This window comes from Zonotrichia leucophrys, unplaced genomic scaffold (assembly GCF_028769735.1).
Source record: "Zonotrichia leucophrys gambelii isolate GWCS_2022_RI unplaced genomic scaffold, RI_Zleu_2.0 Scaffold_110_148370, whole genome shotgun sequence".
Taxonomy (NCBI): Eukaryota; Metazoa; Chordata; class Aves; order Passeriformes; family Passerellidae; genus Zonotrichia; species Zonotrichia leucophrys.
This window is the reverse complement of record NW_026992315.1, coordinates 68,773-138,173: the sequence shown is the minus strand read 5'-3', so window position 1 is coordinate 138,173 and position 69,401 is coordinate 68,773. Positions and strand designations below refer to the sequence as shown.

The following is a 69,401-nucleotide window of genomic DNA, read 5'->3' as shown; positions in this document are numbered from 1 at the left end:
TCAGAGCCCCAGACAGTGGGGCTGCCTTTTGTATGTCCTGGAAGCTGGGATCTCTGCTTTAAAGTCAGCATCCTGCATTTTGTTTCCCTCAGAGAGAATGGTGAACCAGGAAAATCCCTTTAGGATATACACCGAAATGGAACACATTGGCAGCGGGTGAGTCCAACCGCAGTTACTCCTGCACAGCCATGGGCCAGGTGTTTTTCTGGTGGAATGTCTATCCAGTGTGAAGTCAGGCCAGCTGCAACCATGTTCACACTCTGGGGATAGATGACCCCATCTCTCAGTGCTGCTCAGAATTTGTGAGTGTGCTCAGAAGGCATTGTCAGTGACATCTCCATGCTGCCAAGGTCTTGCCTGCATCAAGGAACAGGACCTGGAAGATCTCCTTGTGTCTCAAGTGTGGGACAGCTCTGTGTTAATTTCCTTAGCATTTTTGTATGTCTCAAAATCATACTCCTCCATTAATGAGAAAAGAAGAAACTTGCTTGCCTGAAAGAGGAACCTACCCTCTATCAAAGCTGTGTGAGATAACAGTTCCCAAGAACATTTCTTTCCCCTGCTTTGCAGAAGGAAATACTCTGTGGTCAGGATAGTACCCACACAGTTTAGAAAGTGAAACCCAAGAGGAAAGACTAAACTCCCTTTAGAAGTTGAACCCCAGTGCTTCAGGTACAGGCCCAGTGCCCATGCACTTGAGAGGAAAATGCATCATCTGCCTTCTGGCAGAGCCCTCCTGCCTCCTGCAGGTTTTTGACACTTCCAGCAGAGATCTCCTGTGTGGGCTGGCTTTCACTCTAGGAGCTAAACAGCTTCTTCTTTCTCTGCTTCTGTTTTGTTTCTAGGGGTTTTGGACAAGTGGTCAGAGCACTCAACAATGCCACAGGAGGAGAGGTAAATGTCAACAAGCCCCACAGACTCTGCTGCACATGAGGGCTTTCCCCTCTGGTGTGAGCTGTGGCTGCAGCTCTGGGCAGAGCTGTGCTGAAAAGGCACAAGAAGCACAGACTGGTGCCAGCCTGCAAAATACATTTGGGAGTTTGTCCTCCTCAGCTGCCAGAAGGAAGGCACGGAGGCAGCGATTCCTTTCAGAGAAGGACGCGCTCATTTGCTCTCCGTTGCTAAAACCAAGGTGGTGCCTTAGAGCACCTCACTGATCTTTGGGGATACAGCTTCAGAGTCCTGGATTCTCATTTCTGGCTGCCAGCAAATCCATCTGAAAGTTACTGGTAGCTCCTTAGCCACCTGCAGTGCTGCAGTGGGAAATGCACATAGGGAGAGATCTGCAAGGCGTCCCTAAAAGCCCTAAGCCATGCCCATAGTCCAAGATGTATGCACAGCGTATTAAGGCATGGATTACTTCTTCTGAATCCCAAACAAAGCAGCAGAGAGTGTGGTCAGTGGTTTGTGGCTGATAGCTGAGACACCACTGTTACCAAGTGGACAAGGAAAAACGTCAGTGGCCCCACGTGTCTGGTAACTGTCCCACAAGGGAGCAGAGAACTGGGCTGTTGGAATGTCAGTTCCTAATTATTGCAGCGCCTAATCACAAGGCAGTTTGGCACAGCTCAGCTGTGTCATTGCAAAATCACTTGCTCCATGTGCGTTGTGGTCTCGTGCCACCAACTTCTCCAGTTAATGATTTTCAATGTCATTTTAGGTGGCCATAAAGAAAATACATCTTCAAGGACTAAGAACGAAGGAACTAACTGTTAATGAAATCATGATCATGAAGAAGTGTAGGAGTCCCAGTGTTGTGAATTATTTAGACAGGTGAGAGGTCATGGTCTTATCCCATCAATGGGCATTTACATACAGCAAACATGAGAGGTTAAAAACCCACTTTGGTCAGTGGCAGAAAGTAGAGCTGTTAATTTTTATTTATTCATATGTTTTACTCATCTCCAATGGATGAGAGGAGAGTGCATCTTGTCTGCATGAGTTTTCCCTGCCACTTGTTGTTTGAAAATTCTTCCAAAATTATTCAAACCTGGATCAGCTGTTTCTTACTAAGTCAACACCCTCAAAGTACACTGCCTCCACATTTTTTCGGGATTGATTTTCTTAAAGTTTCTTAAATGCTGATGAACAATCCTAAAGTGGATTTCTCTTAGATCGTTGCCCCTCTTTGTCACTGCTGTGCATGCCAGGAAGACTAGGTGCTTATTTCCAGGAACACCATGCCTGACAGGTTTTTACCTGGGCTGTTACTAAACTGCATTTTTCACCTGCTGGCCATCTAAGACATCTTATTTTTCACTGCTGTGCCTTTCTCCTCCAGACTGCACAGACTGCAGATTGTCTATTCCTTTGATTCTGTCCTAGTCACAAAGGCACCTGGAAACAAGAAACCCAGAAGCAAAACATCAAGGTAGCCATGCATGTTTATCTCCCCGGCCTTGTTTCCTTCTTTCAGCTACCTTCTGGGTGAGGAACTCTGGCTGGTAATGGAGTACATGGATGGAGGCGCCCTGAGTGATGTCATCCACAAGACCTTCCTGTCTGAAGACCACATTGCAGCCATCAGTCGGGAGGTCAGCAATCCCATCTGTGCTTCTGAGGCCTTGGGCAGGATTGTCTGGGAACAGGGGCTCAGAACAGGAGTGATTTCATGTGCCAAGCTTTGTTTCTGTGTGGCTGGAATGCTATGGGCAAGTAAAAGCATCTCAAGTGAACGGCCTGCCAGTGCCCCTGCACTCACTGTACTCAGTGCCAGTACTCTTATCTCCTGCTGTTGTACTCTCGCTCCGCCTCTTGTATTTGCTGTTCCCCATCTTGCCTCGCTAAACTTTTTTCTGTCTTCACTGCATTCCTTGCCTGTAAAAGCAAAGGTGCTGGTGGCAGGATTTGAAACAAAGAGCAAAGAAAAAAGAGAGACTCGATTCTCTCAGTCCTCAGCTAAGAAGGATAGGAGTGCAGCCAAAATGCTCTTTGCTTCTGAGCCCATCCACTGCAGCAGGAGTCATCCTGGCTGGTTTGCAGGGGACAGTCTAAAAGAGCAGGTGATCTTGCTCTTTCCAAAGCTGACGTGCCTTTCCTCAGAAAGGTCCTGCTCTGCCAGTGTTGGAGCAGCAAGCTCTTCCACTCAGTGGCATTGTGTTCTGCCATTACTCCCCATTCCCCTGGAGAGGGAATCTTTTCCATTCTTTGATTCTCTCTCATGTGATGAAATCACATCACTCATTTTTGCACTCCTCTTTCTGTTTCCTCTCTCAGTGCCTGCAAGGACTGGATTTTCTTCATTCAAACAATGTGATCCATCGAGATGTGAAGAGTGACAACATCCTTCTCAGAACCGACGGCTCTGTCAAGCTGAGTCAGTAGATTCTTGGTCAGGTGCAGCGTTCCAGGGATGTGGGTGTGGGGCTGCTTGCAGTGACAGCCAGCTCCCAAAACTGGTGCTGGTGGCAGCGCAGGGGACACCCGCTGTGAGCTGAGGGCACAGTTGCCACGTGCACAGAGATAGGACAAGGAACAAGAAGTCAAGAGTGTTGTTGTCCTGTGTGTGTCCCTTCCAGAGGGAGGGAGCTACAAGTCTAAAGTTTCCAAAGAACAAAAGCCACTGCTGGAGGCAGTGTAAAAAATTGGGGAATTTTTTAAGTTGCCATTGCCAGGAGATTGAACAGCAACTTTTCAAACCTCTACTGGGGAATTCTTTTGCTTGCTTTCCTAATTGCACAGAATTCAAATAAAACCAGTATTTTGCTTTCTCCTCAGCTGATTTTGGCCTCTCTACTCAGCTCAACTCTGAGCAGAGCAGACCATGCTTGGTAGTCGGAACTCCTTGGTGGATGGCGCCTGAAGTGGCGACAGGTCAACCATATGGCCCCAAAGTGGACATATGGTCTTTTGGAATTGTGGGCATTGAAATGTTAGAAAAAGAACCTCCTTACTGGGACCAAAGTCATGCCTCGGTAAGCAGCAAATACTCACTGATCCCACTCTCTTTCTCACCTGTCCCATGCCCTGCATGCCATTGGGCAAAATCCCATTGCCATCTGCTGGAACTACTTCCACCAAGGTCCCCTCTAAAAATGTCCCTGCAACACATCAGCATCTGCTGTAGATTTGGATACATCAGTGGGGGAACTCAAGCCTTACCACATGCAAACAAACTCCATTCTCAGGAAACACTTCCCTTTGGGTTATAAGTGGTTCCAGTTCTTTTGTCTGTGGAGATGGCCCCGGAAAAAGGAAACAAGCATCTTAGAACTTCTGTTATCTTTCCATAAATGAAGGAAGGAAACCCAAACCCAACAAAGTTTCTAAAACTGTAGTCTTTAGAGAGGAACCTAACCCAGTGTGCAGTTTCTTCTCACTGGGAAACATGCCTGAAACCTGGGCATGAGGGTGTAAAGGCCACTGAGTCTCTTCTGCTTCTTGTGCAGTGCTGCTGCACTGCATTTAGTGACCGTGTTTCTTTCACAGCCCAAGGCATGTTCTCTGTGTCACCAAGCCAGAGCCTGGTGATGTGGAGAGCCTGCCAAAACCTCCTGTTTGTTTCCTGGAACTTTCTGGGATAGGCCTACCACTAATGCATTGACTTGAGTAGCCAAATGAGCAGAGGGTGACCATAGGGATGGCACCTCTCCTTCTTCTGACCATGACAATTTTTCTTTTGCTGCAAAATGGGAAGCTGCAATTTTCAGACTGCTGAGAGACAGGGCTGCAGGTGGCACCTTTGTGCCCAACCAGACATTTCCATCCCAATACACTTGTGCAGGCATCCTAATGTGGCTGTGTTGAAGATGAGTTTGTAAATCTTTATTTCCTTACCTGGGGACTACCTAATGCATTTTCTTTCTTTTCTTCCAATTCCCATTGTTTTCAAGAACAGCAGAAAAAGCTTGATGAGTTTTGTTCTAAGGCACGTGTGCTTAAAGGACCAACAGGCACTGCAGAGATGCCTTTCATGTACTAACCCTTGAAATTAGTTAGTATAGCAAAGTCCCTCTTCCAAAAAGCCTCTCAAGCTGGTATGAATCCTCAGAGAAGCAAACGTGCTTTTGCTGATGTAGTTCCCACTAACTAGGTCAGTCAGTGAAATCAGCTGCCAAGGCAAGATCTGCGGGATGCTGGAAAAGCTGTGGTTGTATCGGGGTTTGGGTTTTTGGTTGGCAAAGGAAAGTCATCTCTGGGTCTCTGTCAGGGCAGTAACTGCTACTGAAGAACAGAGGTTAAACAAAGGGATCTGGGAGAGCCTTAGAGATGTGAAAGCAGCAGGTGGAGCCTCGTGGGTTTTTTTTCTCCAGGCTCGACGACTGATAGCCAAAGTAGGGACCCCAAAACTGCAGCATCCCAAGCTCCTCTCAGCTTTGCTGCGTGACTTCCTGAGCTGCTGCCTGCAGAGAGACGAGGAGCAGCGCTGGTCAGCCAAGGAGCTCCTGCAGGTAAAATGGGAAGGGGCTGCAGGTGAAAAGGAGGCTGAGGGTTGGGCTCCTCCTCCACTCAAGTCCAAGGCATCAGATCAGCCCTCTTCTTCCTCACTTCCACTCTTGGTGCTCTTCAAATGAAAATGGTGAGGAATCCTGGACCAGGTTAGGCTGGCAGGGCCCTGTAAAGCTCCTCTGGTCCAAGGGTCCTGCAATGAGCAGGGACATCTTCAAAGAGATCAGGTTGCTCAGAGCCCTATGCCACCTGACTTGGAATGGTTGCAGGGATGGGGCACCTTCAAGCTCTTGGGGCAACCTGTGCCAGGCTTGCACCATGCTCCGAGTAAACAAGTTCTTCCTTAGACCTACTCTGACTTGATCCCCATTTTGTTTAAAAATATTCCCCCACATCCTATTGTAACTGGCCCTGTTAAAAAAGATGTCCCCCACTTTCTTCAAAGCCACGCTGAATTCTTGGAAAGGGGCAATAAAGTCTCCCTGGGGCCTGTTCTTCACAAAGCTGAATAACTCCATCTCTCTCTACATTTCCTCAGAGGAGAGGTGCTCTGTTTTCTGTTTCTGTCACCCTCTTCGTTTTTTAATTTGGTGCTGTGTTCACTTTTACCTAATGGCAAAAGAATTGAAGTAGAGCAATGCAGCGTACAGAGACATGAAATGGAGGTGCAGGAAGCCAAGGAAGCCAGTCCCAGCTGAGCAGTCAGAGATTTGGCTGTGGGCAGGAGGGGCTGTGGGGGTTCACTCTGAGCCTCTGAGTTGCCCTGGTTTGTGCCCCCCAGCCCACCCTCAGAGGTTTCTGCCACACAAACAGGGCAGCTGGGAGGGACTTATCCCAGCCCCATCTGCTGCCTGGCACGCTCAAGCAGATGGGAACTGTGCCAGGGTTCCTGCCAGGTTGTGTGGCAGAGAGGGAACTGCAGGACCCAGTGCCACTGGGCTGGCCCTGCTGGGAAGGAAGGTGCCAACCAGCACACGAGGGGCAGGGCATGGAAAGGCAGACACTGCTCTGTCTCCCTGCGGAAATCAGCACAGTGCCTGTCTTACAAAGAGAGGGACCAATGAGAGGCTTTGGAGTTTCCTGAAAAGAAGAAACTCCAAGGACAGAAAGCACCAATTCTAAAGCACTGGCAGGGCTAAAATCTCAGCAAGATTAAGACACCTGTAGAAATCGATGAGTGGGATTCTAGGCCAGGTTTGCCTGTGATGGCAACGTCGTGCACATAAAGATGGAGTTGTAGACGGTCCCATTGTTCCTCTTCCTGCATCCTTCTAGGGGCAGGAGAAATCCTGTGAAGGACTGAGCTTGGAAAGTCATGGTTCATTGTTTTTTGTTGATTTGGTTTTTTTCCCTTTGGGCAGCATCCATTTGTAAGATATGCTGAGCCTGCGTCCAGCCTGGTGCCACTGATTGTTTCAGTGAAGAGGAAGGAGACAAAAATGTGACAATCACATCAGGACCATTTATTTATTCCTTAACAGGTTTAGAGTAGGATTGTAGGTTACAACTAGGATTAGGATTAGGATTATATTAAGGATTAGGATAATAATAAGGATAAGGATAAGGATAAGGATAAGGATAAGCATAAGCGTAAGCGTAAGCATAAGCATAAGGATAATGATAAGCTTATGAATAAGGATAAAGATAAGGATAAGGATAAGGATATGGATAAGGATAAGGATAAGCATAACCATAACCATAAGGATAAGGATAAGATTAGGAAAAGGATAAGCATAAGCATAGCCATAAGGATAAGCATATGAATAAGGATAAGGATAAATATAAGGATAAGGATAAGGATAAGGATAAGGATAAGGATAAGGATAAGGATAAGGATAAGGATAAGGATTGAGGTAAGGGTAAGGGTTAGAGTAGGATTGTCTAATAGGACTGCGGAGTAGGACTGAAAATCAATAAAGTTTCTGAAACCACAACTCACCTTGAAGATCCCCTTCCTTCTCACTCTGCGCATAAACTTGAGAATTCCTTCTGAATTGTCTGTTGTTTCTTAAAGGTGGAAAGTGAAACAGTGTCTTTGGCATGGTGTGATGGTGGGGAGGGATATTCTTCATTCATCCTCTCCAGACCAGACTGCCTTTGGAATATGGCCCACTGGTCTGTTTTTGGCCTTCTTTGGTACTTCTATTTGAGGCAGAAAGGGCAATGGCATTTGCAGGCAAAAGCAAAGGAAGAATGGGGCAGCCCAAACATCTTATGCAGATGCAGGCCTTCAGCTGTGACTGGAGATCATTGGGGCTCCTGCCACTTGGACTTGGATCCCTAAATGCAATAATCTCTTTGGCTGGAGGAGAGCCTTGCTCAAGTGAGAAAGCAGAAAGATCAGAGAGGGTGCTCGGGGAGGTCTCCTGTGGTGCAGAGTTCTCAGCGCCGGTGAGGTGAGAGTGGGCCTGGCCTTGCCCGGGCTGGAGCCCCAGCAGAGCCCCGGCAGAGGCTGGAGCAGCCTGAGCCCCGGCAGAGGCAGGCTGGAAGGAGGCCCTTGGAGCTGCAAGAGGCAGCAGCCGGGCCCTGGGTGCCTCTTGCTGGGAGCGGGCGAATCCTCCGCTCTCAGAGCCCAGGTGGCAGCTGGCTGCTGCCGAGGGGAAGCGCAGCCGTGCTGGGCACAGCCCGGCCTGGAGGCATTGGCCGTCTGGAGTGTGCCCAGGAGCAGGGAAAGGCCAAGGGCAGCCACGGGCCGCTGGGCTGGCTGAGGATTCCTCCTCTTCTGCCGGCTGCCCTGCAACTCCTGGCAAAGGCCAGCAGTGTGTGCAGCACTCTGGGCACCGGGGCAGGGAGCCGGGCTGCTCGGCAGGCTGGAGCACAGGGCAGCTCCTTCAGGCCCGGCACTTGTGCCAGGGAAGCGAGGCCAGCGTGAGGCAGGGACAGCTTGGCAGGGCCCATCTGCAGGAGCCAGCGCCTCACGCAGCTCTGGGAGGAAACGCCTGCAATCCTGCAGTTCTACTCTGAGCCAGAGCAAAGGTGTGAGATGCAGAGTGTTTGGCAGAAATATTCAGGCCCACCAGGCCAGCCTGCTTTGTGCTCTCTGGCGCACAGCAAGCACTGTGCAATGCAGCTCTGAGCTGCTGGGAGAGAGGCAGTAGGGGATGTGCCTGAGGTGAGTCAAGGGGTTAGCTGAAAATGTAATTAGGATAATTGAAAAGTGAGGATGAGTCGAGGGGCCAGCTGGGAATAGAATTGGGATAGTAGAAGACTGCATATTTTAGTTAAGATTTTAAAAAGAGGTAAGAAGCTAAGTTAAGTAATACAGCTAGCAGAAATCACATACCTTAGGTAAAGAGTACCAAATATATTAGGAACATAAAGCTAGGAGTGAAAGGGATAGAGGAAGCAATTGTGAAGAAGCAGAGACCATAGAAATACCTTGCCTTAAGAATAATTGAACAGTTAGGAGAGGCTTGGACCATGAGCAGGTCAAAAGGTCTTGCCAACTGGCCATGAGAGAAGAGTTCACCATGAGGAAGACAGCTTTCTTCCTCCCATACAACCACTCCCTCATTTCAAAATCCCACCAACCCAGTTAAGGGAATACAATTGCGCAGCTGTATAGGATATTCAGCTGATAAAAATGTGAAGCAGGCAGGTAATAATTATGTATTATGGGTCCTTAGAAACCTAATGTAAAACCTTTTCTGTAGAAATATAGAGCAGGAGTCTGCAACTCCTTGCACATGTCTTTGGAAACTAGTTCACATGTGTCCAGTGGTGCAATAAATACCCTTTTTTTCAACTATAATTAGTTGAAGAGTCATGTGTCCGTGCTTCAAGGGTTATGCTGGAGTAGTGAACTGATTTGGAAGGGAGCAGAAGAGTTTCAGCAGGCAATTTTTGGAAGAGGAGGAAGCCTCTTGTGACTGAAGGGAAAGCCATTTGGAATGGAGAAATGATCCCAAAGTCCATACAATTGTATCTTTGTGTCTGTCCTGGGTTGACTATGTGATGCTTTTATCCCCAATCCTCTCATTCTGTTCATGTTGAATAATAATAAGTTTTGTACCTTTAAGAGTGTTCCAGAGAGTGAAGCGGGGGAGAGAAGAAGCACGCAGTTTGTTTTCAGACACTGCACTCACTCCTCCACATTTCTGCTCCTGACTGTGTTGTCTGCAGACAGACAGCGGGGCAGAACTCTTCTTTTGCTTTTTAGTTAGTGTTAGCTAGCTGAGGCAAAGAAGTTCCCTGGATTGTTTTTTTTTCCTTTTTCTTTGGACCTCTTGAAACTGCTCTGGACTGAACACCCAGGAGAGCACCGGCAGCTGCAGCTGTGGCCCACCGGGCTGGGCCTGGCCTGCGACAATTCCAGCACCGGAGGGACTGATCAGAGACTGAGTGAGCTGCTGCTTGAACCCGGGGTTTTCTCAGTTTGTCATCTCTTTTAGAGTGGCAAGGTGTCTCATTGTTTTGATATTGTTTTGGTTTTATTGTTTAATAAACAGGTTTTTTCCACCTTTCTCCAAGGAGGTATTTTTTCCTCCCGGACCTGTTGGGGGGAGGGGCCGATTGGATCTGCTTTTCCCACTGGAGCTCCTTTGGGGGATTCTTCCCCAAAGTTGCTCTGAACCTGGACAAATACATGAATTGGCACCCAATGCGCAGCTGGAAAAGGTGGAAAAAAGCCCTATTAATTGTGTGTTTGTTGTTGTTAAAGCAGTTAGTAGCCATGCTGCTTGGACCCCTGATGTCTCTGGTTGTGAAAGCCTTCGTGTGGCTCTGGGGTCTAGACCTTTTTGAGGTTTCAATACCTTTCTGGTCACTAGAATTATTGTCCATAACACGTAATTTTTACGGTAGAGGGGTACGGATTAGAATAGCTGTTGTGCTGGCCTTGGTGATAATGATTTATAAAGCGTTTACAAAGATACTGGCCTCTGTTTACGATATGTATGGTTTATGGTTTCTTCATCCTACCCTGCATCCCAATTCCAGTAGTACATTTTGGGAATTTATTAATAACTACACTCAGTCTGTTAGAGGAGGAGCCAAGAATGAGACTTTCCAGCCTTCCCTTTCCCTCTTCTCCTTTGGATTGGTTATGTCACTTTTTGTGAATTTTCAGTTTCCCCTGAATGTTAAAGAGACCATCTTTCTGGTATTTAATCTGATAAGCTTCCTCTATATGGTCTGCAGCTTCTCTAGAATGAGGGCTGAAATATCCAGAGGAGCTGGTGAGACCCCTGACCCAGAAGCAGATGCAGGTGTGAAAAATCCTGAGTGGGGTGGAGAATGGGAAAATATGGGCCAAACCCTGAAGGAATTTTCTGATCCTGTAGACTGGGATTTTCTACGGGAACAAATTCAGAACGCAGCAGAGGTGGGGAAATACCTAAAAGAAGTGCCATGACGATTCTAAGGAGAAAAGGCTAATTGCAATAAGCTGGGCCCTGGCCTATGCTTATCGCACAGTGCTAGATAGTGTCGGGCAGCAGACAGAGGCAGGGGGGCAGGGAGATAAATCAGCTATCCCAGTCACTCAAGCTGTAGCCAACAGCCCAGGCTTGAAGCCAGCAGCCAAACCAGATAGTGAGCTTAAGCCAGCATCTAAACTTATGGCTGTTGCTACCAGTACTAGAAGTGGGAAACACACGGAAAAAACTAATCAACCAGTGGATGATGATGATGATGGTGATACAGGAGAAGGAACCTCAATACCTCCTGACATAAAATCAGTAGTCAAAGCAGCAGGTGCAAGATCAGACGCAAATATTGAGTCTTATTCCCTGAAGGACCTTCGTGGCCTAAGGAAGGATTACACTCGAAGGTCTGATGAATCCATAATTAGTTGGCTGGTCCGTCTCTGGGATGCTGCAGGCAAGGCTACAATTCTGGACGGCACTGAAGCCAGGCATTTGGGATGCCTGTCACAGGATCCTGTCATAGACCAAGGAATGATGACCGGGGCTAACTTTCACAGCCTCTGGGAACAAGTCCTAAGAAGTGTAGCAGAAAGATACCTGTGTGCAGATGATCTCTATATGCAGCAAACCCAGTGGAAAACCATAGAACAAGGGATTCAGCGCTTGAGAGAAATGGCAGTGGCTTTGATTGTCTTCTCAGATGATGGAAACACTGTAAATCCAGACTTGGTACCATGCACATCTGTGATGTGGAGAAAATTTGTACAACTTGGGCCACGAGAATACGCTTCTGCTTTAGCAATAATGAAGCGGGATGATGGTGAGGAGACTGTGCTGGATATGGCAAAGAAGCTCCAAGCATATGCAGACACTGTGAATGGCCCAACACATGCCAGAATAGCAGCGGTGGAAACACATCTGCAAAAACTAGAAGACAAGATAGAGGAGGGTCACAAGAAACTGAGGGAGGAGATTAAAGAAAGCCTTCTCCAAATATCAGCAGTACAGATCAGAGGTTCTGGTACCCAATGCAGACGTTCCCCAGATGGCGAGAGAAGGTACATCCCACGAGCTGAGCTGTGGTTCTACCTGCGTGATTGTGGAGAAGACATGGGGAGATGGCATAGAAAACCTACCGCTGCTCTGGCACAACGGGTGCGACAACTGAAGACTCAGAGAGGAAGTTCCAAAAGGGAAGCAGCTCCAGTGGCCAGTAACCGAACTGTCACATATGATGATAATGACAATATTTTTGATCCCCTTGAAGGAACCTCCAAGACATATGCCCAGGGAAAGAAGGATAACCAGGTTTAGAGGGGCCCTGCTTCTAGCCAGGTAGAGGCTGGGGAGAACCGTGTTTTTTGGACTGTGTGGATTCGTTGGCCTGGCACATCTGAACCACAAGAATACAAAGCTTTGGTTGATACTGGTGCACAATGTACATTAATCCCATCGAGACATGTGGGGACAGAGACTGTTTCTATTGCTGGTGTGACAGGGGGATCACAGGATTTTACTTTGGTGGAAGCTGATGTGAGCCTGACTGGAAATGAGTGGAAGAAACACTCTATTGTTACTGGCCCAGAGGCCCCATGTATTTTGGGCAGAGACTACCTTCGAAGTGGGTACTTCAAAGACCCAAAGGGACTCAGATGGGCATTTGGATTAGCTGCTGTAGAGACAGAAGGTGTCAAGTAGTTGAACAGCTTGCCTGGACTGTCAGAAAGCCCATCTGCAGTAGGTCTCCTGAAGGTGGAAGACCAACGAGTGCCAATTGCCACCTCAACAGTGCACCGCCGACAGTACCGAACGAATCGAGATGTTGTGATCCCCATCCACAAAATGATCCGTGAGCTGGAGAGCCAAGGGGTGGTCAGCAAGACCCACTCACCCTTCAGCAGCCCCATTTGGCCTGTGCGAAAATCTGAAGGAGAATGGAGATTGACAGTGGACTATCATGCATTGAATGAAGTGACCCCACCCCTGAGTGCTGCCGTGCCAGACATATTAGAGCTCCAGTATGAGCTTGAGTCCAAGGCAGCAAGGTGGTATGCCACTATAGACATTGCCAATGCATTTTTCTCCATTCCTCTGGCAGCAGAATGCAGGCCTCAGTTTGCTTTCACATGGAGGGGAGTGCAGTACACCTGGAACCGACTGCCCCAGGGGTGGAAGCACAGCCCCACCATCTGCCATGGACTGATCCAGGCTGCACTGGAAAAGGGTGAGGCTCCAGAACACCTGCAATATATTGATGACATCATTGTGTGGGGGAAGACAGCAGCAGAGGTGTTCGAGAAAGGGGAGGAAATCATCCAGATTCTCCTGAAAGCTGGCTTCGCCATCAAGAAGAGCAAAGTCAAGGGACCTGCCTGAAATCCAGTTTCTGGGAGTGAAGTCGCAAGGTGGATGGCATCAGTTTCCCACCGATGCCATCAACAAAATCTCAGCAATGTCTCCACCCACCAATAAGAAAGAGACACAAGCTTTCCTAGGCCCCCAAATACAGTCAGATCATGAGCCCTCTTTACCTGGTCACCCGTAAGAAGAACACTTTCCACTGGGACCTGGAGCAACACAAGCCTTTGTCCAGATCAAGCAGGAAATTGCTCATGCAGTAGCCCTTGGCCCGGTCAGGGCAGGACCAGAGGTGAAGAATGTGCTCTACTCTGCAGCCGGAAACCATGGCTTGTCCTGGAGCCTTTGGCAGAAGGTGCACCCAATTCCTCAGGGATTCCCAGCACCCTGGCTCCTCAGGGGCCTCCTGCCCCCTTGGAGCTTCCTGCCACCCACTCTCTCACACATGCCCCTTTTTCCTTCCCGCTGCCTCATCCTGTCAGGGCTTCCGCAGCACCGCATCCCTTCGGGGCCCCATCCCCTCAGGGGCTGCCCCAGCACGGCCAAGCTACACAGCAGCAGTGCTGCAGCCCCACAGCAGCTCCAGAGCAGCCCCATCCAGAGGCACCTGGGAGCCCTCAGCAAGGCAGCCAGCAGCACACGGGCAGGAGGACACGGATGGCGCTTCCTGCCTGGCCCTGGGCATGTGGCCATCTCAAGGCACCGCTCTCACAGGGATCCCCGCAGCTCCGGCCCCTGCCCAGCTGCTCTGTGGGCAGCACAAAGGCTTCAGCAGAACCACCAAAGACCAAGGGGCTTCTGGCCATTTCCCCTGCAGCACTGCACGCCTGGGCATTTAGCTGAGCACAAGCACCTTTTCCCCTCCTCCCCTATGCCCTGTGGACCCTAGGCAGCAAAGAAATCTCCTTAGAGTCTGTATATTATAACACATTCTATATTTTTCTTATTTATCTCTATTATAAAACATTCTGTATTTATCTATACAAAGGATAAAAAATGCAAGGGAAGGAAACAAAAAATCTTAAAGGAAAGGAAAATCCCCGCTGGCGCAGGTTGCCCCAAACAAAGAGAGCCTCCCGGATCAGCTCTCCTGAGAACTCCAGCAGTGCAGCCAGCCGAGCCGCGACAGACGAGGCCGAGCGATCATGCCCTGCGCAGCCGATCGTGCAGCCTCTGGAAGATGGAGCATCACCCACTCGCTGTTGCTCGGAGGACATGCAGTGTTTGAATTGCCAGCTCTGACATGGCACTGCTCATGTCCTCCGTCAGGGGTTCGAGGGCTGCAAGAGAGAGGAACAGAGCCAAAGTCAGGTGCCAGATGGGCGGGGAGCCAAGGAGAGGCCCCTGCAAGGGCCATCCCAGCCGGCTCTTGCCCTGGCCAGGAGGGAGCAGGGAGCAAGGGGATCAGCCCGAAGAGGCTGGCCACCAATGGCCCATACGGCCCTGAAATGTCAGTGTGCTCTGCCCACGGGAGCAGAGCCCTCCGCAGCCGGGGCAGGGCTTCCAGCTCTCCCCCCGCAGCCCCCGCTGCCAGCCCGCTGCCCTCACTCACCTGTCCAGATCAGCTGCAGCTCTTGCTGCTGCCTCCTGAGGCACCGCCCGGCCATGCCTGTGAACACAGAGCCTGTCAAGGCCCCAGCGGCACAGCTCCCTGCCAGCGGCGCTGCCGGCGCTGTGGCCACACGGGCTGCTGGCCCGGCAGGGCTCAGCCCGGCCCTTGCCGCACGCTGCCGCCCCAGGGCACGGCTGCCAGAGGGCGGCAGCAGCAAAGCCCAGGCCAGGCGGGGCTCCACGGCCCCGGGGGCGGCTGGCGCTGCCGGGGCAGCAGGCGGGGCCGGGCCGGGGTGGGAGCCGGGGCTCGGGGCTCACCCATGAACGTGTCCGCCGCCTCTCGCAGGGGCTCCTGTGGGCTCCGCAGGAAGCGCAGGGCCCGGCGCAGGTGCTCGGCCGCTCGGCTCCTGTCGTCTGCCCGCTGCAGAGAGCGGCAGGAGGGAAGGGTTGGCGCGGGCTCAGCCCCTGGGCTGGGCGCTGCCTGCGCCCAGCCCCGGCCTCCCCTGCCTGCACAGCCCTGAGGCGCAGCCAGCAGCCGCTGGCCAAGGGCTCCCGAGGGCAAGGGGCAGAGGGCCGGCTGCTGCCCGGGGAGCCGCGGTGCCGGCCCGCAGCCCCGCCTGGCCGGGGCTCAATGGACACCCGGCTCGGGCCCACGGGAGCCGGGAGAAGAGCCCGCGCGGCCTCTGGCTGCAGCAGCGGGCAGGGGCACAGCTGCCCGGCCCCGCACACTGAGCACCGCCCTCAGGGGCCTTCTCCAGCCTGAGGATTCTCGGCTGCTCTTACCAGGCTCTCGCTGAACCTCCATGTCTGATCCACCTCTGGCATTTGTTCGAGATTGCTTCTCTTCAGGAATCTGGCTGCAGAATGCAGCACTACACAGGAGGCCTGGAGAGCAGAGCAGAGAGGCACAGGTGGCCCCACAGTCCATGGCACAGGAGCATCCCAGTGCCAAAGCCTGGAGGAGGCTGCAAGGTGCCAGGGCAGGAGGCAACGCAGCCCCTTCCCAGGGCTACAGCAGCCGGCCACAAGTGCTCACCTGAGCAACAATCTGATTCTCATCATGGCAGTGGAAGTAGAGCGGGAGCAGGCTCTGGTGCACGTGAGACTTCAGGGCCTTTCTTCCATCATTGGTTAATGAGTCTAGCATCTCTTGAAAGACACACATGGAGCTCAGCTGCACCTGGCTATCATCCTGTATGAAAGGAAGGGCAAAAGAGCTCAGCACCAGCTGCTTCAGGCCCCCCAGGGCACAGGCCTGCATCTCCACAGGGCACCAAGTGTGCGGGCAGCAGCCAGTGGCCGTGGCTGTGGGCACAGAGCCTTACATGGTCAAAGAGTGGCAGGAGCACCTCAGCCAGCTGCAGGCTGTAGTTTTCCCATAAAGCCAACAACTGCTTGAAAATCCTGCTGTATATTGTTGGCCAGGGTGGTTAATAGGTTAGCTGCCAGGCTTTGTGTATGGGCAAGAGACAGCAGGGTTGATCTGAGAGGAGTTTTTATCTGTCCAATATAAGAACTCACAGTGCTTACTTTCTTGAATAAGACTCCCTGATCAATAGAATTTAATACTCCCAGTTCAGACCCAAACCATCCCCTTAAGTCTTTCTTATACCCATGATTTGGTGTCTGGGAATGTATCCACAGCTCCCATTCTTTTAGGCTTTGCTGTATGAGTGGGCAGAATTGCTGTTTAATTTTGGAAATATTAGCTTGTATCTTTACCTCCAGCTTTTTCAGAGAGTACAGTGGATTTAGAGGCCACAATTGTTCATTTGTTTGTCTTACCCCAGAGTGAAAGACTCTATTATTCCACATGAGTCCCGTTCTACGGAGTTGTTTGCTGATGTAAAGTTCTTTGTTATGATTTTAATTTTAAATGTCTGTGGTGTGACCCATTCCGTTTTGCTCCTTGTCGAGTACCCAAGGCATGGTAACTTGTTTCTTATGATACATTGCCTGCCTTTAAGCAATCATTTCAGAAACCTTCAGAAACCTTACACTGGCCCCTGGTAGTATTACAAAGGATACTTTACCAAGTTCCCAGTACAAATAGTTGAGTATTCTGAGTACCTCAGCCCATCAGAGGATGCAGTTGTGCTATTGGATTCCACGCATATCTGGGTTGCCATCATGTGGCCATGAAATCGGACAGGATATACCCTAATAGGCTGATTGTGCTCCTGGCTACCCCTCCAGCTTGATTGGTTACTATTCATGATGGCCTGGAATATCCCAAGAATGAAACTCAATTCTCAAAAGCAGATCCTGTATGAGACCTGTTCCATGTACTAAGCGCACAAGCGGGACAACCTTCTGCCTTGCCCAGGTTCCTTCCAGCTTCACCAGGGAAATTGGCTGCTGGTGCCAGTCCATTCCCTTGCCCAGAAGGCACCCGCTTGTGTTTGGACACCAGCTGCTGGCCACAGCCAGACGGGCAGCACCCGCAGCATTGGCCATCAGACGCTGGGCTGATGTTTTTATCCAGAGAGCAAGAAAAAGAGCCAGAAGCACACAAGGCAACTTGAAAGTATCTCTGTAAGAATGTCATTGTCCTGTGAAACTCAATAATGGATGGTGGTTTTGTGCTGCAGATAATCACTTCCGAGCAAAACTCATTCCAGGAAGGGACAACAGCTTCTGCCTTCTGACGGATTCCCAGTGTGGCCACCAATTGCTCCAGGTGCTCCTGCTAACAGCCACCTGCTGGCAGGAAAGATTGCACAGACACCAAGGCACATTGGCTTTGGCTGTCCTCTGGCAGAGATGTCCCCCGGGGCCACAGGCCTCTGTGGCAGGAGACAGGCACCAGCACTGGCAGGCCTTGGGGATGGCAAATCTCCTTTGGCAGGAACTCTTCCACAGCTGCTGCCGTCAGCGCTGCCCAGAGGACAGAGCAGCATTGGTGCTCTGGGCCACAGGTTCCGTGCCTGTGTCACGCCCCTGCGAGTGTGCCGGCCGCCCAGCACCGGGACTGGTCCCAAAGAGGCCGTGGCAGGGCCTGTGGAAGGCCCCGGTGCCCTTCCTGCTCTGCTGCGTGTGCAGCCGTGGGGGCTCATTCTGCTGCCCTGAGCAGGCAGAGCAGAGGAGCAGCTGCTTCTTGTTTGGGCCCTTGCTAAAGCTCCTGCTGGGCTGTGTCTTCAACACTTGGGGCAAGGTCTTGCCTGCAAGCTGGGGCAGTTTGGGTGGGCTGGGGGTGTCCCCAGGGCACGTGGAGGTGTGTCCTGGGGCTCTTTGTGACACAGTGCACCGTGGTCATCAGGGGATGGAAAGGGACAGAGTGTGCAAGGGTGACCCTTTGTGACACGCCGTGACGTAGGTGCTGGCGGCGCCACGGCCACGCCACAGTGCTCGGTGCATGCGACGGGACAGGACGGGACAGAGCAGAGCTGTGAGGAGCCCCCCCACAGCCAACTCGTTCCTTCCTGATCCGGAGCTTTTCCGAGGCGTTCTCTGTGCAGGTGACCTCAAGGCCTGGCTGCGGGACTCGGTGACGTGGAGCATTTCCGAAGCGTCTGCCATCCCTGCGGCTGGTGCCCTTGAGGAGGGACTGCCGCACTTGCAGTCCTTTTTCCTTTTGGAAACTTCTCTGTTGCTGGTTCCTTCGAGGACGGACTGCGGGACTTCCTGTCCTGTAGCCTCCCCGAGGCTCCTCTGTTGCAGGTGCCTTCAAGGCACAACTGCATCACTTGCTCATCTTCAGCCCTTCTGAGGCCTCTCTGCTTCAGCAAGCGCTCCTAACTGCAAGGAGTGACATGGAGCAGAGAGCCCCCAGCGCGCCCAAGCTGGCGTGGCTGGAGAAGGAAGAGGCTGGAGCTACCTCAGCACAGCAGCCTGAAGAACTGGAGCACTTCCAGCTGCTGCAGGAGCGTGAGTGTCTGAGCTGGGCCGCAGGGCTGGTGCCTGCAGCCAGCTTGGCCCTATCCCATCCCATCCCATCCCATCCCATCCCATCCCATCCCATCCCATCCCATCCCATCCCATCCCATCCCATCCCTGCCCATGGATAGGACAGAAGCTGGGCTGGAGCACCTGGCAGCCACGCTCCATCCCCCGGGGCATTCTGAGGCCCTCCCTGCCTGGGCAGCGCAGGGCTGGGCTGTGTTCTCCGGGCTCTCCCGCAGCCCCTCAGCTCTGGCTGTGCTTGCTCTTTGCCAGATGCAGCCAAGGACCGGACAGAGGAAGAAGAGGCCGCCCGTGGCCGCTTTGGCAGAACGGCGCAGGTACCTGCAGCCATCCCCACCTGGGCTGGGCCTGCTGGCACTGCTCAGCCAAGCACCAGGCTTGGAGCGCCCCATGGATTCTCCCTCCCTTGCTGCCCTTCTCCTGCACACCCTCTGTGAATTCATCACGTGTCTTTGGCAGGAAGAGACCGCCGGTGCTGGCACGGGCGTCTTGGAGAGCCTTCCGTTCCTCGATGCCGAGACCGGTGCTGCCATGCTGGATTTGCTTGTGGAGAAGGGTGTCTCCAATGCAATGCAAGTAAGCAGCCTGGGGCAAGGGCTCGATGGCCCCAGCAGTGGTGTGGCGCCTCGAGCCGGGTCTGCCGGGCTCCCTCGGCCTTTGAGGCCTGGCCCAATGCTGCGGTTGGAAGGGAAGCACTTCTCAGGGGAAGGTGCTGCTCTGGCAGCTCTGTGAGTCTGTCCGTGCCTTCTGCAGGTGCCCGCCATGGTGAGGTACATCCACCAGTGGCTCACGGCCAATGAGGCCGCTGGGCACAGGCTGGACAAGGCCCTTCTGGAGCTGACCCAGGAATACCCCTGTGACGTGCTGATCACCCTCTTGCGCTGGGCCCCATCGTGTGACAGGTAGGGCAGCCCCACGTGCCTGGAGGGCTTGGGGTTCAGCGGCCCGGCACCCTGTGGAGCCTGTCCCTGCTGAGTGCCAGACAGGCAGGGAGTTCCAGGATCCTCTGGCTCCTCTGTTTTCCATTGCTGCCATGTCAGCTCCTGAGCCTGGTGCCACGCTCTCTCCCTGCCCCTCGGGGCCTGTACCCACGTGGGCTGGCTGGCCGCTGCCGGCCAGGGGCAGTGGGCAGAGGCAGGGCTGAGGGCCAGCACGGGCCCCTGCAGCTGCCCAGGCCACGGCGCTGTGGCCGAGCCCGCCCTGACACAGAGCTCTGACCCCACAGAGCTGCCGCCACCATGTGGGCATCCATCATGTCCTCGAGCAGGACTGCGGAGCCGGCGCTGCAGCTGCTCCTCGATGTGCTGAGCGCCTGGCCAGTGCACAGCGTGTTCACCTCCGATGGGGACGACGCAGGAGTCTTTGCCCTGGCTGTGAGTTTCTGGAGCTGGCCTTTGCCAGCCCCTAGGCCGCCTCTCCAGCAGCCGGCTCTCTGTGCTCCCCCCAGCCGCATCCTTCTGCCTCAGACACTGTGCTGAATCCTGCCTTAGGGGCAGGCTTCAGGGGCACCAGGCCGGCTGCTCCACTCGTGTCTCCCCCGGCCTCTCCCTCACACGCTCGGGCCCTGCCACGTGCATGTCTTGGCCACTGAGCCTTGTCTCTGGCTCTTTTATTTCCTGCAGGCAACCGTGGCGCTGTGGAGAGTCTTCAATCTGGCCTGGCGCTCTCGTGTCATCCTGGAGTATTTCCCCAGGCTCTTTCTGCGTCTCCTCTACCAAACTTACATCAGCACGCAGGAGATGCCAGAAGAGGTTGAGACCTTCTGGAAGGCATGCCAGGAGCAGCACGGCCTCTCCGCCAACCCCAACAGGTGCTCCATGCCAGTCCTCCCAGTCTCCCCATCCCTCCCATGCCCCCAGGGCAGGAGCCGGGGCTCCCAGCGTGACCTGGCCTTTGCTGTGCCCACAGCTTTGCGCTGCAGACCCTGAAGGCCCTGCTCTGCCAAATGCGCTATGAGCACGTGGTGCTGTCCATGGAACGCAAGCGTGCCTGGGACACGCTGCTCCGTGCCGACACCCACCACTGTGCAGTGGGTCTGCTGGCCAGGTGAGACCTCGTTCTCCCCACCGCCCCTCTCCTTCGTGCCCGCAACACCCCACACAGTCCCCGTGGTCATGGGCGGCGGGGCCTTGTCACCAAGGGAGGGATGAGCAGGCTGGAAAAGGCCGGCAGAGGAGGGTGCTTGGGAACAGCTGCCTCCCAAAGCGCCCCCGGGCTGCTCGGGAGCAGACCAGAGCTCTGCCAGTCAGCCCTGCGAGAGGTTTGCCCGCCCGGCCCAGGAGCAATGGTGCCTTTTCCTCCCTGCCAGGGAGATGCACCGTGTCTCCAGCATCTGGTCCTGCGACATGGCATCCTGCCTCTTGGACCTGCTCAGCCAAGGCATTTCAGACTGGGAACTGCCCGCCCTGGCCTTCCTGGTGGAGGTGAGCCCCATGGCCAGCGCTGCCTGGCTGAGCTGCCTGCCAGCCCTCTGCCCTCTCGTAGCCGCAGCTGCCTGGGACGCTGCCTGTGCCCTGTGCTGCTGCCTTGGCTGGGCCCTGTGCACTTCTGAGCTCCTGCCAGCTGGGCACCTCTGTGCCTGCTCTGTGCCTTTCAGGTCCTGGATTGCCTGGACTTGAGCGAATGCGGTGAAAAAGTCCTGGAGATCTTGACGAGGCACCTGCAGAGCCAGTCCAGGCAGATGCGTCGCGTGGCGCTCCGAGGCCTCGTGGTGCTCACTTCCATGGTGAGAAGGAGGCAGCAGCTGAAGCTGTGCTGGCAGCGTGGGGCTGGGGCAAGCAGCCCCTTGGGCTCAGCTGGGCTTTGGCAGCTGTGGCAGCTGCTCCCAGCTCTCCTGGGTCGCTCTTCAGCTGCCTGAGTGCTTCAGGACAGGCCTTTGGCCTCTGGGCCCTGCAGCAGCAGCAGCAGCAGTGTGGGGTTGGCCAGCCTTGTTTTGCACACAGGATCCAAGCATGTACAGCCTGACTGAAAGCCTTGGGAAGCTACTGTGGGATAGGGACGGAGAGATCGTTGAGATGACCCTCGTTGTGCTACGCCTCCTGCTGCTGCAGAAAGACCTGGCAATAGCCAGCCCCATCACCCTGCAGCTGGCTGAGGCGCTCTGGCACCTCTTTGACAATGTGAGGCTCTGTGCCCCCAGCCATGGGCACTTGGGTGGCGCCTTGGGCCTGGCCACAGGGGGGCCTGCAGCAGCTCATGTGGAGGCCTTTTGCTTCCTTTCCAACAGGACAACAGCCTTGTGCAGCTGCTCTCCATTCGCCTCTTCCAAGGCGTGATCACGCGGGTAGTGGCAAAGGGAGAAAAGGCCCTGAAGAAGCATGTGAGCCAGAGCCTGCTCCCACTCTTCTTCCACTGCCACCATGAGGACCGGCCTGTGGCAGAGGTGAGGCCTCCTGGGCGTCCCCATGGCACAGGGCTCAGCTGTCTCCCCACGCGCTGGCACCTGACGGGCTCCAGCCTCCTCCTGGCCTTGGCACAGAGATGCGGCTCCTGTGCCCTGGGCTGCGCTGCCATCTCTGCCTCTCTGCTGCTCTGCAGGCCTCTCGGGAAACGCTGCTTTCTGCACTAAGTGTGCTGAAGAGGAAGGATCTCAAGCAGCTGCTGAAGACCGATCAGATGTGGAGATTTGCCGAGCGCTTGGTAAGGACAGGCTGGAATCCCCAACCCTGGGGATGCCTGGAGAAGCCGCCTGCCCACGGCGCCCAGTCTGTGGGGCTGGCGGCTGTGGCCCCTGCCCAGTGCCGCAGGTAGGGGCACCAGCCTGCGCCCCACACGCCGCTCCCTTCCCTGGGCCGTGCGGGCTCTTCTCCAGGCTCCTCCGGCCCCAAGCGCGGTGCCGACGGAGCCCCGAGCTAGCTGGGCTCTGCTGCGGGGCGGCACCGCGGCTCGCCGGGCCCTGTGCCCCGTGCCGAGCCCGGCGCCTGCGGCTGCTGGCCGCGCCCCAGGGCTCTGTGGGCAGGGCGAGCGGCGCCGGCCGTAGGCAGCGCCCGGCCCAGGGCCAGAGCCCGCATCAACCCTTTCCCTCCGTGCCCTGCCGCTCTCTGCAGCTGGCAGAGGACAGGAGCCGAGCGGCCGAGCACCTGCGCCTGGCCCTGCCGTACCTGCGGAGCGCACAGGAGCCCCTGCGAGAGGCGGCCGTCAGGTTCATGGGTGAGCCCCAAGCCCGGCTCCCTCCCCGCCCCGCCCTATTGCCGCAGCTCGGCCCCAGCCCCGCCTGCTGTGCCGGCAGCAGGATCCGGGCGCGGGCATGTGCAGCCCCCGCTGGCCTGGGCATTGCTGCTGCCGCCCTCTGGCAGCCGTGCCCTGGGGCGGCAGCGTGCACCAGGGGCCCGGGCTGAGCCCTGCCGGGCCAGCAGGGCGTGAGGCCTCAGGGCTGGCAGCGGCCGTGGGCGGCAGCTGTGGCTCTGAAGGCAGGACACGCTCTGTGCTCCCCAGGGATGGCCGGGCGCTACCTGACAGGGCAGCAGCCGCAGTTCCACATCATCTGCAGCGGTGAGTGAGGCCCGCGGGCTCTCGGCGGGGGCGGCCGCTGGCAGCTGCCTTCCCTGGCCCGCCCGCCGACGGCTCCGCTCCGTGCGCGCCCCAAGGGCAGCGTGGCCACAGCACAGACACCTTGCAGGGGCCTGCGACACATTCCTGGCCAGCAGCTGCCAGCTCGTCCTTCTTGGCTACTGCTTCCTCCAGGCCGTGCCAGGAGCTGAGTGCCATGGATGAGGCTGGAGGCTCTGCCCAGCTCCCCGCAGATCCAGCCTCTGACTGTGCCTCTGTTTGTCTCTCTGCAGCCCTTCAGGACATGACGGATGACAGCAGCCCAGCCATCTCATGCTTGGCTCTTCAAGCTCTGTACATCCTTTTAGCTGTACGGAGCGTTCCCTCCTCCCGAGTGCAGAGGATGCGAGACCAACTGCGCCGCCTCTGGAAGTGGCGGCCTTTCCTGTGTGGCCGTGGCTGAGTGTCCTGCCGCGGCGCTGCGGAGAACGGATCCGGGAGGCTGCGTCTGCTGGGGCCACCTGAGCCTGCAGGGAACAGCTCTCCTCTGCCAGCACTTCCTTTCCCTTCACCCACTAGAGGAACATTAAATTGCTGTTGTTGCATAGCCGGGTGTCCAGGAGCTTTCTCTTGCTGCACAGTGTCTTCAGGCCAATGGGGAAGAGGGGAAAAAGGCTGCTTGCTCTCAGCCACTTGCCCAAGCGTGCCGTGTGGAAGGGACTGTGGCCAAACGGCCCTTGGCTTTTGGTGGTAAGGCTGAATGACTTCAGGTCCTTTCAGGACAGGCACTCCAGCTCGAGCTCCTATTCTCCCCAGTGAGTTTCCAGGTGCAGGTTCAGACGTGCAGCCCCAGGCCCTCCACAAACACAAGCTGCCTGCTGCCTCTTCACCTGTCTCAGCTGCTGCCTGTGCTCCTAGCACCAAAACCAGTCTGTTCTCGGCCAGGGACCGGAGCCCTGTTCCTGCAGGACGCTCTTGCCAGCACCTTCCAGGTCTCTCTGCTGTGCACTGTTGTGGTGTGTTGCAATATCCTGTTTTACCTTCTCCCTTCCCCCTCGCCCCTCGCTGAGTGTGCCCTGTCAATCAGGCTAACATACCAGCAAGGCGTTGTGTGATAGGTGTCCCTAGTACCTTGAGACCCTGCCCCTTCACCTGGTTGGTGACTCACCTGTCCCCTCCCCTTCCCCTGTCCTGAGCTTAAAATGTGAATGAGACCATGCGGCTTCATTCTGTTACCAGCAGTGGCCCAGTGCAGACGTATCTGTACTCATGGAATAAACATCTGGCTACCTTCTAGCAGAATCCATTCCCTTTCTCTCCACCATCGCCAGAAGCTCTCTCCTGAGGAGAACGGAGTCCTGTCTTGTGCCCCGCTGCACTCTGCCGCCAGCCAAGGTATCTCTGGGGTTAAACACCACAGTGCTGCCTGTGGCCCAGCAGCGAAGGTCAGAACTGGCCTAGGCACCATCTAACTGGTTATATTGGGATACATATTCCAATATATTGGCGCCCAACGTGGGGCTCGACTCTGCAGCCCGAAAACGGACTCGCAGTTCCTCAGAGAAGCTACTGCCAGCCGTGCATCCAGCTGAAAGGAGCCTGGCTTCAAGACTCCCAGCTAGAGACTTTGGGAATATTCCCAGAAAAAGTTTCGTGGACTGTTCGGTGCCTTCTGGAAAGCCCAGCTTCATTGTGGTGAGCACATTTTCCAGAGGGAGAAAAGGGCAGCCTCTCTTGCACCCAGAGAGAGGTCCTTTTCCGGTGGAGACCTGCCTGCCTGTACCCAGCCTACAGCTTCCATTTCACGTGAGTATCTCTGCTTTCGGTAGAGCAGAAGCTCAAAAACAGACTCTGCCGCGAGTTCTGTTCCTTTTTGCCTTTGCATTTTGGCTGCGCAGCCCCACAGACGAGAATTCATAGCGTTCTAGTTTAGCTTTCCTGCTGCGTGTTTCACTGTTTTTTAGAATTCGCGCCGGAGCGGGATCGCTCTCTGCCCTTCCCCCCCAGCTCAGCAGCGTGTTCAGACATGTGTTAGGAGATTTTCTTTCTCTTTCTCTTTGCGGGGGAGGGGGGGCTCTCTTTCCACGTGGCCGGGGGACCTGCGGGGTCGAGAGTGCTCTGCACACGCGGCGGCGCGGCAGTGGGGGGGGTCCCGGTTTCGGCTGCCACGTGGAGTGGCTGCTGTCTCTGCTCCGCGGGGTGCTGCATTCCACCGCGGGGGAGGCTTTGTTTCTGCCTCGGCTCGGCAGGGCGTGCCCTGCCGCTGCTGCCCGGGAATTTTAAAAGCATTATATACAGCTGCATTGTGAAGCTTTTGTCTGCTCGTTATCGCTTTCTATCTGTGGTTTTTTTTAGAAATTGGTAGCTGATTTTAGCTTTGTTTTTGGTCAGGCGGGATTAAGTACTCTGCTTTTTTTACATCTATCATGGGTTCCAAACTTAGCATTGTACAAAGGGGAGTGTATTATGATATTGTTAGCATTCTAATCAAGAGTAATGTGAAATTCTCTAAAGGAAAATTGAAACAGTTTATAAGATGGCTTTTTCTGCAGTTCCCAAACATTTCCCCTGAAGAAATCCACAATATTCAATTCTGGGATAAAGTTGGGAATGAATTGATAACCTTAGGACAATCTGGCAAATTATCCTCAGCTAAATTTGTGTTCTGGAGTTTACAAATTCGAACAGCATTACTCAAACAAAAGGAAATGGAGAAAAAGCCAAATGTAAAGCCATGTGCCTCTGCTCTCCCTGTTCCTCCCTCTCCCTCTAAAACCCCTAAACCTCTTTCCCCAAAAAAATCCCGAGCACGTGTTAGCTTTTCGGAGAGCAGTGATGTCCAAAATGGCCCCCAGTCCCTAGGGGGTGCACAAGATGGTGGGTGCCACGTGGCATCTTCCCAAACCTGGTCTTCTTCTTCCCAAAATCCTCTTAAGCATCCCAAAATTCCTGCCCCATCCCCCTCTCCTCCTGTTCCTCGTGACACCTTCCCCCCTCCCCCGCCTTTCCTGCAGTACCCTCAGCTCCGCCCTCTACTCCTGCCAGGGGCGGCTGCTGACGTGATGTCACCAGGTATCCCCGCCCCCTGCCAGCCCCTTGACCCCGCCCCTTGTTCCCACGGTTTCCCCGCCCTTGCCGGCTCCCTGTCCCCGCCCCCTCCCCGGGTTCCCACGGTGGGGACACACCCACTGCCTGTCCCCAAACCTGTAGCTGTGACCCCAATGCTTCTGATTCAAGGGATACAGAGCAGGGGACAGCAGACCCAATGCATGGTGCCATGTTGTCACTGGCCCCTGTTACGTTTCAGCCTGCAGCTCAAGCAGGAGCAGCCCCAACTGCTAATTGGAGTTCTTTTGGACGACAATTGATTAAAGAGATCTGTAAATCTCATAAAGAATATGGTCCACACAGTCCATATTTCCGTGGCCTTTTAAATTCTGAATTAAGTAGGACTATTGTAGTTCCACATGATTTAAAACAACTGTTTTCATGTCTCATGACATCCACGGAATTCAAATTATGGGAATCAGCATTGAAACAACTGCTAAAGGATGCTCTCCCAGGCTTACAAGCTGATCCAAACACAGCAAAAGACAACAATGGTAACCTTATTACTATTGACCACCTCTGTGGTGAGGGTCAATGGTCTTCTCCCTCAGTCCAAGCTGCTGCAATTCCTGCAGAAACACTTGAGAAAGTAAAGGAAGCAGCTGAAAAGGCATTCTTTTCCCTCCAACCTGAGGGGCCTTTTGAGCCCTATAGTAAAATCAAACAACTACCATCAGAGCCTTTTGTGAAATTTGTAGAAAGGCTAACTAGAGCCATTGAAATACAAGTTAAAAAAGAAAATGCAAGGGAAGCAATTTTAGAAGAAATAGCGTTCACAAATGCAAATGAACAGTGTCGAGCAGCAATCCTGAGCCTTCCTATGGAACCTTCCCCTACATTAAAAGATATGCTTCTAGTCTGTAACAGGAAAGTGCCTCTGATGACTGTAGCTGAAGACACCAGACTAAGGCTGCTGCCAAGACCACCTCAGCGTGTTGCTGTTGCCAGCCCTGCACCTTCTCTTTCAGCACAGCAGTACCCTGGGCAGCAGCGGAGACCAGCAATGGTTGAGCCCACTAAACCATGCCTGCTTTGTAATAAGCTAGGGCACTGGAGTAACCAGTGCCCCCTGAAAAGGGAATTTGATGAATTTAAAAATGGCAGGGGAGGAGAACTACAAGCCCTCCCTGGGGGTCAACAACAAAAAAACGAAAAATAAAGCGCCAGCCTGCCAGGCGTGCAGACATAAAAGGAGCAGGCCAAGAGAATAAGGGTAGCAAAACAAATCAAGCGCGCGATAATATTAACATTTGTGTAAGTGAAGCAGGTGCTTCAAAGACCAAGTCTGCTAGTCCACTGTTGAAAGTGAAACAAAATAACCTTTGTTATGATTTAAGTGATTCTGTATTAACCGCATCTTCTGTTAATGAGCCTTACAGGTTGCAGCTGACAGAGTCACTCCACCTGAAGGACACTGACTGGCATATTGTCTCTGTAAATCCTGAACAGAAAGGTACTTGGAACCAAATTCGTTGTAAGTACATCATCACTGGGGACAAAAACACACCACAAGAGATCGAAATTGCTCCAGGAATAACAACATCAGATCCCAAGCAATTTGTTCTCAGCCTGCACTGTTTCCACCCACCCCTGTTTCTTCCCAAGGGACAAATTGTTGCTCAAGCTATCCCTGTGCCATCTTTACCTGAAAATGTCGATAAACAAGGGCCCACAGTCGCCCGGGTCCAAGTTATTGGGACAGATAAACCCAAATTGTGGTGCAATGTCAGTGGCGGTGGGGAGTCTAAACGCATTGAGATGCTTGTAGACACAGGTGCAGACTGCACAGTGATTCCAGTACAAGACTGGCCAGCACACTGGCCTTTACAAAATGTTGCTGGTCACCTTCAAGGTGTAGGAGGTCTGCAATTGGCAAGGCAATCCAAAAGCATTATTCAATTCGAGGGTCCAAACGGACAATTGGCAAATATCCGTCCATTTGTGTTAGATTATTCAGAACCTTTGTTAGGGAGAGATTTAATGGCCCAGTGGGGTGTCACAATTAATATTCCAGACTCTCCACAGCATTTTTGTGCAGCAGTCATTAAACAACAGCGCCCCACCCAAAAACTTAAGTGGAAAACAGACGAACCAGTTGATGTGAAACAGTGGCCACTCAGTAAACAAAAAATAAAAGTGCTTGAAGAACTAGTACAAGAGCAACTAAGAAAGGGCCACATTGTGGAGACCATGTCCCCATGGAACTCTCCAGTGTTTGTCATCCAAAAAGCTGACAAAAAGAGGTGGCGACTTCTCTGTGACCTCCGACAAATTAATAATGTAATTGAAGATATGGGTTCTCCCCAGCCTGGTATGCCATCCCCAACAATGCTTCCTCAAGATTGGAAATTAGCTGTTATTGATATTAAAGATTGTTTTTTTCAAATCCCATTGCACCCTGACGATGCACCGCGTTTGGCATTCTCTGTCCCTTCTATCAATTCAGAAGCTCCTATGAAAAGGTACCATTGGACTGTTCTTCCTCAGGGCCTGAAGGTATCTCCAGCTATCTGCCAGTGGTATGTCTCCTCCCTGCTTTCCCCAGTGCGTGCAGCCGCAGAGAAGGCCATCATTTATCATTATATGGATGACATCCTTGTGTGTGCCCCCAATGATGATTTACTAACACATGCGCTTGACCTAACGATCGATGCATTGATTGTTGCAGGGTTCGAGCTCCAGGAACAGAAAATTCAAAAGATGCCACCTTGGAAGTATTTGGGCTTAGAAATTGGAAATAGGACCATTGTTCCTCAAAAACTAGAAATCAATCCAAGGATCAAGACCCTTGCGGATGTCCACAAGTTGTGTGGGTCTTTGAATTGGGTAAGACCATGGCTTGGTCTGACTAATGAAGACCTTGCCCCTCTTTTCAATTTACTGAAAGGGGAGAGGACCCAGGTGCTCCTAGGTCTATTACCCCAGAGGCACGGAAAGCTCTAGAAAAGGTTCAGATTGCAATGTCCACAAGACAGGCCCACCGATGCCGGCCTGACCTGCCATTCAAATTTATCATCCTAGGTAAGTTGCCACACCTCCATGGAATTATTTTCCAGTGGGAGGAAAAACAAACACCTAAGGCAAAGGACACACCAAAAAAGGACCGGGACCAGAGGGACTCTCTCTTGATCATAGAATGGGTTTTCCTCAGTCACAAAAGGTCCAAGAGGCTGACAAAGCCTCAAGAGCTGATAGCAGAACTGATCCGGAAAGAAAGGACCCGGATCAGGGAGTTAGCAGGATGTGATTTTAAGTGCATTCACATTCCAGTTGAGTTAAAATCAGGTCAAAATACTATGAAAATACTGGAACAATTGTTTCAAGAAAATGAAGTGTTGCAGTTTGCTCTGGATTCCTACTCAGGACAATTTTCGGTAGCACGGCCCGCTTGCAAATTGTTTGAACAAGATGTTCAATTTACTTTAAAATTAAGAACTGCTCTAAGTAGGAGACCTTTAAAAAGGGCTCTGACTGTCTTTACAGATGCGTCCGGGAGGTCCCACAAGTCTGTTATGACTTGGAAAGATCCTCAAACCCAGCAGTGGGAGACGGACATTGCTGAGGTGGAAGGTTCACCTCAGGTTGCTGAATTGGCTGCAGTTGTTAGGGCTTTTGAAAGGTTCTCAGAACCATTTAATCTGATTACAGACTCTGCATACGTGGCAGGAGTAGTATCCAGAGCAGATCAAGCAATACTGCAAGATGTATCTAACATTGCACTTTTTGAATTGCTTTCCAAACTGGTAAAGTTAGTCACTCACCGAGAGCAACCCTTTTATGTGATGCATGTCAGGTCACACACTGACTTGCCAGGGTTTATTGCTGAAGGCAACAGAAGGGCAGATGCTCTTGCTGCGCCTGCAGTGATGGCCACTCTCCCAAATGTTTTTGAACAGGCAAAAATCAGCCACCAGCTTTTCCACCAAAATGCACCTGGCCTGGTTCGCCAGTTTAACATCACTCGAGAACAGGCCAAAGCGATTGTGGCCACGTGCCCAAATTGCCAACAACATGCACTCCCTACAGTGAGTACGGGAGCAAACCCAAGGGGACTGAACAGTTGTGAACTGTGGCAAACAGATGTAACACACATACAGGCTTTTGGACGGCAGAAATATGTTCATGTTAGTGTAGATACCTTTTCTGGAGCGGTCTATGCTTCTGCCCACACAGGAGAATCATCTATTGATGCTATTAAGCACCTCTTACAGGCTTTTTCTTTCATGGGCATCCCCAAGGAGCTGAAAACTGATAATGGGCCTGCTTATAGATCCAAGGAATTCGGGAGCTTCCTGCAGCAATGGGGAGTAGAGCACAAAACTGGCATCCCCTACTCCCCTACAGGTCAAGCCATTGTAGAAAGAACTCACCGTGATATTAAAAGGGTCCTGGACCAGCAACAACAGGTTCTGAAGGTAGAACCTCCCCACATCCGGTTATCCAGGGCGCTATTCACAATAAATTTTCTGAATTGTTCTTTTGACAGCCTGAACCCTCCCATCCTACGCCACTTTGGGGGGAACAGTCACAGGTTGATGAAAGAGAAACCTCCAGTTTTAGTAAAGGACCCTGAGACTTGGAAAATGGTGGGACCTTACAAATTGGTTACTTGGGGACGTGGATACGCCTGTGTGTCCACCCCCTCTGGTTTAAGGTGGGTTCCTTCCAAATGGGTAAAGCCCTATGTTCCCAAAGTCTCAGAGAAATCTGCAGAAGCACCCCAGGTTGCTCACGCTGCCTGGAGAAGAAAACGCCGCGCACGTTCTCTGGAGGAAATTCCATTTAAGCCTCCTATCTGGAATAGTTTGTAATATATGTTTGTCTCAAGTTTTTGTACCAGTTTAGATCCCACTGTTCGTGTGTAGCCTCGAGACGTCATGAGACCGAGCCTGCTTCTCGTCCTACTCGTGATCATCCCACCTGCAATCTCCTACATAGTACCGCAGCCCAAACCACGTATGGACTACCTTGACAAAGGCTCTCAGACATCAACAGAGAAACTGACAACGAGCTGAATGGACTTTTCAATGGCTGGGGACTCTCGGGCTGGTTGGGATCTATTCTGAAAACTGTAATTTTAGTGCTGTTTATTTTAGTTGTAGTTATTGTAGTTTTTAGCATTGTTTTTGGAGTAATCAGACGCATGGTTCTCAAGTTAATCTCAAACTCATCTCCCCCTCCTGAAGTCTACCATTTGGAAGCCCTCAGTGCTCCAGTGGATGACCTGGAAGCCTCAGTAGAATCGTTCTGCACCATAAACACAGTCCTCTTCTTTTTAAACAAAACTAGGGGGAGATGTTGTGGTGTGTTGCAATATCCTGTTTTACCTTCTCCCTTCCCCCTCGCCCCTCGCTGAGTGTGCCCTGTCAATCAGGCTAACATACCAGCAAGGCGTCGTGTGATAGGTGTCCCTAGTACCTTGAGACCCTGCCCCTTCACCTGGTTGGTGACTCACCTGTCCCCTCCCCTTCCCCTGTCCTGAGCTTAAAATGTGAATGAGACCATGCGGCTTCATTCTGTTACCAGCAGTGGCCCAGTGCAGACGTATCTGTGCTCATGGAATAAACATCTGGCTACCTTCTAGCAGAATCCATTCCCTTTCTCTCCACCATCGCCAGAAGCTCTCTCCTGAGGAGAACGGAGTCCTGTCTTGTGCCCCGCTGCACTCTGCCGCCAGCCAAGGTATCTCTGGGGTTAAACACCACAGTGCTGCCTCTGGCCAAGCAGCGAAGGTCAGAACTGGCCTAGGCACCATCTAACTGGTTATATTGGGATACATATTCCAATAGTGCACACAGAGCTTTTCATGCCCACTCCCAACAGGCTTTGGAACACAGCCCAACCTGGCTGGCTCTGCCACCAGCACAGCCCAAACGCAGGCGGAGCAAGAAGCAGCAGGGGCTGTTTTGCGGCCATGCCCAAGAGAGACTGGAAGGGTGCCCTCCCTCTGCTCTCCCTTGCTTGGCTTTCTGACTGGCTCTGAGCCTGGGGCTGCCATTCCTCACTTGTGGGGAGCAGAAGCACAGCCGGGATCCTGGCACTGCCTGACAGCGCTCCGGGCACCGGCACAGCCGCGTGTCCGAGTCTCGGGCATCGTGCTGCTGCTTCATTTGCTCTTAGGCACACCCAGAGCTCCCTGCTAAGGCAGGATGCTCTCTGCTTCTGCCCTCTTCCTCATCCTGTGCAGGGATGGAGCACTGCTGTGCTTTCAGGAAGCTATTCTTGAAGGCTTCCAGCATTCCAAGCTCCTTTGCCCTCCACGGATGCTTGCCATGGAATCCCTCTCAGCTGGGTTCAGAGCATACTCAGGTTGGCTTTCCAAAAATCCAGGGGCTCCAGGGTGCTCAGCAAGATGTGTAACTGCACAGTGTTGTGGAACTGCACCTTCAGCACAGGGACCTTTCCAGCCTGACCTGCCCTCGTTCCTCTGGGTCCGTGCACAAAACACGGCGTGGCAGAGAACGGCAGCAGGGCCTGTGTGTCCCAGGGCCCCAGATTTACTTCAGCTCCACAGAGATGCAGGTAAGGGGGGAAAACCAAACTGTTTATTAATGGAAGGGAAAGTGAAGGGATGAGATGGAGGGCAAAAAAAAAGGGGTGGGGAGGGTCTGAGGACTGGAGGGAGGGAACTGTCAACAGGGACGGGGAAAAAACAAAATGTTTATTAATGGAAGGGAACGTGAAAGGATGAGATGGGGGAAAAAAAAAAAAGGGGTGGGAAGCGTCTAAGGGCTGAAGGGAGGGAACTGTCAACAGGGAGGGAGAAGGCAGTGGCTATGGAAGCCTCCCACAGGCTCAGCTGTAGCCAGCATCAGCTGTGCCTGGAGCTCCAGTGACGCTGAATGGTGGTCCTCTCTTCAAAGTCTCTTCGTACTGTTCTTGGCACCCCGGATCTCTGAGTCCAGGAGATGACTTTAATTCTGAAGATCTTTGTCCAAAAATTGCCTGGACTTCCAGGTTACTGGAGGATGGACTGTCGTCTTTGCTCATGGCTTCAAGGGCTGGAAGACAGATGAACTACCAGGGTCAGAGCCCAGACGGACACCCGGAGATTGTCCTGCTAAGCCCATTGCTCCCAGCTCTCACACCGGCCACAAGAGAGGCTGACCCTTGCAAGATTCTGGCCACGAATGCCCCCACCAGTATTCCTGAAATGGGCCTGTGCTCTGCCCAAGCCACCCTTCATCCACACAGGGAGCAAAGCCTGCCACAGCCGGGACAGGGACTGCAGCTCCGTGCCGGGGCAATGCAGCTCTCCCGGGCAGTCCCCGCTGTCAACGCGCTGCCCTCACTCACCCTGAGTGAGAACGTGAAGCTCCGCTGGCTGTCCCTTCAGGCACCGCCCGGCCATGCCTGTGAACACAGAGCCTGTCACGGCCCCAGCGGCACAGCTCCGTGCCAGCGGCGCTGCCGGGGCAGCAGGCGGGGCCGGGGCCGAGCTGCGGCGGCCCGGGGAGGGAGCCTGGGCTCGGGACTCACCGATGAACCTGATGGACGCCTCACGTACGGATTCCTGCGGGTTCTCCAGGTAGGGCAGGGCCCGGCGCAGGTGTTCGGCCGCTTGGCTTCTGTCCTCTGCCAGCTGCAGAGAGTGGCAGGAGGGAAGGGTTGGCGCGGGCTCAGCCCCTGGGCCGGTGCTGCCTGCGCCCAGCCCCGGCCTCCCCTGGCCACAGAGCCCTGAGGCGCGGCCAGCAGCCACTGGCCAAGGGCTCCCGAGGGCAGGGGGCAGAGGGCCGGCTGCTGCCCGGGGAGCCGCGGTGCCGGCCCGCAGCCCCGCCGGGCCGGGGCTCCATGGGCACCCGGCTGGGGCCCTCGGGAGCCTGGAGAAGAGCCCGCGTGGCCTCTGGCTGCAGCAGCGGGCAGGGGCACAGCTGCCAGCCCACACACTGAGCACCGCCCTCAGGGGCCTTCTCTGGGCTGAGCCTGGGGCTTCAGGCCCTCCTTACCAGGACCTCGGTGAACTTTGAAAGCTGCCCCTTCTTCAGCAGCTGCTTGAGCTTCCTCATCTTCAGGAGCTCAGCCACAAGAAGCAGTGTTTCCTGAGAGGCCTGGAGAGCAGCAGAGACCCAGAGATGGCCCCACAGCCCAGGGCACCAGACTCAAATCTCTGTGCCAAAGTCTCGAGAAGGCAGCAGTCCATGCGGTGGCTGGACAGGAGGCAGCTGAGCCCTTCCCAGCGATACACCAGCCTCATCCAAAACCTCACCTACATCACGCGCCAGTCCTCATTATGGCAGTAAAAGAAGGAGCAGGTTTTGGTTCAAAATCTTCTCAAGGGGCTTTTTTCCCTCATCCACTACCAAGTCCATCACCCTGAAGAAGAGCTCAAGCGAGAGGACTTGCACATTGCTGTTCTCCTGGAGGAAGGGAAGGGAAGCAGGCCTTGAGACCAATTTTTTCAAGCTCACCTGAGCAAAGTTTCTGGGCAGCAGCCAGTGCCTGCAGCTGGGGACACAGAGCCTTTCGTGGTCAAAGAGCAGCAGCAGTGCCTCAGCCAGCTTTGCGGCAGTGGTGCTGGATACCAGGATGTCTTTGTGCTGGAGCACATTCGTGAACACACAGAAGGACATGCTGACCACCTCTCCTTCTGCATCACCCAGCAGCTCCACAAGGCTTCGAGACAGGATGCACATTCTCCTGGCCTGTGTGGAACACAAGGCTGTGCTGGGAAGCCATGGACGGCTGCACCACCAACACCAACCTGGCACTGCAAGGCCACCCTGCTGCTGCAGGGCCCACAGGCCAAAGGCCTGCCCCAAAGCACTGGGGCAGGTGAGGCAGGAGAGCTGGGAGCAGCTGCCTCAGCTCCTGAAGCCCTGCACGCCCATGGGGCTGATTTAATAGCGCAGCTTCAGCCGCTGCCCCATCTCACCAGTAAGGGATCCTTGCTGACCACCACGAGGCCTCTGAGCGCCAGGAAATGCCACTCCCTGCACTTGCTGTGCAGGCAGCTTGACAGGACCGTCAGGATGCTGTCACCAAATTCAGTGAAGTCCAAGAACTTAAGAATTAATGGATTCAGCCATCAGCCCTGTGGCCCTGCTCTGCCACTCAGCATCCTGCAGTGGCTGGAACTGTTCCGATTCTTCAGGCTGTTATGCTGGGGCAGCTCCAGGGCCTTTCTTTTTTATCCCCCTGAACACTTTGAACAAACTGAGGAATCTGCCTGCCATGCCATGGTGCTGCACCCCCGATCTCAGGTGGAGGGGTGGTGCTGGTGGTGCCGGCCAGCCCTGACCCCTCACCTCGGTGCACGCCACTAAATGGCTGCTCCCTGCCTCCCTTGGCTTGGCTGAGGGTAGCGGATCAGCCACTGGCAGGAATTTCTCCTTCCGCTGGGCCTGGCCGAGCAGGCACCCAGAGAGGTCCTCGTGGAGTTAGACCGATAAATAAAAAAGAGAGTGGCTTTCTGTCTGTAATTTTCCATCAGCTGTTTATTCCTTCCCCAAAGGGAGTGAACAGGTGCTACAACCTGTAGCAAGCTGGGAGGGAGCAGAATCAAAAGAGCACAGAGTAAAGGGATACACAAAATTATGAAGGGAGGCTGACTCTGGGGAGGAGTCAGCCTAACAACTAAAGGCCAGCAACTGAGGAGGAGCATGAGGAGGGACTAAATTATCATCCAACCAATGGACTAGGATAGTGGAGGAGAGCATACAAAATCTACCCATGGGATTAGTAGTTTAACATAATTGACATCGAAGCTTCTAGATGAAGGGGCTTGGCAAACAATGACAGACAAGCTGCAGGACCAGGGTTTAGAGGAGTGACAGAGAAGGGTCTGGAAATAGGGGTAGGCACAAGGGTGAATGATAGGGAAAGGGGGAGGATACAACTTAGGGGGAAACCATTTGGGAAGTAATATGGGGCCACAGAGAATGAACCATTTCAAACATAGAAAATCCAGTACAGTAACAAACTCAACAAGTAAAGACACAAAGCACACCACAACAATGCCAGAGTCTGGCCTCGAGGGCACCCTAAAGAGAGATGCCTCAGGAAAACTCCAAGTTAACAAGTCCTGCAGTTGGGCCTTGAAGGCACCTGTGACGCAGAAGCCTCAGGAAGGCTGCAGGACTGCAAGGACTCTGATCCCTTGTTTCTTGTGTAGGGGTGTAGTCCTTTTGTTTATATACATTGCCACAGCTGCAGGAGAGAATATTGGTGCAGGGGAGCCCAAAGACGCCCTGTGTGTACCAATTGTGGTGTAAAAATAATAAGAGCAAGGAGAGAAGAGAAAAAAATAACATTTCAGTTTGTGAATTGAAATATCAATAAAAATCAACAGAGTGTAAGAGGAGATAAAGAAAGGACCAGGGTGGGTGTCCAAGAGAGGGTGTCAGCCAGCAAGCCAATAAATCCAAACCCCCTGGGATGCCTATTGAAACAATGGAAGAAGGTAAGAAAGGCCCTGGGGGCACAGAGACTAAGAAAACACTCAACAAATACTCTGATCAATAGTGGCCCTTTAAATATTTGAAGACAGGGAGAAGAAGGCAATAAACACAAATCTGAGTTATTGTACCGTGTTGTGGTTACTATTATTTTCATGAAAAGAACGAAAAGAAGATGAAGCTGTGTACATAAATATGTTTTGTTTATCTGAAGGATCACCCTGAATTGCAGCAGGAATGTGGCTTTAATTTGGCCCCAAGGGATCCTTCTGCCTTGGCTCTGGAAAAAGATTGCAAAACAAAAGGAAAGGCAGGACTAAGAAGGTGTTGTTCTGCATGTTCCATAGGACAAATGTGTTTAAATATAAAGAGAATGAGGAAAGGATGAAGGGTTTGGTTGCTCCTTTTGAGTCATGGGAAGAGGGAGGACAGGGAATGCAGTCAAACTCCCTGGTAAATACTGCTGAGAAAACTGTGCCTTTGAGCCCCCTTCCTCTCTAGAACTTGAAAGTGGAAGAACTCCCAGTACAGAACCAAAGGCAGAAGGGAAGTCGAGGTATTGTCACCATTCAGCATTCCCCTGTGACATGGTGCTGGAATTCTGCCAGTGCAGTTAAGGACAAGAAGGACCTCTTCTGTATGGTGAGACAGAGTAGGGATCCATCCTGAATTAGGTGAAGTGTCTAACAATGGTGAAAAGTCTGTGAGGCCAAAGCTGAAGGAAAAACTCGTATGCCGAGACAGCAAGGAGACAGAGAAAGAAAAACAGAAAAGACCACAAGGTCAATTTGCCCCCGACTTAGGAATTCCTTTGATAAAGAAGAATTAGTGCTAAGTGTCATGCAAGATGAGTATGTATGAACTTATTGTGAAACTGTATGCATATGCATTTGGAAGGGGGATAAAAGGAGGTCTGAAATCCTCAGGGGTACGCATGCCCTTTTGGGGAGGCTTGCGTCCGGCGCGCGTCGTAATAAAAGCATACCGGGCTTTACAACTTTTACAAGTTGTGAAGTTTCTTCTTTTCTCCGCAAAGCATTTTGGCAAGCCAAGGCAGGAGTTCTCTGTCCCCGCGGGGGCAGGGGGGATAGACGGACCTCCAAGGCGCACCCCAGGATTTTTTTCCTGGTGGGGCTCCGCTTGTCTCAACTTGCCACCTGCGAGGACAGACAATGACCCGCTGGCCTGCGGAGGAAGATACGGTATGTACCGAGGGGCCCCAGGGGGGAGGAAGGAGAGCAAGGGAGTAAACCACCCAGAGACGTCTGGGTTCATGGATTCAGCTGATAGAGCAGCTGTATTAGAGATGGGGTTCGTCGTTCTGATAGAGCAGACCGCTAGCGGCTTTGGGGGTAAGCCGGGTGAACCCATATGTATGTGTGTACTGGGGATTCGCAGTTCTGATAGAGCAGAACTGGTGAGCCTGTGTGTGTTTTGTTTGTGTGTGTGTGTGATGTCCGGACACTGTGTTGCTGTATGGTTAATGTGTGTGATCAGTGCACTGTGTTTGTGATTGTGCAGGTGATAAGTGTATGGTGTATAAAAGAGAGTAAATCTACAGTGCCCTACCGTGCGGGAGGGTCAGTACTCCCCGTGTTTGAAGCAGCCGAGTGAGGCCAGAGGCGCCGGCTGCAGCAGGCTGTGGGGGCAGGGAGAGAAGTGCCCCGCGGAGAAGCGAGTGGAGGAATGTCAGTGATGGTATTTATCGTGTTTGAATGTAGTGATTTGTGTAGATTTGGTACATTTTAACCATGAGTATGAGCTCAGAGAGTTCCTTTGCCTTGGATGTTTGGACTTGATCTCTAGACTATGTGCTGTTACTTTGATTGTGTCCAGGAAAAATTGATTTGAGTAAATGCCGAATTATGGTATGTTGTGTTGTGTTGAGAAAAGTGAGCACTTTGAGAAATATGCCCTTTCCCAGTGATTTTGTGTGGTGATTTTCTTCCACTGCATTTGTGATAATTTGATTCTCAGATTGTATACTAGTGTTTGTGGAGATTTTAAGATTTTGTTTGCAACAATAGTAGCATTTTACACAGGAGAACTATAGTATGGTGATTTATGCTTAACTACGGTAAAGCGAGTTAAAGGGATTCCAAGAATTCTCCCCCTCACAGCAATTCAAGCCTTGGTTCTAGTGAATTTGAGATTAAGGTGGGGGGGTGCATGTGTGTCTGTGTCTGTGGGCATATCAGAGTTTCGGCTGTGACAAGCACAGCCTTTCTGCAAGGCAGTAAAACAAGTGTAAGTAGACACAGTGCTTAATTAGATTGTGCAAGAAGAGAACTAGAAAAGACTGATATTTTGGAAAGCAGAGTTTAGATAGAAGAGATGAATGAGACTTATGAGATTTATGAGACTTCAGCTGGTACTGTAGTAAGTCTGCGCTGGGAATGGCCTGCTGTAGGGATTTAAAGTTCTCTGTAACAAACAGAATAGTCTGCCTTTGCTGGCAATTTTGGGGAGCCTTTGGTGCATCGAGAGGCTGGCACGCTGTGTGAGGTGACAGTGGATGTGCCCTGAGCACAGGGACAGCTCTGGCTGCCCCGTCTCCCCAGGGAACACGGGAATGGCCTGTGGGCAAAAGCTGGATGTGCAGGTATTGTTGCAGTGCGGTGTTTGTGAGGAACGCTGGTATTGCTGTTCTAATAAGCGTCAGGGCACATGCCCAAGTGTAAATTAAAGGTTTCTGATCAAGCTGATTCAGAACCTAAGATCTTAAGGCTCGTGTGTGGGAATCACATCTGATACCTGCCACCTGGAGCTGTGTGTGTGTAGGAGGGAAACTGAGAAACTACTGTGAAGGTCTGTGAAAAGAGGTTTGAGTGGAAGCGAGATAGGGCAAGGAGAAAGAGATAATGAGAACTGACCAGAGCAAAGAGGTTCCTAAATTAGCCCCTTTTAGGAGGGGCTCACTGGGAGAAGGTTGCCAGTAAGAGCAGCTCAGAAAATAAAAAGATTTATAATACTTCATTGCAGAATGGGATTTCACCTCCAGCATTGCCTGTTGTGACAGACTGGAGAAGATTTTTGGATCGAAACATGTTGTGTGTGGGGGAGGAAGGGGCAGGTCCAGCCTTGCCCTGCCCTGGAACCCCAAGCTCCCCAGAGCCTCTATCCCAGCCCAGCAGTGTCTGCCTGTCCCTGGCACAGCACAGGCAATGCTCCACAGCCACCTCTGCAGCCCCAGCCCAGCTCCTGAGGGACCAAATGAGCCCAAGCCCCACCTGGGGGAAGGGCCCAGGAAGACCAAGGGGTATTTAAGGATGACCACAAGGCAAGCACACGTCTTGACCCTACCTCCTCTTAGAATTTCTATTTATTTTAACACCATTGGAATCCAGGAGTTGGTAGCTCTGTGTGTGCTTCTCTGTATCTTTTTTTTCTCTCTCTGTTTCTGTGTCTTCTTCTAATTTTGTTCTCTTGTAAATTTTAGTTGACATAAAATAGAACAGGATTACAATTTGTGGAATTGGATGGGCCAAGGTATTGCTTTGAGAAGTGTTTCTGTTGATTGTTTGTCGTATTGAACATTTTGCAAAAATTTTCTTGATTTTCCAGTTTGCCAGTAAAGGCTGTTGTATTGTTTTGAGTTCCTGAGAATCTCTTGTTGGTATTTCTCCAGTGCGTCCAACTCAGAGTACACAAACAATTGTAATTCCTTTTAAATGTCTCATTGAGAGAGTTGTTTGGGGGATGGCAGTCAGGGCTTGTCTGTCCTGCTTGGCACATCCCAGGCAGGGCTTCCCCAGCCACATTCCACACTCCATTTCCCAGCTGGAGCCCCTGGTGCCTCTGAGTTGTGCTGCCCCAGCCCCAGGGACGCTCTCCTTGTCTGCCCATTCCCCCACGGTCTCTGGGCAGGGATGGCCTCAGTGGGGGCTGCTGACATCCTCAGCACCTTGGATGCTGCTTCTGAATTTCCCTGCTCCAGAGGCTTGTTCAGCCTTCAGCTCTTCAGTGCAGGAATTCAGTGTCCCAGGGCTCATTAACATTCAGAACACCTTAACAAGCCAAGCCACTGGGAATATTTTCATTAAAGTTACAAAAAATTTTGTAGTTAAGTAGCTCTCAGTAGTGTATTCAAAGTGAACACATGATATTTGAAAAGACAGCCAGAAAATATTTTTTTAGGTCAAGTTTAGTTTAGTTTCCTTTTAATTTATTGATATGTGCAGTCTCCAATTGACACTGAATCCAAGTATCTCCTCATAAATTTGAGTAGATATGAAAATCAAGACCCTTCATGGCTGACAATCAATCAGACTCTGTCCCTACCCCCACCCCACCATTTCCCCCATCCAAGACCTGGCACTCAGAGCAGCCTTGTGCAAATCTGAGCTCCCTCCAGCCCAGGCTGCACCTGCAGCTTTCAGCTCCTTGGCTCCAACTCCCACCTGCTTTCCTTGGAGAAGGAGCTGCCTGAGACACAGAGGGATGTTCATTTCTCGTCAGCCAACAAAGCCAAGGGAAGGCACAGCTCCACCAAATGCCAAAGTGATTCCTCTGCTGGATATAAAATCTACTTTCCACAGCAGACAGTCTCAGAGCAAAGGAAAACACCTTCTGTGCCCAGCATAGATGCCAAGGTCCCCCAAAACCTTCCTGCCCCAATTCTGCCCAGAATTGCTCTTTGCACACAGGAGTCACAGGCTGAAGTCAGGACCTCCCAGCATGCCCAGAGGGAGAAAAGAGAGAAAGGGGATGAAGAGCTCTCCTGTGCAGAGCCAAGGTCCAAGTGCCCCTGCAGTGGGAGCCACAACTCATCAGGTTTGTCTCCTTTGGGCTCAGGGCCTGGTGACACTCAGAGGCACAGAAAGGTTTCTTGCCAACAAACACAAATTAAACATTTGAACAGTTTAAAATCCATAACAGCTCTTCCCTGTGGTGGTTTGACCAGGAAGAAGTGGGAATTCTGGGATGCTGTGGTCAAACCAATGGATGTTCGGAGTTTGATACTGGCACCTGGTGTAGCCAGTGGGGTTTGGACACACCTCCGAGAATACACAGGGGTTAAAAAGCAGAGCTTCGGCCCTGGGAGGTTCTCTGGGGACGTCGAGGCGAAGAGGTCAGATCTCCCTCCCCTGTCCAGCTGCTGCTGCTGGGTGGGGGAGGGGCAGCCATGTGGTTGGGCCTGGGGCCTGGACAGAGATGGGGGGTGAGAAGGCCCTCGAGGATGGAAGGGTGGAGGAGCAGCCCCAAAAGTCAGCCATTGGGCAGCCATTCCCCCCCCAGGAGGGAGAGAGAGGAGAGCCGGCGTCTGAATGTGATAGCAGCCAGCCCAGTAGGAGAATGGGGGGGAAGAGTGCAGCCTGGCCGGCCGGAGCAGCAGCACCTGTGGGAGTACCGGCGTTCCGGGACAGACAGAGACTGAAATTTTTAACCCTTTCTTACGTGATTGGGGCCTTGCAAAAATGCTGATCCTCCTCAGAGCTGAATAAGAAGGGAGATAGGAGATGAGATGAGACAAGGACCTGGCCTGAAGGACGTGGAGAAGTTTAACTGAGTGGGGAGAGATGATTGGAGTGGCCTTTTGGCTGGACTTTTCTTGTGTGGCCATGGACTCAGTTTGTTCCTTTGACACAGAGACTGCACTTGGGAGGGAAGCAATGCCTCAGAACCAGGAGGGTTCATCGTGGGGACCCCCCGGCCCCAGGGGGTTGGAAAAATATGGGGGAGACAGATGTCCCAAAGCAGAGACTGTGCCTTTTTGGAGTGAGACAAGGCATCCTTAAAAGACAACCCTAAAAGCAGCTCTGGTCCATGCACAGTGGTGAGAGCACTGGGCATGGAAGGAAAATGTCACAAGCGGCAAAAGGACTTTTCCGGGCGGTGCCGAGTGACATGGAAGCACACGAGGTTTCAGCGTGTTTCCGGGGGAAGCCTATGGAACAAGAAGGACTCCTCACCTCTTCATGGACTGAAGTTTGAGTATTCTAAAGGGTGGTGCCAGGCTGGGCAGTTGGTGATTTGGGAGAATGTATCGGATTGGGAAATTCTGGTGGTGGGGAGGAGGAAGGTGTTTTTTTGTAAGGTTTTCAATTTTTTTCCCTCATAGTTTTCCTATTTTTTTTTTCCTGTAGTTTAGGTAATAAAGTTTTCTTTATGTTTAAGCTGGAGCCTGTTTTGCTTATTCCTGGTCACATCTCACAGCAGACACCAGGGTGAGGGCATTTTCATGGGAGCACTGGCTCTGTGCCAGGCTCAAACCATGACATTCCCTCAGCTGTCTGGGATGGCCCAGCAGCATCTGACATGTCCCCAGTCTGCACTGCTCCAGTCTGAAACAGGGCCCAGCGTGGTGCCAGGATCATCAGAGAGCTGAGGTGTGTGCTGGAATTCAGTGCCCTCCCTACCCTGCAGCAGTCCTGCATTTCCCTCCTGCAGCCTTGGTCTCCAGCACAGCCATGGAGGCTCTTTGGGCTCTGGAGTGTTCCTGCATCCCCCAAGGGCAGCTGAGCTCTGCCTTTGGCACAGTCAGGCCTGGCCAGCGCAGGCCATGCTCAGCAATTGCTTGTGTGTGCCTGGCCTTGCTGTCAGTCCCGGCAGTGGCTGCGTGGCCCCTTTGTGGCCCTGTGCTGGCCCAGCCATGGTGGCCCAGCCCCTGCGCAGGCCCAGCCCAGGCCAGGAGCATTGCGGCTGGGAACGACCTCGGTGCTGTTATGCCCACAGCAGCCTTGGGGCTCTGTGCCCCATGGCATCCCTGCTGGGCAGCCTCTGTCAGCTCCTGCAGAGCCCATGGCACCTGTGGGGCTTCACAGACAGCCCTGCCCCAGTCTCTGCCGGCCTCTGAGTGAGCAAAGAGGCAGCCAGGGCTGGCCATGGCTGGGAACAGGCCCTGATCCCCGCAGGAGGATGGAGCTGGGCCACAGCCAAACTCAGCCCAGGCCAAAGCTGGGCTCAGCAGCCAGGGCTGCCAAGGGCTGGGCACAGAGACTGGCGCTGACAAATGTCCTGGGCCCCCTCCCTCCTCTGTCTATGCCTCCAAGGGCACAGACCAGCCTCCTCTCTGGGCCACTTGCCTGTTTTCAATGCCTTGCACAGGCGCTGGCCCTGCCCCACAAGGCCTGGCCTGAGTCCTGCCCCTGCACGCTCAGCCAGGCTGAGATGGACACTGATGGTTTCTGGGCCAGGCTCTCTGAGCCCAGCCCAGCTCCCTGCAAGCTCTGCCAGCTGCCCCGAGCTCTGGACAGCACCAAGGGCTTCTCTCCAGCCTAGCCCAGCCCAGCTGGCTCTGGCCCCACAGCTCTGCTCAGGCCAGGCTGCTCTGGGCACTGCCCCACGGCCTCAGCCCCTGGCAAGGGCACAGCAGCAGCTGCAGCTGCCACAGGACTCAGCCCCAGCCATGGGGGAAGGTGCTTGGCCAAGGCCAAAGGAGGCTCCCTGGCTGCCCTGCTGCCCTCGGGCTTAGGTGCTGAGAGCTCTGCAGCCCCTGCTGCCATCCCGTCTGCCCAGGGCAGCACAAGAGCCCCGGCCTTGGGGCCCTCAAGAGCTGCTCCTGCTCCAGCCCCAGGGCCCATCCCAGAGCTGGGGCGGCCACAAAGCTGTGCCCATTTCTGTTCATTGCTGCTCTGATGGGGATGGATCCTCAGCCACTTGGAGGTTGCTGATGAATTTTACTCCTCTAGAGGCCTCTTCTTTCTTGAGCTACTCAGTAGAGGAATTCAGTGAAAAAGGCTATTAAACATTTGTTTAAAACATTTAAACAAGAAAACCCCGTGGGAAAATTTGATGTTTTCAATTATTCTGTGGTTAATTAGTCAGATTTCAGAGGTGTATTTAAAGTGAATATGGTATATTGAAAACTAAGCAGAGAGTACTGGTTTTGTCCAGTTTTCTTTTCTTGTTTATAGATTGGTATCAGGAATGTCTGGTTGATATTGACCCCTAACCCCTTCAAATGCAGTCTGAATAGATATGAAAATCAAGACCCCTCCTGGCTGACAATCAATCACACTTTGTTCCTACCCCCACCCCGCCATTTCCCTCACCCAACCCCTGGCAGTCAGAGCAGCTGAGGAATGGAGTCACATCCATGGGTGTCCCCAGGGCTCAGGATTGGGGCCAGGTCAGTGAAATCTCTTTATTGCTGATCTGGATGAGGCCATTGAGGGCACCCTCAGTCAGTTCCCAGGTGAGCCCAAGCTGGGTGGCAGTGTGGCTGTGCGGGGGGGCAGGAAGCTCTGCAGAGGGATCTGGACAGGCTGGAGCCATCCATGGGCCCAGGACAATGGGATGGGGTTCACCAAGGCCAAGGGTCGTGTCCTGCCCTGGACTCACAACCAGGCTTCAAATCCCTGGCTGTGTGCTGCCCTGATCCCCACAGTCTGTCCTGTTTCCTTCATCCCTGCATTGCCAGGGACTTTCTGGGACAAGGGAGCTCTGCTCTGGAAATAGAGGGAGGTGCCAGTGCCACCATTGGAGTGGGAAGCACAATTCATCAAGTTTGTGTCCTTTGGGGATCAGGAACTGGTGAGACTCAGAGGCACAGAAAGTTTCTCTTCATGGCCAACAGACCACAGTTGAGCAGGAAACAATTTAATAACAATCACGCTCTTCCCTGAGCTATGTGCAATGTCCCAGCAGCATCTGATGTTCAATATCCACAAGTGATTTCCATACTAAAATTAATTTCAGACAAATGGTGTTTTGTGATAGGTATAAACACAATTAAGTTCTGTCCCCTGTCAGTCTCTAGGGTGGATCCTATGGAACATCCTTTAGTGGAGACTGTGGCTCCAGGTGGGCCAGGGGGATCCCAGGGGACAGGGACCCTGCTGGGCATGAACAACATTGGACTTGTTGGGAGAAGCTGTGAGGGGGAGCTGGGGCAGAGTGACCAACCCAGTGACCTGACACAGCCCTGCTGGGATGTCACACAGCCCCTCTGGGATGTCGCAACCTTCTCTGTGATGTCACAGACCATTCTCTAATGTCACACAGCCCCTCTGGGATGTCACAGTCTGCTCTGTGATGTCACAGCCCACTCTGTGACCTCATGTTACCAGATGATCAATTGTCTCCACCAGCTGAGCTGACACCTGGAGCTTGTTCTCCACAACCCCAGGCCTGTGGAAACCACACAGTGCCCATTGTGTGAGAAGGGGAACTGGAAGTTCAGCAGCCTCAGTGTCCTGCCAGCTCAGCCAGGCCCACTGGAACATTGGGGTCCACGAGCACCAGGGACCATCAGAGAGACCCCCAGGAGAACAGAGGAGGGGAAAGACATTAATGATTTGGGGAAAATGATTATCAGATGTATATTTAGTCTGGGACAATTAATGAATATGTATGCAAAATACAGAATATAAACAGAAACTTTCCTTTACTCAGCCTGCAGGGCTTTGGGAGGAGCTGTCCCCCATGCATCCCCCTGAATAAATAATGCTGCTTTTTAATGCTGCATTGGTGTTAAGGAGTTTTCTGTTTTACTGAATTTTTGGTAACACTCCCACTGCCAAGGAAAGCTCTGTCTGCTGCTGTTCACAAACAGAGAAGGGCTGGTGGCAGATGTGGGGCTCAGAGGCTGCCTGGGGCACAGTGACCATGAAATAATCAAGTTTTCAATGTTCTGTGAAAGAAGGAGGGGCAGCAACAAAACTTCTACAGTGGAATTAGGAAGGGCAGACTTTGGCCTATTTAGGATGCAGATTTGGGGAGTAATGAATCAGGCACTGATTTTATTTTAAAGGAAAACATCCCTTAAAAACAAAGGGGTCCAGGAAGGATGGACACATTTCAAGAAAGTAATCGTAAGGAAGAAGGAGCAGCCTGTCCCAGTGTGGCAAAAGATGAGCTAGTGAGGAAAATGATTGGCCTGGCTGGGCGTGGAGATTTTGTGGGAACTCAAGGGTAACAAGAGGTGTATCAACTTTGGACAGAAGGTCAAGCAGCTTAGGAAATGTTTAAGGATGTTGTAAAGTCGTGCAGAAAAAAAAGTTAAGAGGTGAAAGCTCAAATAGAGTTTAACCTGACCACTTCTGTGAAAAAAAAAACAAAAAAAACAATGTTTCCAGAATTAAATTAATAGCAAAACATGGGATAAGGAGAACCTCTACTCTTTATTGGATGCAGTGGGGAATATAGTAACTAAAGATAAAAAGAAGGCAGAGCTACTTAACATCTTGTTTCTCTCAATTTTCGATATTAGGACAGGCTGTCCTCAGGACAAGTGTTCTGAGCTGGTAAATGGGCACAGGGAGCAGAACAGACCCCTGGAATCCAGGAGGAAGCAGCTGGTGACCCGCTGAGCCACTCAGATGCTCACAGGTGTCTCTGGGAGAAGATGGGATCCATCCCAGGGGGATGAGGGAGCTGTGGATGAGCTCCCCAAGCTGCTCTCCATCATTCACCATCAGTGCTGGCTCAGCAGGGAGGTCCCAGAGCACTGGAGGTGCCAGTGTGAGCCCATCCCCAAGAAGGGCTAGAAGGACGAGCTGGGGAACTCCAGGCCTGTCAGCCTGACCTGGGTGCCTGGCAAGGTTATGGAACAGATCACCTTGAGTGCCATCACAGGGCACCCACAGGATGGCCGAGGGATCAGAGCCAGCCAGCGTGGATTTCAATGTCTGCACTGATGATCTGCATGAGGGGACTGAGTCCAGCATCAGCAAATCTGCAGATGACACCAAGCTGGGTGTGAGTGTGGATCTGCTGCAGGGTAGGAGGGCTCTGCACAGGGCCCTGGACAGGCTGGATCCAGGGCCCAAATCCAACAAGGTGAGGTTGAACAAGACCATGTACTGGGTCCTGCACTGTGACCACAACAACCCCTGCAGTGCTACAGGCTGGGGACAGAGTGGCTGGACAGCGGCCAGGCAGAAAGGCACCTGCAGAGACTGATGGACAGCAGGCTGGACATGAGCCAGCAGCGTGCCCAGCTGGCCAAGCAGGCCAGTGGCTCCTGGCCTGGATCAGGAATGGTGTGGCCAGCAGGAGCAGGGCAGGGATTCTTCCCCTGTGCTCAGCAATGCTTGGGCAGCACCTGGAGTGCTATTTGCAGTTCTGGGTCCCCCAGTTTAGGAAGGACATGGAGGGGCGGGAGCCAGTCCAGAGAAGGGCAGCAAGGCTGGGGAGTGGTCTGGGACACAAGAACTGTGAGGAGCAACTGAGGAAGCTGGGGTTGTTTATCCTGGAGAAGGCTTAGGGGAGACAAGGTGGTGTCAAGGCACAGGTTGGGCTTGATGATCTCCATGGCCTGTTCCACCCTTGCTGATTCTGGGATTCTCTGAAGCCACCCTTGGAGCAGTTGCAGGATGAGCCCTGGGCCTCCTCTTCAGGAGCTCCAGCAGCCCAGGTCCCTCAGCTTCTCCTGCCAGCCCCAAAGCCCATCCTGTCAGTCCTGCTGAGCCTCTGCAGCTCCTCCTCACTGCCCAGAACAGGGAGCCCTAGAGCCAGACACAGCAGCCCAGATGTGCCCCCCTGGCCTGGGGTGCCTCTAGCAAGGGAGCAGCAGGAGGCACTGCAGGAGCCTGCAGACAATTCCTGCAGCACTTGTAGGATGATCCTGCTCCCCAAGGGACGTTCCCAGGGTGCCAAGTCAGGAACTGCAATGGGGAGTGGGGCCAGACAGCAAAGGGCAAACAGGGATGGGCTGTTAGCAGGGTAGGGAACAGGGGTGGGCAATAGGAGGAAGAAATTTATACCAGAAGAGAAAAGAAAGAAAAGATGAAGCAAAGGAAATCTTGAGGGCAGTTTGGGGGTGGCTGCCAAGCAGCCCTGGCTCTGAGCAACAGCGTCTGCAGTGGGACAGGAAACTCCCAGCTGATGGGAACAAACTTTCTGGCTGACTGCAGAGGCCAGGACAAAGCTGAATGGTTTCCCTGGTGTCCCCCAGCCCTTGCTGGCCCCAGGGGCTGATGGCATTTGTGCTCCCTCAGGTTCATGTCCCCACACCAACAGCATGGGGGTGCTCCCCCTGCTGTGTGCAATGCAAACAGGGGCTGCTGAGCCAGTGCTGCTGTGTCTGTGCCTGCAAGGATGGGGCACCTGTGTGAGCTGGGGGAGAGGCCAGGGCTGCAGAGGGGGGATGTTGTTGGCAGCTCCATGAGGACGCTCTGGGATGCTGCCCTGGGCTGTGCAGTGCACTGGGGATGGATCAGCCCCTGCTCTGCTGCTCCTTCCCATCTGCCCCAGGGCCCTTGCAGAGCCCCAGCCGTGCTATTTGCCCCCAGCCTCCCCACAGCCAGCCTGGGGCTGCTCACGGGGCTTTTCTGTGCTGAGCATTGGCCTGGGTGTGTTCCTGAGAGAGCCTGGGCAAGGAGCCTGGAGCCCCCAGGCCCTGGGCTGAGGTGTCAGCGCTGCCCCAGCAGTGCCCATGGCCTGTCCCTGCTGCAGCCCCGGCACTGCCACCCCCAGGGCTGTGCCCGGCCCCGAGAGCACTCAGGCCCTGCAGCAACACCAGGGCCACCAGGGCAGTGGGGCAGGGCCACAGCAGCAGCGCTGGCAACACCAAGTGCTGCTGCTGCTGGGCACAGCTGCTGGGCCAGCACTGATCTGCCCCCAGCTCTGCACACAGACATTGCTGCTGCAGCTCCTGAGAAGGCAACAAAAGGGCATCTCTACAGGAAACTCTGCTGGGCGATCCTTTAGTTCTTTTAAAGCCACCGAGAGCTCAGCCCCTCATGTGGCCACAGGGAAGGTGCAGAGAAAAAAAATGGGTAATGGCACAAGCAATGACATTTATTTGTGGGCAATATGAAAAGAAATAAACAAAGGAAGAAAACAAACACAATCAAACCAACAAGTAGATGATTTTTATTACAAGTGACTTGCAGAAACTGGCAGCAGTTTAATGTTCCTGAAATCATCCAGTCATCAGTTGTTGAGGACTTTTTGCAGGTTGAGGAGTTTTTGCAAGACTGGCCACATTCAGCTGATGCACAATCCAGCCTGCTTATAATAATGGAAAATAGACGTGTTCACAAATAATTGATAATGGACAAATTCAGAAACATGGTCAGTATATCCTTGAAAAAGATACAAGAAGAAGAGTCATTAGGACTCAGCAAGTTTGTCAGCAAGCTTGGGAAAGTGAGAAAAAAGAAAAAGCAATGGGTAAGCCAGATGACAACAGCAAGACGCATGAAAAATTAGGTGATCTAATCAACATTCTATTTTAGACATGTGAACAGCTAGGATTAACCAATCTTGTATTAGCTAGATACGCATGGACAGTAAAGATATATTATAAATACAGCTCTTTTAGAGATAGTAAATTTGGCTTCACTGGATTATATTACTTATGTCTTCGTATCCCTGAATCACCGCACCCCGCAAGTAGTCTCCACACTGCAGCTTTGAGCTCCTGGTTCCTCAGGCTGTAGATGAGGGGGTTCAGGGTTGGAGTCACTACTGAGTAAAGAACTGACACTGACAAATCCATGGTTGGGGAGGAGATGGAGGGGGGCTTCAGGTGAGCAAATGTGCCAGTGCTGAGGAACAGAGAGACCACAGCCAGGTGAGGGAGGCAGATGGAAAAGGCTTTGTGCCGTCCCTGCTCAGAGGGGATCCTCAGCACAGCCCTGAAGATCTGCACGTAGGAGAAAACAATGAACACAAAACAACCAAATGCTAAACACACACTAACAGCAACGAACCCAACATCCCTGACATAGGATATGGAGCAGGATAGCTTGAGGATCTGTGGGATTTCACAGAAGAACTGTCCAAGGGCATTGCCTCGGCACAAGGGCAGGGAAAATGTATTGGCTGTGTGCATGAGAGCATTAAGGAAGGCACTGGCCCAGGCAGCTGCTGCCATGTGGGCACAAGCTCTGCTGCCCAGGAGGGTCCCGTAGTGCAGGGGTTTGCAGATGGACACGTAGCGGTCGTAGCACATGATGGTCAGGAGAGAAAACTCTGCTGAGATGAAGAACATAAAGAAAAAGAGCTGAGCTGCACATCCTGTGTAGGAGATGTTCCTGGTGTCCCAGAGGGAATTGTGCATGGCTTTGGGGACAGTGGTGCAAATCATGCCCAGGTCATTGAGGGCCAGGTTGAGCAGGAAGAAGAACATGGGCGTGTGCAGGTGGTGGCTGCAGGCTACGGCGCTGATGATGAGGCCGTTGCCCAGGAGGGCAGCCAGGGAGATGCCCAGCAAGAGGCAGAAGTGCAGGAGCTGCAGCTGCCGCGTGTCGGCCAATGCCAGCAGGATGAAGTGGCTGATGGAGCTGCTGTTGGACATTTGCAGTGCCTTGGCATGAAGATCTTTAAGACGAAGTAATCATGGAATAATTTGATTTGGAGAGGACTTGAAATATCCCAGCACAGCCTGGGGGCACTTTCCCCCCATTGCCCTGCCCAGGGCTCTGCTGCCTGGAGCTGTCCCTGCCAGCAGCTGCTTCCCTGTGCCCAGGGCTGGGCCCTGCCAGTGCTGCCAGAGCCCAGCCCAGCCCTGGGGGCTCAGCTGTGCCCTGCAGACCCCTCCCAGCTCAGGCACTGCCCAGCGGCAACTCAGGTTCTGCAGGCTCTGATGGCAACATCGTAGCAACCCTGAGGAGGCTGGAAAAGCAACACCGATGCTGCCTCAAAGAGGCCCTGTGCTGATTTCTGTCACTGCCTGGTTTATTCAGGTCTGTAAGATTTTGTTTGGTTTTTTTTAGTATCATCCTGATATTAAAAATATCTATGTGCTATTTCACATCCAGGCAATCCAGAGCAGTAGATTAAAAAAGCAGGTTTTCCCCTTTTATGCAACCCCTACCTTGCTGTGCTCCCTGTATAATTGACTTGGAAATGTTCTGCAGTTAAATGCCGTGCTGGGAGCAGTCCTGAACAATGCAGCACCCTCGCCACCCAAGGAGAACACTTCCAAGACTTTCTCCTCCCACCCAGACCTTGTCCCCCAGTGCTGGGACCAGCTGCCAGGGCTGGCTGAGAGCTGTCCCTGGCAGGCAGCAGAGTCCCTGCCCCAGCACAGCGCCCTGGGCTGCAGGACCCTGCTCTGCAGGACAGCCCTGGGCACCCCTGGCTGCTCTGCACAAGAGACAATCAGAGAATGTACTCACAGCGTCTGTAGGCATTGGGATGTTCCAGCTTGAGGAGATCACTCCAGGAGCTGCAGCTGCATTGTCCTGCAGCCAGAGGTTCCTGTGCCAAGGGCTGGCAGTGATTGTGCCCCAGGCACTTCTCAGCCCCTTCCCAGCCCTGACTGATTGAAGCTCTCTGCGCCTCTGTGCTGTGCCCGGGGTGGCTGCAGGCAGTGCCCCAGCCCTGCTGGGCTGGCAGAAGAGCTGCTCATCAAGAGAAATGTGTTTTTGAAGCTTTGCTTGGTTACCAGGAGCTGCCTCTGTGCCAGGAGCCCAGCCCAGCTCAGCAGCACAGACACAGCACAATGACTTTAATGAGCCTCTGGGGCTTTGTGCTCAGGCCCTGAACATCAGTCCTTGAGAGGGAGCTGAAGAAACCTCTCCAGAACTCCAAGGCAGAAACCAACTCCAAAGTTTCTCGGACTTGTAATGGGTCCCAGTGAGGGACATGACTGAGAAAGTGTCCCCAGACCCCAGGCAGAGCGGAGAAATGGAGACAGTGATGACAGGTGGGGACAAAGAGAAGACAAATCTTGGTGTCCTGGGGCACAGCAGGGTCTGTGCCACCAAGGGCTGTGAGGAGACACCTTGTCCTGAGGCCCTGGGGCCTCCTGACACAGCCACAGCCAGGCTGGGCACTGTCAGCCCCTTGTCCTGCCCTCAGCATCCCCCCCTAGCCCACATCCCAGTGGCCTCAAGGATCTGCTGGAAGGAGTCCCTGGGGAGCCGTGCTCAGGAATGGTCCTGGGGGTTCCTTAATGCTCACAGAGTTTTTCAAAGGACTTTGGGTTTGGCTTTTGGCTTGGAGTCTCTGAGAGTTTTATTGCAAATATGGCCTGCAATTATCTTCTTTAATTAGTCCCTGGAGAGCCTTTGTCGGTAACAACACTCAGTGGGGCTCATTAATACTTCAAGGTACTTCAGTTATTTTAAGGTACTTGGTGTTTCTCTTTTGATACAGACTCTGTGAGAGGTTTGTGCAATCATGGCCCCAATTATCTGCTTTAATGAGTCCCTTGAGAGCTTTGTACTGACATTTAGTGGGCCTCATTAATACTTTGAAATACTCACAATTTTTAAGGTACTCTGGATTTTCCTTTCCACACTTAATCTCTGAGAGGTTTTTGTGCCATCCTGGCCTCCAATTCTCTCCTCCAAGGAGTCCATGAGGAGCCTGTGTAAGGGATGGACCTCATGGGACGCATCCATGCTTCGAGACACTTTTGGGTTTTCTTCTGACTTTGACTCTTGGAAAGGTTTGTGCAATCTCCTCTCAGGCCCTGAGGTTTCAGGGCTCAGCTCCAAATGCACCACGGGGCTCATTAGGATCAAGCAAGTCCTGACAAACCATGGCTCTGCCTTGATTTCCCTCTGGTCTAATGCATTTCATCAGGAAGGTTTCTGTAGTGGTTTTGGTTCACCAATTTGAGATTTCTTGGTGATCTTTTTCTTCTCCCTGCGAAGGCACAGGATCTCATCACTCTTCCCTTTTTCAATGTTCAAACTTCTCATGGGATCACAGCTACTTCAACATTTGCTCACTTTAGCATGGAGGCCTTTGCTGAACAAGTCATGTCCCCATACTTTTCAATGCGATACAGGGAAAAAGAGAGTTTTATGTATCAGTTACATCCTTCTCCATAGGTTTACAAGAGGATTTCAGCCCCAAGATCAGGACATCTCCTCATCTCTCCCATCTGAGACTCAACTTCCTTTTTGCTGTCCTGGGTGTCTTCATGTTGCTCCTCTATGTGCCTGCACTTTGTCCTTTTCTCTCACTCGAGGGACAATGGAAGCACTGAAAGAGTTCATATCTCATCCGGGGCCTGCAGATGGTTCCTGACCTTAGCTGGGCTCAGTACTTGCAGCCAGACCTGCTCCATATTCCCTCGGTTCCATGGGAACAGTGTCCCAATGGTCCCTTGCTTCCATGAGGACCTGAGGTGTCAGAATGCCCCCTTGGTGACACGAGGCCCTGAAGGGTCACAATGGTCTCCATGGTTCCATCAGGCCCCACAGAGTCATCATGGTCTCTGGGTTCCATGAAGCCCCACTGTGTCACCATGGCCCCTTGGTTCCATGGGCTCCAGTGGTGCCACAATGATCCCCTTGGTTCCATGAGGTCCCCACAGTGTCCCAGTGATCTCCATGGGAAGGAAAGAACCCAGCCCCCGTGTTGTAGGGGCAGCCACCAGAGGCCAAGGCCAGCGAGACTTGATGGTACTGACAGATTTACCTGGGAGCAACCCTCAGATATACAGAATTTTAGAGGTGGAATCCCAATTTCAGACATGGACACCTGGAGGAGAAGGATGGTTCTTTTCTATAGAAAAGAAAGCACAGAACACTGATTTAACGGTGACATTTGGGGATCTGTGGGGGCTATTGCAAATCCTTTCCGCACCTCATGACCCAACAGGAGCTTCTCTAATAGACGTTGCCTCAGGCTCCCACTCTCCCCACGACAGTAACCCCTGTGAGTGTCTGGGACATCCCGGCTCTTTGGCAGCCTGGGGACTCCTGGGATGTCACCGTGGAGCCCCCGTGAGTGCCTGTGACAGATCGGTGCCTTCGCCGCCCAAGGTCCTCTGGGATGTCACCATGGAATGGCTGTGACTGCCTCTGACCACAGGGCTCTTTACCATCCCCAGAAAGCCCTGGGAGGTGTCCATGGAGCCCCTGTCTGTGCCTGTGACATTCCAGCTCTAGAACAGCTTGGAGACTCCTGGAAAGTCCCCATGGAACCTCTCTGAGGGCCTGTGACAAATTTGATCGTAAGCAGGCAATCATCGCCAGGACCCTGTTGCTATGGTCAGTTTCCATGGCAACCATCACCAACCCCCGTTGCTATGGTCAGTTTCCACGGCAACCATCACCAGCCCCTGTTGTTATGGTCAGTTTCCAGGGCAGCTCCATGGAGACCCCATGCCAGGGGTGGTTGCCATGGACACCAGCTCAGGCCTGCAGCCACAGCCCGTTGCCATGGCAACCACTGGCAGCCCCATCCCCAGGCTCACGGGATCCCAGAACCACAGAATTGGCTGAGCTGGGAGGGACCCATCAGGATCCTCCAGTCCAACTGCTGGCCCTGCACAGGACACCCCAACAATGCCAGCCTGGGCCTGGCAGCACTGTCCAAACGCTGCTGCAGCTCAGAGAGCCCTGGAGCTGGGACCCTTCCCTGGGGAGCCTGGGCAGGGCCCCAGCAGCCTCTGGGCAAAAACCTTTTCCTGACACCCAACCTGAGCCTGCCCCAACTCAGCTGCAGCCGTTCCCTCCACTCCTGTCCCTGGGCACCAGAGGGAAGAGGTTCCCACAGCCGCAGCCAGGGACCCGCTCCCAAGGCTGTTGCCATGGCCACCAGGGCTGGGACCAGCTTGGATGCTCGGTTTCCACGGGCTGGGCTTCAGGAATGGGATTCCCCAAATTCTTGCTCCCGCTAAAACCGCACTGCCCTCGCTACCCTCCCACCTCCCATGGAAAGAACAAGAGGCAAAGATCCCGGGTTGAAATAAGAACAATTTATTGGGAACAGCAACGAGATAAGGAACAAATAGAAAAGAAAAACTATTGATCACAGAAGGGATAAATAAAACTGTTTACAGGGAAAACTAAAACACAACTGCCTGGCTCTTCTCAGCAACATATTTCCCCCACCTGGAAAGGAGACCCTTCTTCTCAGGGAGAGAGAGAGTCCATTTCCTGCCCCTGGCAATGACCAGAGGTGGGAGTGAATGTAATGACAGGGCCATGGCCAGACCCTCATGTTCTTCAGTTCTACCCCATGTCATTGACAGGGGAAGGTATTGGGGCAGTTGTCTTCCCAGCATGGATCATAGGGAACATGGATCACTCGCGCTCTTCCCTACGTTAGACCTCCATTGGGGATGAAGTGGAGCAGTGTACGAAGCTCATCCTGCAGCTGGGGCAGTCGCAGGGATTCCCTTAGTGGTGCCTCCATTGATGTTTTGTCAAGTTAGAGCTGCTGGTGAAGCTCTTCCCACACTGGGGACACTCATAGGGCCTCTCCCCAGTGTGGATGCAATGGTGGGTGATGAGGTGGGAGTTGTGCCTGAAGCCCTTCCAAACTCAGTGCAGTGGAAGGGCTTCTCATCCGTGTGAACTCCCTCATGCAGGAGGAGATGGGAACTGGTCTGAAACCTCTTCCCACATGTGGCGCACTGGTAGGGCCTCTCCCCAGTGTGGATGCGCCGATGCTTGATGAGGGTGGAGTTGCGCTTGAAGCCCTTCCCACACTCAGGGCAGCCGAAGGGCCTCTGCTCTGTGTGAATCTGCTGGTGCTGGAGGAGACTGGAGCTGGTCTGAAACCTCTTCTGACACTGGGGACACTCGTAGGGCCTCTCCCCAGTGTGGATGCGTTGGTGCCTGATGAGTTCTGACCTGTAACTGAAGCCCTTCCCACACTCCCCACACTCGTAGGGCCATTCCCCAGTGTGGATCATCTGGTGGCTGATCAGGGTGCTGCTCTGCCTGAAGCTCTTCCCACACTCCAAGCACTTGTAGCACTTCTCCCCATCATGAAGCTGCTCATGGACCACCAGCTCTGAGCTCTGGCTGAAGCTCTGTCCACCTTCCTGGCTCAGGGAGGGTCTTTCCTCCTCAGAGCACCCTGGGCTGGGTATGGAGCCCCTCTTCCTTTGGAATATCTGGGGAGTTTCCTCCCCGTTGGATTCCTGTGCCCTGGAGTCACTCATCACGGCCTCTTCCTTGAGGTTCTGCTGTGGGGATTTGTCCTCTCTGGTCCCAATCCTCAGCTTCTTGTCTGGGGGAGGAAAGACAAGGAGAGGATGGGATTTGGCTCCGTGCCAGAGGGAAGGGGAAGGAGATCCCCCAGTGCATCCCCAGCAGGACGGGGTTGGCAGCAGGGTTGTCCTGCAGCCAGGGGCCGTGCTAGGCTGGGAGATGGAGCAGGAGAGAGGGGGAAGGGGCACTGACTTCCTCCTCCACTGAGACCTGCCAGGGTGTCCCAGGGATCCTTCCTGTTCCTCACAGCCTCCTTTTCCATCTGGCTAAGGTTTGGGGATGGGAAATCCTCAAGATTTTTGAGAGAATAACAAGGGATGGGCACCATGAGATTTGTACTGGTTTGAAGGCAAACATGGGGAGGGTCTAAACCAGAATTGCTTTTAAATACCAAAATGAAGATCAAGGCAATGATACAGAAACACTGCCTTAAACTCACAGAGTCAGGATATAACCTGACACCCTGTTGGTCAGGGTGGTGGCAGCAGTCCCAATAAATGGTGGCTTCAGTCCTGTTGGAGTGATAAACGTGATTCTGTCAGAGCAGTTATCCTGTAGAAGGGTCTGGTCTTCCTCTGAAGATCCAGTGGTGGTTATGGAGCTCTTGTCCTCTGGGAATCCAGCAGGCAAGCTGCTCCTGGTGTTGCAAGCTCAGTTATATCCAGGTAGGAATGCTTGGATCCTCCCCCTGGGCACAGCATTCCACAATGGGATGATGGAATTTTATCAGTCCTGCAGTGACACTCAATGGCCCATTAGCAGAAGATATCTCCCCTGCAGGGCATTATCAGGGCTGAGTCATGGAAGAGATAAAGAACACTGCCCCACCTGTTTATAGCAGTTTATGGAGATGGGGATTGAAAACATGCATTTGGTTACATCTTGCATTGCAACCTGAAACAGTGGGGTAATCCCTGCTCAGGGGGTGAACACCACCCCCCTTACCCAAACTGGCTCAGCTGTAAAACCCCCACCCTGGGAAGGCCTCACACACAGGGGACAATGTCACACTAGCCCTGCTCCAGGGGAAGTCTCTGTCCCTTGCCACTCATATTTTCTCTTTTTTTCCATCTATCTACCTCACATTTACTGTTCAATAAAATCCACTTCGGATTTGGTCTCGTTAGCACCTTAATTGGGGCAGAGGCATGTCTCTAACAATTTTCTTAACCAAATTGCCATATTATTTATGCACAGTGAGTTCAGGGCACTGTTCTCTGACCCCAAGTGCCTTTGACAAGAGCATGGTTCCCTCCATTGACGAGGTTGTGGTTCTTTCTGGAAGAACTCTTGGAAACTTGGACACAGTCCCTCCTTTCTCCTGGGGAGCTTATGGAGCTTATAAAAGCTTTATTTTTTTATGGGAGAAATGATGAGAAAAATGGCTCTTATGGGTGGCCTGTGTAAAGGACATAATTTGTTGTCTTTCCTTATAAAGTTGTTAAAATCACTGGAGGAAATGGAGCAAATGTTACCAGTGAAACTGACAAGGTTCATTCATCCCACGGTGAGGAACGCAAGGCGGCTACAAGTCCCAGAAGAAGCCCAGCTCAAGTAGATAAATTTCGGAATAAATCCTGAATTCCCAGGCTTGGCAGCTTTACCAAATGTGAGAATAATTTTTCGCTTTATCCCTGTCAGCTTTGTGACTGCTACACAGACCTTTCCATTCCTTTTAATAATCTGTATTGGGCCAAAGTTCCACTTTCCTGTTATCAGAACTGGCCAGCAGCTGATCTGGAGCTGTGCAAGAAGCAATGAATATTGGAATTACCACATCAATGCTTGCATTGTCAGTTTATTCATGTTTGGGATTTCTTTGCGCTTTCATCACAAGTCACTTGTGGGAAGACCATATATTCTTCAAAGTGATTTTGCAGAGACAAGTTTGATTTCTCCAAAGTTTATTTTGTCCAGTGCCCAGAGGATTATCAAGGGGTCTCTGTGCCTTTCGCCCTGGGGGATGCTTTGGAGGGGTTTGGGGGGGTTTTGCTGTCCCTGTCACTCCAGGCCATTTCCCAGGGGTGCCCCTGTCCCTGTCACCCCAGGCCATTCCCCAGGGGTTCTCCATCATTTTCACCCAGGAAATTCTTGGGGGGTCTCCCTCTCTCTCACCCCTGTTCCAGGGGGTGCTCGGGGCAGTCTCTGTCCCTCTCAGCCCAGGGGATGCTCGGGGGTCTCTGTCCCCTCACCCTGGGGGATGCTCAGGGGGTCTCCATCCCTCTGGCCTCAGGCAATGCCTGTGCAGGGCTGGGGACCAGGGGCTCTGTGTCCCTCTCACCGCTGAGGCTGCTCGGGGCTGGGGGGGCTCTCCGACTTTCTCACCCCTGGGGAGGTCGGGGCAGTCTCTGTCCCTCTCAGCCCCGGTGTGACCCCACCCAAACATCATCGGGGTCAGAGATACAGAGACACCCCCAAACCCCCAGAAGTGCTGAACCTGGGATTTGGTTTGGGGCTGAGGATTTAGGAAGGGGCTGGAATTGGGGCTGGGCTTGGAGTTGGGGCTGAGATTTGGATTAGAGTTGGGATTGGGATTAAGGCTGGACATGGGATTGGTTTTGGGCTGAGGTTGGGTTTAGGTCTGGGGCTAGAAGAGTTTGGAACTGGGATGTGATTAAATACAGAACTGTGAGTGTGTCTAAACATGGAATGAGACTGAGACCAGGGTCAGGGTCAGGTTTGGGACTGAGCTCACCCAGAGCGAGACAGAGGGGATGTCACTGCAGGATGTCCCTGGCATCGTCCCAGCCCTCCTCAGGCACCTCCAAACATGGGGAGCAGCTGGGTGCTCCAAGATCCAGGTGTTCGCACACTGCCCCTCAATATCAGGCGAGCATTCCCTGAGGGCAGCCCTGACTGTGACCCTTGGGGCTCTGGGATCAGCCCTCACATCCCTGTGGGAGCAGCTGCAGACAGGACGAGAGATTTCCCCCCGTCTTTCCGGAAGAAGGGTGAAGCCCGGCTGCCCTTTTCTTCTGGTGCCTCCTCCTCTCCTCAGCTGAGGATGCCCAACTCCCCAGGAGCAGGAAAATCCCCATTCCCTGTTTCCTTGTGGCTGCAGCCTGGAACATCCACCCAGAGTTAAGGACTTTTTGACAGCCCTGCTGAATGACACTGGCAAGAGGTTTGTGAGAAAGGGAAGAAATTGTATTTTGATAGTAACTAAAAGATGCAAAATTATTCCTTTCTGTTATATTCCTTTTCAGTCAGTTCTGGTCTGTTTTCAGAGTGCCACCTTCTCAGCTGATTGTGTTTGTGCCCTCCTTTCTCTCCTGCCTCTCTTCCCCTGCTGTTTCTCTCTCAGGGTCTCCCTTGACTCAGGGCAGCTCACACCAAAGACCGTGCCCGGATTTAATTCCCAATTCAGGAGCTACAGCAGCCATGGGTGAAGTTAGGAAGGCTGGCAGTGAAATGCCACTGTAAGATCTTGCTCCACTTGGCTTTTGGCTCCTTCTTGACAGCTTTGCCCTCAAGGGCAGGAACATCTTTTCATAGCCGAGAACTGGAATTCCAGACCCTGGCAGTGTGTGCCGTGGATCCCAGAGGGGCATTCCCGAGGCTCCCAGGGTGCTGCTCCTGCCGTGCCTCCCAAGGAGTTTCTCTCCCAAGGGGAGAAGATCCAGCAGCTCTGTGGGCTCCCAGAGCACACAGCAAAGGTGGCGTGGATGGACATTTTCCAGCACCTTCCCCTCTGGAAGCAGAGGGAGGGAGGAAATAGAAGCGAGTCCTGGAAGGACTGGGGTGGGAAGGGACCCTGTCCATGGATTACGACCCCGCGAGGGAGAGACGCCTCTGCCCCAGTGAAGGAGCGAATGAGAGCGTGGGAAAGCAACCGACGATTATTGAACGTGGACTGAACGGAACAAGAAATGGGGAGGAGAAAGGGAGAGAAAGAAATCGGGAAGAGGTCTCAGAGAACAGAAAGAAACGGGAAAAGACTCCCGCCTGGACTCCGCAGCTCCCAGGAACACCCGCAGGGCGTAGCGCCTTTTACAAGTCGAGCCAATCAGAGGACGCGGAAAAGAATTTCCAGCCAACCAGAGGTTTTTTCGCCGATGACTCACCGGTTGCTAGGCGGACCCGCAGAGCCCAGCAGCCCCGGAGCGGAATTTGGGGCTCGGGCCGGGGGACGGATCCGCCCCGGGGAGGTCCCCGAGCCCCCTGCCCAGCCCTGGGGCCGATCGGGGGCTCCCCCACCCAGCAGCCGGTGCTGCGGAGCCGCGGGGCAGAGCGGTGGGAAAGGGGGGTCCGGGCTGGCAGCGGAGGAAATGCGGGAGGAAGAGGAGGGAGAGGAGGAGCAGGAGCAGGAGCGGGAGAATCGCGGCGCTCGCAGCGCCCGCACGCCGAGCCTGCAGCACCCCCTGCCCTGGGAGCATCGCCCCCAGCCCCGAGCCGCAGGGGAGGGCGGAGGCCGAGCTCGTCCCGGCTCCAGCCAGGGGTCTCCAGGAGGATTTTTTGGAGAGTGTTCGGAGCCGGCAGATCCCAGACTCGAGTCCTGGGTATCTCCGGGCTCCCTAAGAGGAGCTTTTTCGGGGGGAGAGGAGCCGCGATCGCCCCTCGGGAGGGTCCCGGGGGGTCCACGTGGGGATGGCCCGGTACCGACAGGGCGGGACATTGGTTTTGGGGATCCCCGTGAGAGCCGGGGCTGTGGAACGGGGGACCCCCGGGGCGGGGAGAGGGGAAGGGGCGATACCGGAGCTGGGGGACCCCGGCAGCCCGGAGATGAGGCGGGGACGGGACCCCCTGACCCTGATAGGGGTGTCCTGGGGTGACTTCATGATGCTCGTACCCCCATCGGTCTGTTTAGCCCAGAAATGAGATCTGCACCTTTAAGGCTGGTTCTGGGTGCGAAGAGGAGGAGGAAGAGCCCGCACTCCTCTACATTCCAGCTGCTGGATGGACAGAGAGCAGGACAGAGCTCTCCTTTGCTTTTAGTTAGTTTTTAGCTCGCTGAGGCAGAGAAGTTCCCTGGACTGGGGTTTTTCTTTTTCTTTGGAGCTGTTTAAACCTGCTCTGGACTGAACAACCAGCACACCACTGGCAGCTCCTCCCTGAAGCCCACTAGGAGGGGCCAGGGCTGAGGCATTTCCAGCGTGTGGGATCTCAGCACCTCAGGACTGAGGTGCCGAGTCACCAAGACCACCCTTGGGGGGCTCGGGAGTCCTGGAATGTTGCCAGAAGTGTCTGGTGGCTGGACTTTGATCCTACACAGGAGACGACACCTGTATGAGGATGGGAGGATTTCACCGGGGAAAATGGTGAAGGGATTAGTTAGTTAGAGAGTGAAGCACAGGGTTTAGGATTTCTGTACAGGGGGGTTTAGAGAAGTAAGATGGAGGAATTGGGGCGTGTCCTGTCCTTCTTCTTCTTCTTCTTCTTCTCCTCCATCTTCTGTGGTGATGGTGGCACTTTGGGATTGGTCATTACTAAAAGTGCACTGGGCAATAAGGGTGAAAGGTATTGGGGAAAAATGATAAATATTGTATACGCAACTTTGGGTATAAAGATAGGTGACCCGCCCGGAGGGGGGGAAGTGTGCTCATGGCTGGCTGCTGAGCAGACCTCTGTCGGGCCGAAAGAAAATCTTTTAGATAAACAATTAATAAACACAGAGACCGAAAGAAGAACTGAAGCCTCTTCTGTTCCTTTGAAACGCGGGCCGCTTCAAGGCCACCCCGGGCCTTTCCAGGCCATCCAAACAGCCGAAAACCGGACACCAGCGCTGGATGGACTGATAAGAGACTGATAATAGACTGATAAGAGACTGATAAGGCACTGAGTGCGTGGAGCTACAACCCAAGGAAGGACTTTCAGAGTTTGTCATCTATTTTGGAGCAGCAGGAGGTTTTACTGCTTAATATTGTTCAATTTTTGTGCTGGTGAATGCTTTGCCTGTAGAATAAAGTTTTTTTCCACATTTCTTCCCGGAAATATTTTCCCAGACTGGCTGAGGGTGAGGCTGCTGAATCGGCATTCTAGAAGAAACTCCTTTTGGAGGGTTTCAGCCGAATTTGCCCTAAACCAGAACAGGGTGGTGGAAAGAAGGGGGAACCCCAAGTGGCTGGACTGAGGGGAGGCTGGAGAGGGGGACCTTGGGACCCCAGAACCTCCCAGAATCCAAAAGCAGAACCTTGGAGAGGGGGGATCCCCAGGACCAAAGGGATCCCCAGCAGCCCTGAGATGGGGGACCAACCATAAACCAAGAGGGATGAGACTGGAAACGGGAAACTCCTGGTTGGTTTTTGCTGTGGTGTGTTCTTAAGTTTGTCAGTTTGCTCCCCTATTTTCTGTATTAAATGGTTTCTTCCTTCCCTGTTAGTTCCCGCCGCTGCTACCCTGTCAGTTAAGTTGCTATGGAAACCTCGCTGTTCTTAGTTGCCGATATGTAATTGCTCCTCCCCTGGTTTCCCTTATAAGTGAAAGTTGTCTCCTCCTTGGGCCCAGTCAATCACCCCCTTCTCCTCCCAGGTTTCGAGAATTTTCTTTTCTCTGGGAGTTATGGTTGGCTGTAGCCCCGGAGCCCATCCTATGGTTTATAACAGTTGGTTACTTTGGTATATCAATTATGTTTCGCACCTCCAAATATGTATTACTATTGGTTAGCCGGGTTTCCCTGCCTTCTTCCCCCCTTTTCCCTTAAAACCCTCTCCCGCCCCCTGTTCGGGGCCATTTGCTGGGAGGTTCCCCTCCTCGTTAGTTCTTCTGTAATAAACCGACAGTTTACCTCCAGCAAGTGGTCGCCTCCTAATTCGTCTCACACCACGCTGCTCCGAGCTATCACCCAGCTCAGCCCGAGGCCAAGACGCCGAGGGGTGCTGGCTTCAGATGCGCAGGGGCACCGGCCTTCGCCCCTCACCAGCTAGCCGGATCCAGGGCCGTGTACGCCCACGTGCAGGTTTTTTTGATTCACTCTTGATTTTTTGACATCAGGTGACTTCTAGAAATGGACTTGGGTGGGAGGAATCCCCAACCCAAGGCATTCACAGCTTGTTTTTCCCCAAACAAGTGCGTGGGGGCATACACGGCCCTGGAATCCGGCTATCTGGTGAGGGGCGAAGGCCAGGGCCCCTGCGCAGCTGAAGCCAGCACCCCTCGGCGTCTTGGCCTCGGGCTGAGCTGGGTGATAGCTCGGAGCAGCGCGGTGTGAGACGAATTAGGAAGCGACCACTTGCTGGGGGTAAACTGTCGGTTTATTACAGAAGAACCAACAAGGAGGGGAAACACCCAGCAAATGGCCCCGAACAGGGGGCGGGAGAGGGTTTTAAGGGAAAAGGGGGGAAGAAGGCAGGGAAACCCGGCTAACCAATAGTAATACATATTTGGAGGTACGAAACATAATTGATATACCAAAGTAACCAACTGTTATAAATCATAGGAGGGGCTCCGGGGCTACAGCCAACCATAACTCCCAGAGAAAAGAAAATTCTCGAAACCTGGGAGGAGAAAAAGGGGTGATTGACTGAACCCAAGGAGGAAACAACTTTCACTTTGTAAGAGAAACCAGGGGAGGAGCAGTTTGATTTCCATAGCAACCTAACTGACAGGGTAGCAGCAGGAAGTCCAGGGAAAGGAAGAAACCATTTAATACAGAAAATAGGGGGAGCAAACTAACAAACTTAAGAACACACCACAGCAAACAAGGAAATTCCCCAAACCTCCCCAGCGTAACATTCCCCCTGTCCCAGTCTGGGTGAGCTGAATCCCAAACCTGACTCTGGTCCTGGTCTCAGTCTCACTCCACGTATAGACACACTCACAGTTCTGTATTTAATCACATCCCAGTGCCAGACTTGTCTAGCCCTAAACCCAATCCCAACCCCAGCCCTAAAGCCACTCCCATGTCCAGCCTTAACCCCAATCCCAGCTCTAATCCAAACCTCAGCCTAAAATCCAACCCCAGCCCCAATTCCCTCCCCTCCCTAAATCCTCAGCCCCAAACCAAACCCAGGTTCGGCCCTTCTGGGGGTTTGGGGGTGTCTCTGTCCCTCTGACCCCGATGATGTTTGGGTGCGGTCACAGCAGGGCTGAGAGGGACGGAGACTGTCCCGACCTCCGCAGGTGTGAGAAGGTCAGAGAGCCCCCCCAGCCCCGAGCACCCTCAGCGGTGAGAGGGACACAGAGCCCCTGGTCCCCAGCCCTGCACGGGCATTGCCTGAGGCCAGAGGGATGGAGACCACCCAAGCATCCCCCAGGCTGAGGGGACAGAGACCCCCGAGCATCCCCTGGGCTGAGAGGGACAGAGACTGCCCTGAGCACCCCCTGGCACAGGGGTGAGAGGGAGGGAGGCATTCGCTGGGGTGAGAATGATGGAGACTCCCTGGGGAATGGCCTGGGGTGACAGGGACAGGGACAACCCCCCCAAACCCCTGCCAAGCATCCCCCAGGGCGAGAGGCACAGAGACCCCTCGAGCATCCCCTGGGCACTGGACAAAATAATTTGGCAGAAATCAAACTTGACTCTGCATATATCACTTTGATGAATATTTGATTTTCCCACAAGTGAGATGTGATGAAAATGCAAACAAATCCCAAACATTAATAAACTGACAGTACAAGCAATTTTGTGGCAATTCCAAGTTGCACTGGTTCCTGCACAGCTCCAGCTCAGCTGCTAGCACATTCTGATAAAAGTGTAAATTCAGCCCAATACAGATATCATTAAAAGGAAAGTAAACTATTTGCAGCTGTCACAAAGGCAACAGGGATGAAGAGAAAAATGATTCTCACATTTCGCAAAGCACTCAAGCCTGGGAATTCAGGAGTTATTTGGGAATTTAGCTACTTGAGCTGAGCTTCTTGTAGGACTTTTAGCAGCCTTGTGTTCCTCACCATGGGGTGAATGAACCTTGTCAGTCTCGTTGGTATCATTTGCTCCCTTTCCTCCTGTGATTTTAAAAAAATTTCAAGGAAGGATGTCGCAGACATTTTTTTTCATAAAATCCTCCCTTTTGGGATTTGTCCTTTCTGGGAAGCTGGGGCCCTAGAAGAAAAATGCAAACAATACTTTTCTGCTGATGTGGAATGTAACAGGAGCATCTGTGATTGGTCTTCTGTGAGTGTTTGGATTTGCTGACCACTCACGGGAGAGTTGGTCCTTGCTTTCTGCTGGACACACAACTTTGTAATTCATTCTTTTCTTTCTATTCTTAGCTTAGCAAGCCTCTGCAACTTTTCTCTTTATTCCTTTAATATAGTTATAATGTATTATATATCATATATCAGTAAATCCAGCCTTCTGATCATGAACCAAGATTCTCGTCCACTTCTCTCACCCTGAAGACCTTCATCAGGTCGCTGTAATAGAAGGACAACAAAATATTTTCTTTACACTCCGAGCCCACAAAGGCGATTTACCTCATCGGTTCTCCCATAAGTCACTCAGAGGAAGCTGCAGCCCAGTTTCAAAGAGTTCCTCCAGAGACAACCACAACCTCCTCAGAGGAGGGAACCATGCTGTTGTCAAAGGCACGTGGGGTCAGAGAACAGTGCCTAAAATCACTGTGCCAAAAAAATTTCACAGTCTGGTGAGTCTGGTTAAGAAAAGTGTTAGAGAGATTCCTCTGCCCCAATTGAGGTGATAATGAGACCAAACCCAAAACGAATTTTATTGAACAGTAAATGGGATAGAAAAGGGGGGACAGGAAGGGAATGACAGGAAAAAGAGCCCTCCCCTGGGGCAGGGTAAGTGTGACATTGTCCCCTGTGTGTGTGGCCTTCCCAGGGTGGGGGTTTTACACCTGAGCCAGTTTGGGTAAAGGGGGGTGGTGTTCACCCCCTGAGCAGGGATTACCCCACTGTTTCAGGTTGCAATGCAAGATGTAACCAAATGCATGTCTTCAATCCCCATCTTCATCAACTGCTATAAACAGGTGGGGCATTGTTCTTTATCTCTTCCATGACTCACCCCTGATAACGCCCTGCAGGGGAGATATCTCCTGTGAATGGGCCATTGAGTGTCACTGCAGGACTGATAAAATTCCATCCTCCCATTGTGGGATGCTCCGCCCAGGGGGAGGATCTAAGCATTCCTACCTGGATATAAGCTGACACTTTGCTACACCAGGAGCAGCTTGCCTACTGGATTGCCAGAGGACAAGAGCTCCATAACCACCACTGGACCTCCACAGGAAGACCAGACCCTTCTACAGGATCACTGCTTTGACAGAATCACCTTCATCACTCCAACAGGACTGCAACCACCATTTACTGGGGCTGCTGCCACCACCCTGAACAACAGGGTGTCAGGTTATATCCTGACTCTGTCAGTCTAAGGCAGTGTTTCTGTATCATTGCCTTGATCTTAATTTTCTTTTAAATTGTAATTCTGGTTTAGACCCTCCCCAGGTTTGCCTTCAAACCAGTATAAAAGACAATGTGCGCACCCTTTGTTTTCTTCCCAGAACGGGATTTCCCATTCCCAAATATTGATTGGACGGAAAAGGAGGCTGTGAGGAAGAGGAAGGAGCCCCGGGACACCCAGATAAGTGAGGAGGAAGTCAGTGCCCCTTTCCCCCTCTCTCCTGCTCCATATCCCAGCCCAGCCCAGCCCCCGGCTGCAGGACAACCCTGCTGCCAACCCCGTCCTTCCAGGGCTGTACTGGAGGGATCTCCTTCCCCTTCCCTCTGGCATGGAGGCAAATCCCATCCTCTCCTTTTCCTTCCTTCCCCATGGAAGGAACTGCGGATGGAGACCAGGGAGGAAAATTCTGCATGGCAGAACCTCGTGAAGAGGCCGTTTTGAGTGATTCTAGCGCACAGGAATCCAACAGGGGAGAAAAACCTCAGACATCCCCCATGAGGAGGGGCTCCAAACACATCCCAGGGTGCCCTGAAGAAGAAAGAGCCACCCTGAGCCAGGAAGGTGGGCAGAGCTTCAGCCAGAGCTCAGAGCTGGTGGTCCATGAGCAGCTTCATGATGGGGAGAAGCCCCACAAGTGCTTGCAGTGTGGGAAGAGCTTCAGGCGGCGATCCCACCTGATCATCCACCAACACATCCACACTGGGGAACGGCCCTACAAGTGTGGGGAGTGTGGGAAGGGCTTCAGATACAGATCCAACTTTGTGACCCACCAACGCATCCACACTGGGGAGAGGCCCTATGAGTGTCCCCAGTGTCAGAAGAGGTTTCAGACCAGCTCCAATCTCCTCCTGCATGAGCGGATTCACACTGGGGAGAGGCCCTTTAGCTGCCCTGAGTGTGGGAAGGGCTTCAAGCAAAACTCCCACCTCATCAAGCACCGACGCATCCACACTGGGGAGAGGCCCTATGAGTGTCCCCTGTGTGGGAAAAGCTTCACCACCAGCTCTAACTTGATTAGACACCAACAGAGCCACCAGTAAGAGAAGCCCTGCAAATGCTACAAATGCAGGAACAGCTTCATGCACCACTCCAGCTTCATCCCCCATGAGAGGGCCCACATTGGGAAGATCCCTGGTGATCCAGTTTCTCTGTGGTCTATGCTGGGAAGACACCTGTCCCTTTTCCTGCCCTTGCCAAAGACATGATGTGGGATGGAAGAACATGAGGGTCTGGCCATGGCCGTGTCATTACATTCACTCGCATCTCAGAACATTGCCGGGGCAGGAAAGGGACTGTTCTCTCTCTCCCTGAGGAGAAGTGTGTCCTTTCCAGGCAGGGGAAATGCATGGCTAGGAAGAGTCTGTTGTTGATATATTAGTTTTCTCTAATATAAACAGTAAACAGTTTTTCTAATCCCTTCTGTTATCAATAACATTTCTGTTTCTGTTGGTTCCTTATCTCATTACTGTTCCCAGTAAATTGTTCTTATCCCAGCCTGGGATCTTTGCCTTTTGTGCTTTCCATGGGAGGTGGGAGGGCAACAAGGGCAGTGCGGTTTTAGCGGGGGCAGGAAATTGGGGAATCCCATTCCTGCACACTGGCCCCTGGAAACCGAGCATCCCAGCTGGTCCCAGCCCTGGTGGCCGTGGCAACAGCCTTGGGAGTGGGTCCCTGGCTGGGGCTGTGGGAACCTCTTCCCTCTGGTGCCCAGGGACAGGAGTGGAGGGAATGGCTGCAGCTGAGTCGGGGCAGGCTCAGGTTGGATGTCAGGAAAAGGTTTTTGCCCAGAGGCTGCTGGGGCCCTGCCCAGGCTCCCCAGGGAAGGGTCCCAGCTCCAGGGCTCTCTGAGCTGCAGCAGCGTTTGGACAGCGCTGCCAGGCCCAGGCTGGCACTGTTGGGGCGTCCTGTGCAGGGCCAGCAGTTGGACTGGAGGATCCTGATGGGTCCCTCCCAGCTCAGCCAATTCTGTGGTTCTGGGATCCCATGAGCCTGGGGATGGGGCTGCCAATGGTTGCCATGGCAACGAGCTCTGGCTGCAGGCCTGAGCTGGTGTCCATGGCAACCACCCCTGGCATGGGGTCTCCATGGAGCTGCCATGGGACTGACCATAGCAACAGTGGGCTGGTGATGGTTGCCATGGAAACTAACCATAGCAACAGGGGCCTGGTGATGATTGCCATGGAAACTGACCATAGCAACAGGGGCCTGGTGATGGTTGCCTGCTTAGGATCAGATTTGTCACAGCCCTCAGAGGGGTTCCCTGGGGACTTTCCAAGAGTCTCCAGGCTGTTCCAGAGCTGGAATGTCACAGGCAGAGACAGGAGCCCCATAGAGACCTCCCAGGGCTTTCTGGGGTAGGTAAAGAGCGCTGTAGTCAGAGGCAGTCTCAGCCATTCCATGGTGACATCCCAGGGGACCTTGTGCTGCAAAGGCACCGATCTGTACCGGGCACTCACAGGGGCTCCACTGTGACATCCCAGGAGTCCCCACACTGCAAAGTGCCGGGATGACCCAGACACTCACAGGGTTCCTGTCATGGGCAGATATATTCATATAAATATGTATTCTCTATTATGGTAATGATTAGACAAAATTGCCTTAATCAGAAATATTTATGCCAGGATGTAAGAGACATAAAATATATTATACAGAGCACTAGGAAATTATTTCACAGCAACTATGTTAAGCAAAACCTGTAATTAAGCAGAGATTGATGTCACTCCCCCAGACCAATGACCATGGGCAATTC

At 53.0% G+C, this 69,401-nt stretch overlaps 2 protein-coding genes and 1 long non-coding RNA gene across 3 annotated transcripts in view; 1 reads left to right on the top strand and 2 right to left on the bottom strand.

The window, feature by feature from the left end:
- The window catches only part of LOC135460857 (serine/threonine-protein kinase PAK 3-like), a gene marked incomplete at its 5' end in the record, with an annotated part of 16,222 nt that extends 9,389 nt beyond the window's left edge, over positions 1-6,833 (top strand). The window contains 6 exons of the mRNA XM_064737812.1: positions 1,661-1,773; positions 2,417-2,534; positions 3,217-3,316; positions 3,718-3,914; positions 5,253-5,390; positions 6,750-6,833. Coding sequence (XP_064593882.1) covers positions 1,661-1,773; positions 2,417-2,534; positions 3,217-3,316; positions 3,718-3,914; positions 5,253-5,390; positions 6,750-6,833 — 750 coding nt within the window. The remainder of the gene's footprint in view (positions 1-1,660; positions 1,774-2,416; positions 2,535-3,216; positions 3,317-3,717; positions 3,915-5,252; positions 5,391-6,749) is intronic.
- Positions 6,834-14,178: 7,345 nt separating this feature from the next.
- On the bottom strand, positions 14,179-15,117 carry LOC135460855 (uncharacterized). Its single transcript, XR_010443310.1, has 3 exons — positions 14,982-15,117; positions 14,665-14,721; positions 14,179-14,392 (listed from the first exon to the last, which is right to left on the bottom strand). It is a non-coding gene; the product is annotated as an uncharacterized LOC135460855 (long non-coding RNA).
- Positions 15,118-32,957: 17,840 nt separating this feature from the next.
- Positions 32,958-50,744, bottom strand: LOC135460856 (olfactory receptor 14A16-like). Its single transcript, XM_064737811.1, has 7 exons — positions 49,837-50,744; positions 49,451-49,508; positions 35,035-35,163; positions 34,571-34,804; positions 34,109-34,210; positions 33,642-33,744; positions 32,958-33,163 (listed from the first exon to the last, which is right to left on the bottom strand). The coding sequence occupies exons 1-7, from the start codon at positions 50,742-50,744 to the stop codon at positions 32,958-32,960; spliced, it is 1,740 nt and encodes a 579-aa protein (XP_064593881.1).
- Between the last annotated feature and the right edge of the window lie 18,657 nt (positions 50,745-69,401).

Coding starts and splice junctions, on each gene's coding strand:
- LOC135460856 (XM_064737811.1), bottom strand. CDS start 50,744: ATGTCCAACAGCAGCTCCATCAGCCACTTCATCCTGCTGGCATTGGCC. Junction 35,164..49,450: donor TTTTCCATTATTATAAGCAG/GCTGGATTGTGC, acceptor TTAATTCTTAAG/TTCTTGGACTTCACTGAATT. Junction 33,164..33,641: donor GGCGTCCATCAGGTTCATCG/GTGAGTCCCGAG, acceptor TCTGTCTTCCAG/CCCTTGAAGCCATGAGCAAA.